Source organism: Aegilops tauschii, chromosome 4 (genome assembly GCF_002575655.3).
Source record: "Aegilops tauschii subsp. strangulata cultivar AL8/78 chromosome 4, Aet v6.0, whole genome shotgun sequence".
NCBI classification, from domain to species: Eukaryota; Viridiplantae; Streptophyta; class Magnoliopsida; order Poales; family Poaceae; genus Aegilops; species Aegilops tauschii.
This window is the reverse complement of record NC_053038.3, coordinates 379,996,194-380,068,282: the sequence shown is the minus strand read 5'-3', so window position 1 is coordinate 380,068,282 and position 72,089 is coordinate 379,996,194. Positions and strand designations below refer to the sequence as shown.

Below are 72,089 nucleotides of genomic sequence, written 5' to 3'. Positions count from 1 at the left end.
CCCCAGCAGAGTCGCCAAAAAAGTGTTCGCACACGGACACGTCACCGTGTACCTCCAACACCGAGGGTGATGCATGATAAGTCTCCAATGTATCTATAATTTTTTATTGTTCCATGCTGTTATATTATCATTCTTGGATGTTTTAAAATCATTTTATAGCAACTTTATATCATTTTTTGGGACTAACCTATTGACATAGTGCCCAGTGTCAGTTGTTGTTTTTTTGCTTGTTCTTTACTTCGCAGAATATTAGTACCAAACGAAGTCCAAATGCCACGAAACTTTTTGGAGATTTTTCTTGGACTAGAAGACACCTTGGGGGCCAAGAAAGTGCTAGAGGGGAGGCCCGTGGGGGCACAACCCACCAGGGCGCGCCCAGGGGGTTGTGGTACCCACGGACCCCCCCCCCCCCCCCCCCCGCGCACTGCCTCTTCGCTCTATAAATACCCCAATATTCCAGAAACCCTAGGGGAGCAATCAAAACACAATTCCAGTCGCCGCAAGTTCCATGACCATGAGATCCAATCTAACACCGTCACGGAGGGGTTCATCATCCTCATTGATGTCTCTCCGATGATGCGTGAGTGTCCACCATAGACCTACGAGTCCGTAGGCAGTAGCTAGATGGCTTCCTCTCTCTTTTGATTCTCAATACAATGGTCTCTTGAAGATCTATTTGATGTAATGACTTTTTGCGGTGTGTCTGTTAGGATCCGATGAAGTTCGAGTTTATGATCAGATCTATATCCATGAATACTTTTGAGTCTTCTTTTGATCTATTTTATGCATGATTATTTATAGCCTTGTATTTGTTCTTCGAATCTTTGGTTTAGTTAGGCCAACTAGATCGATTTTTCTTGCCATGGGAAGAGGTGCTTTGTGATGGGTTCAATCTTATGGTGTCCTCACCCAGTGACAGAAGGGATAGCGAGGCATGTATGTATCATTCTATTAAGGATAACAAGATGGGGTATGTTCCTGCATGAATAAATCTTGTCTACATCATGTCATCGTTCTTATTGCATTACTCCATTTCTCCATGAACTTAATACACTAGATGCATGCTGGTATCTTGAGGACGAGCAGGGATTAAGCTTAGGGATGTTGATACGTCTCCAACGTATCTATAATTTTTTATTGTTCCATGCTATTATATTATCATTCTTGATGTTTTACAATCATTTTATAGCAACTTTATATCATTTTTTGGGACTAACCTATTGACATAATGCCCAGTGCCAGTTGCTGTTTTTTGCTTGTTTTTTTACTTCGCAGAATATCCATATCAAACGGAGTCCAAACGCAGCGAAACTTTTTGGAGATTTTGTTCTGCCCAGAAGACAACTTGGGAGCCAAAGAAGTGCACCAGGGAAGGCCCGTCGGGCCCACAAGACACCAGGGCGCGCTAGAGGCCCCTAGCGTGCCCTGATGGGTTATGGGGCCCACGAAGGTCCTCTCCACCGCCTCTCAACTCTATAAATACCCAAATATTCCAAAAAAACCTAGGGGAGTCGACGAAAACATAATTCCAGCCGCCGCAAGCTCTAGAACCACGAGATCCAATCTAGAGCCCTACTCCGGCACCTTGCCGGAGGGGAACACGATCACGGAGGCGTTCATCATCCTGATTGGTGCTCCTCCGATGATGCGTGAGTAGTTCACCATAGACCTACGGGCCCGTAGGCAGTAGTTAGATGGCTTCTTCTATCTTTAATCTTCAATACAATGTTCTCCTCTATGAGATCTATTTGATATAACTTTTGCGGTGTGTCTGTTGGGATCCGATGAATTGCGAGTTTATGATCAGTTCTATCCATGAATATTATTTGAGTCTTCTTTGATCTCTTATATGCATGATTGTTATAGCCTCTTTCTCCAAAACTTTGGTTTGGTTTGGCCAACTAGATTGATTTTTCTTGCAATGGGAAGGGGTGCTTTGTGATGGGTTCGATCTTGCGGTGTCCTCACCCAGTGACAGAAGGGGTAGCGAGGCACGCATGTATCGTTACTATTAAGGATAAAAAGATGGGGTCTATTCCTACATGAATACATCTTATCTACATCATGCCATCGTCCTTATTGCATTACTCCGTTTCTCCATGAACTTAATACACTAGATGCATGCTGGATAGCGGTCCATGTGTGGAGTAATAGTAGTAGATGTAGTAAGGAATCGGTGTACTAATCTTGGACGTGATGCCTATGTACATGATCATTGCCCTGGATATCGTCATAATTATTTGCTCTTCTATCAATTGCCCAATAGTAATTTGTTCACCCACCGTATGCTATATTCTTAAGAGAAGCCACTAGTGAAACCTACGGTCCCCGGGTCTATTTTCTATCATATTGTTTTCAGATCTATTATTCCAAAACCTAACAATGCCTTGCTGCACATTTTCTTTCTTTATTTTATTTTGTGTTTTTGCAAGATCTATTTATCCAATCTCATACAATTTAATCTATCTCAACATCGTGGAGGGATTGACAACCACTCTTACGCGTTGGGTTGCAAGTATTTGTTATTTGTGTGAAGGTACCGCTTACATAGTGTTGCTTGGTTCTCCTACTAGATTGATACCTTGGTTTTATAACTGAGGGAAATACTTACTGTTGCTATGCTGCATCATCCTCTCCTCTTCGGGGAAATACCAACGCAGATACAAGCAATCACTCACGTCGAAGGAGACCCGTCCGAAAGCGCGGTACGCAAGCAATTCGGTGGCTGCTTTTCAGGACCCGAAACCCCAAGCGCCCGGGAGGGACCCCGTCTGGACGTGCGGCGGCTATGGGCTGCCCTAGGTCGGTGCGCCCGCCCCTAGAGCCCCGAGGATCGCTGCCCTTCAATACGAAGAACGAACGAAGAAAGAGAGAGAATGAATAAGGGAGAGATGTAAAATTAGGGTAAAAAGTAGATGGGTTTTGTGATTGCGTGTTATTGTTTCAATCGACCGTCACCCCTCATGTATATAAGAGGCAGCTGGAGTTCTTGCAAGGAAATGTTTGGATTCACGTCCAAAACCCTGTTTGGGTCCAACTCGGAGTCCAAACTTTCCAAAATTGTTCGATTTAAAATCTGGCTGCATATTGCGGGTCACTTTTGAGACACTAAACAATCTCGGATGAAAATGAGCCCAAAACCAATCTTAACTGTTTCGACAAGACGAACAATTTTCATGTTGAACGTTTTATGATTCAAGGCCATCCTGAAGGCCGAATCGCTCATGCAAAACAGGAAAATAGGGGCGCTACCCATCAGACATCAACTAAATGCGTGTCTGATTGGGCGCGCCATGTTTCACTCGTGATAGGGCTGCACTCCGATGGGTCTAACTTCTGCATACGACCTCGGATTAAGACTATTTTTATATTAAAATTTACCGCTTCGACGAGACGAAGACAACTCATGTAGAAAGTTTCCTCATATGATGCTGTCCCTGTGGGGTAATTGGCCGAACAGTTCTCTGGATACAAAATCTCAGTATTTCGAACACAACTGCGGCCTTCGAGATGACATTGGATGGCCATGGCCCAAACTTCAAATATGTTCATGTCAACACTACAAAACTTGTTCATGTATATCAATTCCTCATTTGAGGCCAAAATCTGGTATCAACACCCACCACTACTCTTATCACAACAGTGGTGGGCTACGTTGCACCCGCCATAGGTGAACTGATGCGGAGCATCCTTCCATCATCCCCATGGACTCTACACCAACACATCGAACCCCACGTGGACCCATGACTAGAGCTAGAGAACGCGCAATGGAAACCGAGGTGAACTCTTTCCTACTCGACATGCATATGGATACAAGTGGAACTTGGTTGCTAGCTCACCAAAATGCTCTATGTGTCATTAGGTATGAAGAGGAACAGTCCCAAGAAGCTAAGGAGCGTCACCAAGGAGTAGGAGAACCACCCCAAGTCCACACAAAGGAAGGAGAAGTCAAACAGCAGCTGGACAGGAAGTCTCAGGCGACCCCGTGCCCATGGACTATCCAGGGAGTTGGCGCTATAGCACCCCGTGCACACGGGCATGTACCGTGCACACGGGACCCCCGTGCGCATGGGCCCAACTTACCCCGTGCGACGGGCCCTACAGGATGGGCGGCTGAGATGGCGTTTTGGACCACCCCTTCTCCCACTTCGACCCCAAGCCTATATATTCTGTACCTAGGGTTATGTTTAGGGTTAGCAAAGATTATATGAGATATTTGTGAGCTTTGCCCATTCTACCACTCCATTGGAGATCAAGGCCTCTTAGAAGAGGATCCAATTGTGGATTTCAAGACCTCCATCTTGGAGAAGACTACCATCATCAAGACCTCATCTCTAAGGAGTGGGAAGAACTCTGCCTAGTGCTTGTTTCCTTTGATTGTGCTTGTAATCTTGTGGATCTCATGTATGCTACTCTAGTAGATGTGTGATTTGGGTTTTGTTTGAGTGTTCCTCCCTTGTGTTCTTGTGTGTTCATCACTTTCCCCACCTCCAAGTGTGAAAAGATCCCCTCTAGGGTTTCACCCTACAACATCTTGGTATCATGAGCAAGGTTGATTCACATCTTGGAGTCCCTACCCTCCACTTTCTAGCTTGATTTTGTTGTTTTTCGTCCTAATTTGAAAATCCCCACCAAAAATAGCCCCAAAATTTTTCTTGCAGTTTGTTGGGTCTTGTGAGATTTGGTTGATTTGATCCATGATTTTGGTGTTTGGCAAGTGGATCTACCCCCTACCATCTTCCCCACACTTCCATCCATCGAATTTGGCCACAAGTTGAAAATACCCATGGATCCAAAGCTTTTTGTCCACTTCCAGAGGACTCCGTGGACACGGGCCTCACTTACCCCGTGTGCACGGACCATCCAGAGCACTTCAGCCATTTCCTGTTTTGCACCATTTTGACACCCCACCACCACTTGTGTTCTTCCGCGATATTTCTCGTGGTTGTTTGAGTTTTGGGTTGCAGTTTCTCTCGTGTTCCTAAGGTGTTTCGGCAACTTAGGCGCGATTTGACGTCATCATCACCGCCACTCGACCATCGACTCGGACTCCACGTCGGCTTTGACCAACATCACCTTCATACCAACCGTAAGCAAGGACGGTAACCTCGACAACACCATAGCATTACCCTTGCCATTACCTTGATAGCTTCGAGCCTCTTTTGCGTAGCTTACCAATCGAGACTAGCGAGTTGAGAATTGCCGGGCCACCCCTTAGTGCACCTTAGTGTTACGTCTCCCCCGTGCATATATTACGTATTGATTCGCATTGTGGCTCGCATATCAAGCATTGTGGCATAGTAAAAAAACAAAGGAAGCTTTTAAGCAAAAGAGAAGAGAAGCAAAGAGCTTATAAGAAATAGCATCGAGCCTCATAGCATAGATACATCATCTTGGTCACTACATACTCAAGCATACTTGGGATAGTAGACTACCCGTTTCTCTCTTAGGTTGGTGCACTAGCATATCTAGCCCATTAGAGCAATCGAGCTATGTCTTTCTAGTATGCGTGCAACACGAGCTTTATCCGTGGTTACACATTTTGTGCTCATTCCTTGGTTGCGCGGATCCCATTTATCTTTCGTGTGTGTGTTCCTAGTGATATCCTTGTGTTTGATCTATTTGTCCTACTTGCGATTTGTGAATGTTTTCAACTTTTTCGATATCTTGAATAACATTTGCTTGAATTATTTGTGACACTTCCTAACTGAGATCCATCATAAGCCTTTTTACTTGTAGGTGTGAGAAACAAAACTCGGTACCAATTCTCCTATTATAGCATCACGTGGGATCATACTTGATACATCACAATCTTCGGAAACGGTAACTTTCGTTTTGTTCTCTCATTTCCTACTCACCACCACCTTTATATGATGGATAGGCCTTCATCGTCGGCGAACCCTCTCTTCGAGGAACAAGATGACGACCGCGACTATGTCCCCAAGAATCACTTCTTCATCGCACAATGAGCTCTACATCAAGAGAGTGAAACTTTGGGTGATTGCCTTGAGCAACTCACAACCAACCTACGACAATCGGAAGCACGACAACGGGACTATTTGGATGCCAAGCTCTCCAAACAAATGGATGAATTCCGCAACTTGATCGTGAGCCGCGCATCTTCCTCAACCTCTTCACCAAGATGGCGCCACTCAAGTCGACACTCGTCGTCTTACTCTTCTTTCGATGCGAGTCCCCCTCGACGCGACGACAATCAAGATCGCCAAGCTCAAGAAAATCCCTTCCATGTCAATGGCCTACAAGACCGAGTTCGAGCACGTGAACAAGCGAGATGCCAACAACAAGAAGCTATGGAGCACGATCTACCTCCACAACGTCCTCGTCAAGCATCTCACGACGGCGATGCAATCCGGTAAGAGCAACAAAGTCGTGAAGCTCAAGCTCAAGCGGCTCAAGATGCACTTCGAGAGTCCACTAGAGCCGTTGCCCAACACAACCTTCAAGTACGTGAGCAAGAGAAAGCCCTTCGTCAAGCACGACAAGAAGAAGTCGCCCGACGTGAAGAACAACAAGAAAGACGAAACCGAGAACATATGCCTCGCCCTCCTCCATGTCAAGAGCAACAACAAGCAGATCGCGTGCTTCAAGATCCTCCTCGACAAGAGCGACATCAACATCGTCACTATGACGAAGAACTCCACTACGACAAGCTCAAGTTCACCATGCCCAAGTTCTCCGGAAGCAATGACCCCGAGGAGTATCTCTCATGGGCCTTGAAAGTGGACAAGATATTCCGTCTACACAACTACAATGAGGAAAAGAAGATTGCCATGGCATCCCTCGACTTTCAAGACTAAGTCCTCATTTGGTGGGAGCAAGTGATCGAGCGACGCCGCGAGAAGGACGAGCCACCCATCACGACTTGGACAAAATGAAGGACGTAATGCGAGTCCGCTTCGTTCCCACATAATACACACGAGATCTCTTCAAGAAGTTGCAACTTCCCAAGCAAGGCACGAAGACGGTGGAAGAATACTATCAAGAAATGGAGATTGCCATGATATGAGCCAATGTAAAAGAAGATGATGAGCAAACAATGGCACGCTTCTTGAACGGCCTCAACCACCCAATACGGAAGATCGCCGATTTCCAACCCTACTCAAACCTTCTCGAGCTAGTTCATCAAGCGACCAAGGCGGAATGACAAGTACAAGAAGACTTTAAGTATGCCAAGTTCTCATCCAAGACCTATGGCTCATACACTCAAGCTACCTCTACTACGACTTCGACACCTCCTACCTTGACTAGAGCATCACCAAGTACCGGCAACAAGTCAAGTTACAAGCAAGCGACGCCTTCCTCGACTCGTCCTCTGACAAGCAACTACAAGAACAAGACTTCTTCATCGGCACCACCGGACAATGCCGTCAAGAAAAGTTCTATCAAATGCTTCACATGCGGTGGCCATGGACACAAGTCTTTCCAATGCATCAACAAGCGAACCATGATCACCAATGATGATGGCACATACGACTCCATGAGTGAAGACGAGATGGAAGCTATTGAGCACGTCGCCATGCACCGTCAAGTGAACAAAGAAGAAGATGCTCAAGTCTATTGCGACAATGATTCAAGTCCTGCTCTCGTGGTCTCCAAGGTCTTGAAGATTCAACACCAACAAGACGAAGACCAAAGGTGTCACATCTTCCACACCAAGGCCAGCATCAACGGATGCTCCGTGAAAGTCATCATCAACAGAGGAAGTTGCCACAACTTCGCAGGCGAAGAGCTATGTTGCAAGCTACACTTGGCAAAGAAGAAACACCCTCGCCCCTACAATGTTCAATGGCTTAGCGACTCCGGCACAATTCAAGTGGAGCACACCATGCATGTTTCTTTCAAGATCGGCGCCTACGAGGACACCATTGAGTGTGACGTGGTTCCTATGTCCGTGTGCCATCTTCTCTTGGGAAGACCTTGGCAATTTGACCGCGGCGTCATCCACAACGAGGGAACGAACCACTACAACTTCAAGATGAAGGGAATGGAGTATGTGCTACGACCTATGTCTCAAGCCAAGTGATCGCCGACAAGCAAGAATCCACCCATCGTGGAGAGACTAGTGAGAGAGTGAACCACCACAAAGAGAGTGAGCACCACAAGCCCAAATTGAGTGACTCTTCGCCAAGAGAGAAAAACTTAGTCCTCCTAGCCACAAAAAGAGCGATGCGAGAAGTGTGTGAGAACCCATCGAGTGTCATGCACTACGTCCTATTGTGCAAAGATGAGGTGGCAAAGACTAACACTCCTAATCCTCTTCCTCTAGTGTTGTCTGATTTGTTGCAGGATTTCGGCGATGTCTTTCTGGAAGAGCTAGCTCCCAGTCTTCCTCCTCTACGTGGAATCGAACATCGGATCGACCTCATCCCCGGCGCACCTCCTCCTAACAAGGCTCCATACCGCGTCAACCCCGAAGAAACCAAAGAAATACAAAGGCAAGTCCAACATCTCATAGATCATGGACATGTGTGTGAAAGTTTGAGTCCTTTTGTCGTACCGGTAATTCTTGTGCCAAAAAGAGACAGTAGCTTTCACATGTGTTCTGATTGTAGACCTATCAATGCTATCCCCGTGATATAGGCATCCCATTCCACGCCTTCATGATATGCTCAATGAGCTTAGCGGTGCCTCAATTTTCTCTAAAATTGATCTTAGAAGTGGCTATTATAAAATCCGCATACAAGAAGGTGATGAATGGAAAACTGCTTTCAAAAAAAATTCGGCTTGTACGAGTGGTTAGTTATGCCTATGGGTTTATCGGAAGCACCCGGTACTTTCATGCGTGTTATGCATTATGTGCTTCGTCCTTACATTGGTGTGTTCATGGTAGTTTACTTTGACGACATTCTTGTGTTTAGCAAATCCCTCAAGGAACATGTAGATATCATCTTAGAACCGTTTTGCAAACTCTTAGAAAAGAGCGACTTTATGCCAATATGGAGAAATGCACATTTGGTGTTGACAAGATTGTTTTCCTGGGCTTCGTTGTGTCTTCAAAGGGTGTTCATGTAGATGAGTCTAAAATTGAAGCAATTAAAACTTGTCCCCAACCCACTAATTTGCAACAAGTGTGTAGATTCCTTGGTCTAGCGGGTTTCTATCGTCGCTTTGTGAAGGACTTTAGCACTATTGCCGCACCGTTGCATGCCTTGAGTAAGAAGAACGCACCTTTTGTTTGGGGACCCTTGCAATCTACCGCATTTGATGAGCTCAAGTCTTTGCTTACACATGCCCCAATTCTTGCATTACCTAATTTCAACAAAACTTTTGAGATTCATTGTGATGCTAGTGGTAATGGAATTGGAGGAGTTTTGATGCAGGAAAAGCGACCCATTGCATACTTTAGTGAAAAACTCTCCGGTGCTCAACTTAACTATCCCATCTATGACAAAGAATTGTATGCTTTAGTGCGAGTATTGCATGTTTGGGAGCATTATCTTCACCCACATGAATTTGTCATACACACCGATCATGAGACACTAAAGTACCTTAAAGGTCAAACCAAGTTGAATAAACGGCATGCTAAATGGAGTGAATTTATAGAGTCTTTTCCTTATGTCATCAAGTACATTAAGGGCAAAGAGAATGTTGTAGCGGACGCTCTTTCCCGCAAATGCATGTTAGTTACTCAACTTGAATTGAATGTGACTGGCTTTGAGCATGTTAAAGATCTTTATGCCAATGATATTTCCTTTGCACTTCCTTATGCAAAATGTATTGCTCACACTTGTTGGGAGAAATATTACCTCAAGAATGGCTACCTTATGCGCGTTAACAAACTTTGTATTCCCGAGTCTTCTCTTCATTTGTTACTTTTGCAAGAGGCTCACGGAGGTGGACTTGTGGGACATTTTGGACGCGACAAGACCTTTGCTACACTCTCCAACAAGTACTTTTGGCCAAAGATGTTCCGCGACGTCGCGCGCTTAACCAACCGATGCTCTACATGCCGCAAAGCTAAGTCAAAATCCCAATCTCATGGTTTACATATGCCACTCCAATCCCATTTCAACCATGGGAAGATATTAGTATGGATTTCGTGCTTGGTTTGCCTAGGACTCAAAATGGAAAGGATTCCGTATTTGTTGTTGTGGACCGATTCTCAAAAATGGCACATTTCATCCCATGCAATAAGATAGACGATGCTTCACATGTTGCAAATCTCTTTTGTAGGGAAATCTTGAGGCTACATGGGGTGCCAAGGACAATTGTGTCGAACCGCGACGTCAAGTTCCTAAGCTACTTTTGGAAGACTCTTTGTGCCAAGCTCGGAATCAAGCTCCTATTCACCTCGGCCTATCATCCACAAGCCTATGGCCAAACCGAAGTCACCAACCGGACGCTCTCCACCCTCCTACGCATGTTGATCAACAAGAACATCAAGGAGTGGGAGGAGTGCTTACCCATCGCCGAGTACGGCTACAATCGATCCCGACATTCGACTACCGGCAAGTCCCCCTTCGAGGTTGTCTACGGCTTCAATTCATTGTCCCCATTGGACATTCTACCTCTCCCGCTACAAGAACGCACAAACATGGATGCGAGTGCAAGGGCAAGCTTTCTCAAGAAGATACATGAAGATACAAGGGCAATGATCGAGCGCCAAGTACATCGCATCACCACCAAGCTCAACATCAACAAGACACCAATGGTGTTCCAACCGGGAGATCTCGTACGGCTTCATCTTCGCAAGGACCGCTTCCCCATCGAAAGCAAGTCCAAGCTACTACCATGATCTGATGGACCTTTCAAGGTGCTAGCACGCTACAACGACAATGCTTACAAGATTGACATCCCACGCGACAAGTACAATGTAGGCGACATCTTCAACGTCAAAGACTTGGCCAAGTACCATGGAGATGAAGACCATGATCTGTGGACGGGTCTCTCCCAAGGGGGGGAGATGATGCGGAGCATCCTTCCATCATCCCCATGGACTCTACACCAACACATCGAGCCCCACGTGGACCCATGACTAGAGCTAGAGCACGCGCAATGGAAACCGAGGTGAACTCTTTCCTACTCAACATGCATATGGATACAAGTGGAACTGGTTGCTACCTCACCAAAATGCTCTATGTGTCATTAGGTATGAAGAGGAACAGTCCCAAGAAGCTAAGGAGCATCACCAATGAGTAGGAGAACCACCCCAAGTCCACACAAAGGAAGGAGAAGTCAAATAGCGGCTGGACAGGAAGTCCCAGGCGACCCCGTGCGCACGGGCCCCCGAGACCCCGTGCCCATAGACTATCCAGGGAGTTGGTGTTGTAGCACCCCGTGCGCATAGGCGTGTACCGTGCACACGGGACCCCCGTGCGCACAGGCCCAACTTACACCGTGCGCACGAGCCCTACAGGATGGGCGGTTGAGATGGCGTTTTGGACCTCCCCTTCTTCCACTTCGACCCCAAGCCTATATATTCTGTACCTAGGGTTATGTTTAGGGTTAGCAAAGATTATATGAGATATTTGTGAGCTTTGCTCCTTCTACCACTCCATTGGAGATCAAGGCCTCTTAGGAGAGGATCCACTTGTGGAGTTTAAGACCTCCATCTTGGAAAAGACTACCATCATCAAGACCTCATCTCTAAGGAGTGGGAAGAACTCTACCGAGTGCTTGTTTCCTTTGATTGTGCTTGTAATCTTGTGGATCTCATGTATGCTACTCTAGTAGATGTGTGATTTGGGTTTTGTTTGAGTGTTCCTCCCTTGTGTTCTTGTGTGTTCATCACTTTCCCCACCTCCAAGTGTGAAAAGATCCCCTCTAGGGTTTCACCCTACAACATGAACTGTCTTCAAGATCCCCTCTTGGTGAAAGCCTCTAGTGGTAGGCGACGTGAAATGCCCGTCACTACTCTATCAGACAACAGTGGTGGGCGGCAAAAATTGCCTGCCACACATGTTGGAAGGATATAGATGACGACTAGAGGGGGGTGAATAGGTGTTTTCAAACTATTATGGATTTGGCTTTATCCTAATGCGGAATTAAACTAAACGGATACTTTTCAAGCACAAATCCTAAATATGCTAGGCTCAACTAAGTGCACCAACAACCTATACTAAACAAGATAGGCACTTAAGGAAACTAGCAAGCAGAAACTATATCACAAGATATGGAAATGTAGGAACAACTAAGTGATGACCCACAAGTATAGGGGATCTATCGTAGTCCTTTCGATAAGTAAGAGTGTCGAACCCAACGAGGAGCAGAAGGAAATGATAAGCAGTTTTCAGCAAGGTATTCTCTGCAAGCACTGAAATTAGAGGTAACAGATAGTTTTGTGATAAGATAATTTGTAACGAGCAACAAGTAACAAAAGTAAATAAAGTGCGGCAAGATGGCCCAATCCTTTTTGTAGAAAAGGACAAGCCTGGACAAACTCTTATATGAAGGAAAACGCTCCCGAGGACACATGGGAATTATCGTCAAGCTAGTTTTCACCACGTTCATATGATTCGCGTTCGGTACTTTGATAATTTGATATGTGGGTGGACCGGTGCTTGGGTGCTGTCCTTACTTGGACAAGCATCCCACTTATGATTAACTCCTATTGCAAGCATCCGCAACTACAAAAAAAGTATTAAGGTAAACCTAACCATAGCATGAAACATATGGATCCAAATCAGCCCCTTACGAACCAACGCATAAACTAGGGTTTAAGCTTCTGTCACTCTAGCAACCCATCATCTACTTATTACTTCCCAATGCCTTCCTCTAGGCCCAAATAATGGTGAAGTGTCATGTAGTCGACGTTCACATAACACCACTAGAGGAGAGACAACATACATCTCATCAAAATATCGAACGAATACCAAATTCACATGACTACTAATAGCAAGACTTCTCCCATGTCCTCAGGAACAAACGTAAATACTCACAAAGCATATTCATGTTCATAATCAGAGGAGTATTAATATTCATATAGGATCTGAACATATGATCTTCCACCAAATAAACCAACTAGCATCAACTACAAGGAGTAATCAACACTACTAGCAACCTACAAGTACCAATCTCAGACTTAGAGACAAGAATTGGATACAAGAGATGAACTAGGGTTTGAGAGGAGATGGTTCTGGTGAAGATGTTGATGGAGATTGGCCCCCTCCCGATGAGAGGAGCGTTGGTGATGACGATGGCGAAGATTTCCCCCTCCCGGAGGGAAGTTTCCCTGGCAGAACAGCTCTGTCGGAGCCCTAGATTGGTTCCGCCAAGGTTCCGCCTCGTGGCGGCGGAGTCTCGTCCTGAAAGCTTGCTTATGATTTTTCTTCGGACGAAAGACTTCATATAGCAGAAGATGGGCATCGGAGGGCCACCAGGGGACCCACGAGGCAGGGGGCGCCCCCCCCCCCCCCCCACCCTCGTGCCTGGTGGGTGGCCCCCCTCTGGTATTTCTTCCACTCAATATTTTTTATTATTTCCAAAAATAACTTCCGTGGAGTTTCAGGACTTTTGGAGCTGTGCAGATAGGTCTCTAATATTCGCTCCTTTTCCAGCCCAGAATTCCAGCTGCCGGCATTCTCCCTCTTCATGTAAACCTAGTAAAATAAGAGAGAATAGGCATAAGTATTGTGACATAATGTGTAATAACAACCCATAATGCAATAAATAACGATATAAAAGCATGATGCAAAATGGACGTATCACTAAGCAATTCAACTAGCACAAGATATATCAATATGAGCAAGTATGAATTGTGGGAAGTAAAGGGTGTGGGTATGAGATAACCACAAGTGAGTTGGGGACGCGGATTGATCCCGAAGTTCACACTTGTGAGAGTGCTAATCTTCGTTAGAGCGGTGCCAAATCCAAAGCTCCGGGGCATCACCAAGTGAGTCACCGTATTCTCCCTTTCGAGTCACCCCCAACTGATGAGCCTTGGTTCACTCGGGGTTGGTCTTGAAGGCGACCACCACACCTTTACAATCTTCTCCAGAGCACACCACAACCACGGAAGCTTCCGGAGGAACTTGACCACCTAGACCACTTCAAACCCTTCCCCGGAGCACACCACGAAAGGAAGCTTCCGGAGGAACTTTGGCCACATAAGCCTCTTCACAAACTTCTCAAAGATATCGCCAAACCGTCTAGGAGGCGAAGCCTCCAAGAGTAATAAACTCATGGTCTCTCACTCGAACAAATCGATGCGGGGAGCTCAAACCAATGCAAGGTTAAGCAAAAAATGCTCAACTCACTCTCTAAATCTCAAAAGATGCAACTCAAGAAAGTGGGAGATTGAAGAGAGGGGATGCAATGGAGGAAATAAACAAATGACTCCAAGATCCATCCACAAATCCCCCTTCACATAGAGGGGAGAGAGGGGTTTGGCAGAGGTGGTATGATGCACAAAATGATGTTTAGAAAGTGTATGAACAACCCACAAACCGGTGGGGAGGAAGGGATCTTTTACAGTCAACTTCCAAAACTAGCCGTTGGGGCTCCAACGGACACTTCCTGGGCACCCCATGCCCACGGGGTACCCAGGACAGCCTGCAGCAGCCCACTAAAACATGCATAACTTTGGCATACGAACTCCGAATTTGATGATCTTGGGCTCGTTTTAAAGCTATGGAAAAGCCCAAGGTCCTCACATAGAGAACCACCCAAATATCAACAAGAAATAATGATGCAAATTATGCAAAGGTTTGAGCTCTCTTCATGCGACGTGATCAAGCTACTCGCCTGAAAGTCCCTCTTGATAGTATGACAATCAAACCTATAATCCGGTCTCCCTCCAAGCACCAAGAGACTGACAAAACTAGGAAAATCTAGATAAGGTATACCTTTTCCTTGCACATTCAACTTGAGCTTGATGATGACTTTGATGCTTGCCTCAAGTTGGAATGTTTTTATTGTCCACAATCACTTGGTGAAGATACTCGAAATGCTTCCTCATATTGCAATGAGGGAAGCCTTAACTTAAGCCCATCTTCACATGCACATGATCATGATGTGGACCACAATCTTCAAAGGATATAACCTCCGGCTTCTCATCTTGCACTTGGACTCATCGAACCCGATGACCATCACCACTTGATGTCATCCACACATAGGCTACTTGAAATCTCTCTTTTGATGCAAGCCCATGAGAAACACCTGGAGTAAATATGCCCTAGAGGCAATAATAAAGTTGTTATTTTATATTTCCTTATTCATGATGAAGGTTTATTATTCATGCTAGAATTGTATTGATCGGAAACTTAAATACATGTGTGAATACATAAACAAATACCGTGTCCCTAGTAAGCCTCTACTAGACTAGCTCGTTGATCAAAGATGGTTAAGGTTTCCTAACCATGGACATGCGTTGTCATTTGATAATGGGATCACATCATTAGGAGAATGATGTGATGGACAAGACCCATCCGTTAGCTTAGCATACTGATCGTTCAGTTTATTGCTATTGCTTTCTTCACGTCAAATACATATTCCTTCGACTATGAGATTATGCAACTCCCGGATACTGGAGGAATAACTTGTGTGCTATCAAATGTCACAACGTAACTGGGTGATCATAAAGATGCTCTACAGGTATCTCCGAAGGTGTTTGTTGAGTTGTCATAGATCGAGATTAGGATTTGTCACTCCGAGTATCGGGGAGGGGTATCTCTGGGCCCTCTCGGTAATACACATCATAAGCTTGCAACCAAATGACTAAGGAGTTAGTTATGAGGTGATGTATTACAGAATGAGTAAAGAGACTTTCCAGTAACGAGATTGAACTAGGTATAGAGATACCGACGATCGAATCTCGGGCAAGTAACATACCGATGGACAAAGGTACATATGTTGTCATAACAGTTCGACCGATAAAGATCTTCATAGAATATGTAGGAGCCAATATGGGCATCCAGGTTCCGCTATTGGTTATTGACCGGAGAGGTATCTCGGTCATGTCTACATAGTTTTCGGACCCGTAGGGTCCGCACGCTTAACGTTCGTTGACAATATAGTGTTATACGAGTTATATGATTTGGTGACCAAATGTTGTTCGGAATCTCGAATGAGATCACAGACATGATGAGGAGTCTCGAAATGGTCGAGAGGTAAAGATTGATATATAGGACGATGGTATTCAGACACCGGAAGTGTTTCGGAGAAAACCGGATAGTCATCAAAGTACCGGAGGGGGTACCGGTCACCCCCGGGAGGGTATTGGGCCTATTGGGCCATAAGAGGGGAGCACACCAGCCCACAGGGGTCTGGCACGCCCCCCATGGCAGCCTCCCAAGTGGGAAAGGAAAGGGGAGAGGATTCGGCCATCCCTTCCTTCTCTCTTCCCCCCTTTCCTTTCTTCTCGTGCAAATAAGGAGAAGGGGGCGGCACTTGGGGAGGACCCCGAGTAGGATTCGGCCTACTTGGGGCGCCCTCTTGGCTGCTCCCTCATCCCCCTCACCTATATATATGTGGGAGGGGGTGCCTAGCACAAGCACGACAATCCCTTTGCCGTGTGCGGCGCCCCCCTCCACCATTTACACCCCCGGTCATATTTTCGTAGTGCTTAGGCGAAGCCCTGCGGAGATCACTTCACCATCACCGTCACCACGGCGTCGTGCTGTCGGAACTCATCCACTACCTCGCCGTCTTGCCAGATTAAGAAGGCACAGACATCACTGAGCTAAATATGTGCTGAACGCTGAGGTGTCGTACGTTCGGTACTTGATTGGTTGGATCGCGAAGAAAGTTCGACTACATCAACCGTGTTGTGAAACGCTTACGGTCTACGAGGGTACGTAGAAGCACTCCTACCCCTCGTTGCTATACATCTCCATGGATAGATCATTGCGTGTGCGTAGATTTTTTTTGCTTTCCATGCAACGTTTCCCAACAGTGGCATCCGAGCCAGGTCTATGCGTAGATGATATACATGAGTAGAACACAAAGAGTTGTGGGCGGTGATAGTCATACTGCTTACCAACGTCTTATTTTGATTCAGCGGTATTGTGGGATGAAGCGCGATGACCCACAAGTATAGGGGATCAATTGTAGCTCTTTTCGATAAGTAAGAGTGTCGACCCCAACGTGGAGCAGAAGGAAATGACAAGTAGTTTTCAGTAAGGTAGTGTCTGCAAGTGCTGAAACTGTAAGTAGCGAGTAGTTTGATAGCAAGATAATTTGTAACGAGCAAGTAACAATAGTAGCAATAAGTATGCAGCAAGGTAGCCCAATCCCTTTGAGGAGAAGGACAGGCCAAAACGGTCTCTTATGATAAGCAAAGCGTTCTTGAGGGTACACGGGAATTTCATCTAGTCACTTTCATCATGTTGGTTTGATTTGTGTTCGCTACTTTGATAATTTGATATGTGGGTGGACCGGTGCTTAGGTGCTGTTCTTACTTGAACAAACCTCCTACTTATGATTAACCCTCCCGCAAGCATCCGCAACTATGAGAAAAGTATTAAGGATAAATCCTAACCATAGCATTAAACTCTAGGATCCAATCGTTCCCTTATGGAATAGTGCATAAACTGGAGTTTAAGTTTCTGTCACTTTCGCAACCCACCATCTATTTACTACTCTACAATGCATTCCCTTAGGCCCAAATATGGTGAAGTGTCATGTAGTCGACGTTCACATGACACCACTAAGGGAATCACAACACACATACTATCAAAATATCGAACACATATCAAGTTCACATGTTTACTTGCAACATGATTTCTCCCGTGACCTCAAGAACAAAAGTAACTACTCACAAATAATCAACATGCTCATGATCAGAGGGGTATTAATATGCATAATGGATCTGAACATATAATCTTCCACCAAATAAACCATATAGTAATCAACTACAAGATGTAATCAACACTACTAGTCACCCCGTAGCAACAATCTATAGTTCCGGTAACAAGATTGAGTACAAGAGATGAAATACGGTTTGAGACGAGATGGTGCTGGTGAAGATGTTGATGGAGATTGCCTTCCCCAAGATGGGAGAGTTTTTGGTGATGATGATGACGATGATTTCCCCCTCCGGGGGGGGGGGGGGTTCCCCCGGCAAAATCGCTCCGCTGGAGGGCAAAAGTGCTCCTGCCCAAGTTCCGCCTCGAGACGGTGGTGCTCCGCCCCGAAAGTATTATTCTGATTTTTTCTAGGTCAAAATGACTTATATACCAGAAGATGGGCACCGAAGGTGGGCCGAGGAGGCCACAACCCACCAGGGCGCGCCAGGGGGCCTGGCGCGCCCAGGTGGGTTGTGCCCACCTGGTGGCCCCCCTCTGGTAGTTATTGGCTCCAATATTTCTTAAATAATCCATAAAAAATCTTCGTAAAGTTTCAGCTCATTTGGAGTTGTGCAAAATAGGTGGCCTGACGTAGCTTTTTCAGGTCCAGATTTCCAGCTGCCGGAATACTCCCTCTTGGTGTGTACCTTGCAAATTATGAGGGAAAAGGCATTAGAATTACTCCAAAAAGCATTATTATGGATAAAAACATTATAAATAACAGCAAGAAAACATGATGCAAAATGGACGTATCAACTCCCCCAAGCTTAGACCTCGCTTGTCCTCAAGCGAAAACCGAAATCGAAAAACATGTCCACATGCTTTGAGAGAGAGTTTTCGATAAAAACAAAATACGGACATAGAAGCATCATGTTGATTATTATAACAGCAACAAATTCAAACATAACACTTTTATCATAGAACTTCTATCATACACTTCCCATGAATAAGTAACAGTTCATCACATAATCAAAGTATAAAGCAAAAACTCTATTAGAAACCAACAAACTATGTTCTCAGTCAGCTTTGCAACTACAATTCATCATCTTTTCAGGAAGGGTCACGTATCGGAGCCTTTAGGCAAGTCCACATACTCAACCATCGTATAGTCTTCTATGATTGCTAACACTCACCTTGTACACATGAGCAAAACGTCTCAACCAGACACATAGAAAGATAGGGGCTTATAGTTTCGCCTCCCAACATACTCACCTCAAGGGTGATGTCAACAATAATAACTCATGCTATCCATATTCAACTGGACATATGTGCCTAGATCTTTCCTCACCACATGATGCTTGCCAAAAGAGAAAATAAAAAGGAATAGAAGGAAAACTTTGACTCTTTGCATAAAAGTAAATACATAAAAGTAAAGGATAGGCCCTTCGCAGAGGGAAGCAGAGGTTGCCATGCGCTTATTTGTTTGCATGCTCAACCCCTTAGTGCAAAAGAATGTCACGTTACATTGCCCCTTAAGATGACAACCTTTATTATGCAGTCTGTCACTTTTATTCTTTGTCATCCAAGTTCGTGCAACGCTCAATTTTCTCTTACACTAAAAGATCTCACATATTTAGAAGCAATTTTTATTGCCTTTTTGCACCGATGACAACTTACTTGAGGGATCTTGTTCAATCCCTAGGTAGGTATGGTGGACACTTGTAAAAGATTTGGGTTTAAGGGTTTTTGGATGCACAAGTAGTATCTCGACTTAGTGCGGAATTTTTGGCTAGCAAAGATAAGGGCAAGCACCACATGTTAAAGGATCTATGACAATATGACTTCTATGTGAATATAAACCATTACGTTGTCTTCCTTGTCCAATGTCAACAATTTTGGCATATAATATTTTGATGAGGGCTCACAATCACAAAAGATTTCTAGGATAGTATATTTATATGTGAATCTTCCCTTCCCTTATTAATTCTTGCATGAGTTGCATCATTGACTTATGTGGTGCTATCACCTACCAAAGGATTAGTATATGATCTTATTGATTTATTTCCTTTCTTTATTTGCTTTCTTTTTCTTTTCTTTTATTTGCAACATGAAAGTAAAGAAAATAAAAACTCAAAATAACTTTATTATATAACTTGCACACGATTACCATGATAGATCACTAAACAAACTCTCAAAGAAGAAAAGATCGAATTAAACTTTATTCATCTAAGCAAAAGATTGAACTAATATAAGTAAAAGCAAAAAGATAGTGGGATGATACGATACCGGGGCACCTCCCCCAAGCTTGGCGGAAGCCAAGGGGAGTGCCCATACCCGATACTCAGTTCTCCTTTGGTGGTGAAGAAGATGATGGTGGTGATGAAGCGATCCTGTCCTTTAGGGTCAAGAGATCCTACATTTCCCTCTTCGTCTTGATCTTCATCAGCCAAGCATCTTCTTCCATGTTGTTGGAGGAGCAGGAAGACATGATGCCTGGCTTGAGAAATCTGACCAGAAACGGCAAGAAAAGAGAACAGAAGAATTCTTCACGATACTGTGGTTAACAGGTTCGGGAAGTATATAGAATTTTTATCTTGGAGGACAAGCATATGGAAGAAAAACGGAGTACGGGAGGTGTCCTAGGTGGGCAAAACCCACCTGGGCGCGCTAGGTGTCTTGTGCCCACCAGGGGATGCTTCCTGGAAGTTTCTTTATTTCCGAAATTCTATAATATTCCAAAACTAACAAAAAATATTTTTGCGGTTTTTTCGGAGTCCGTTTACTTACCGTATCACGTACCTCCTTATTTTGACAATTCTGTGGTGTTCCGGAAGGATTCTTTTATGTGCTCTTCCGGTGTCAAAATTTGGATAATATTGCTTTCAACATTAATAAGTGTACCTGAGATATAATGCTTTATTCGTTGCCCGTTGACAACCTTCGGGTTAGTACCTTCAAAATTATTTATTTTGATGGCTCCGGACCGGTAAACCTCCTCGATGATGTAGGGGCCTTCCCATTTGGAGAGGAGTTTGCCTGCAAAGAATCTAAAACGAGAGTTGTACAAAAGAACATATTCTTTGACTTTAAACTCGCGCTTTTGAATCCTTTTGTCATGCCATCTTTTAACTTTCTCTTTGAATAATTTTGTATTTTCATAAGCTTGGGTTCTCCATTCATCTAATGAGCTTATATCAAATAACCTATTTTCACCAGCAAGTTTGAAATCATAGTTGAGTTCTTTAACTGCCCAATAAGCTTTATGTTCTAAGTCAAGAGGTAAATGACAAGTTTTCCCATAAACCATTTTATAAGGAGACATACCCATAGGATTTTTATAAGCTGTTCTATAAGGCCAAAGTGCATCATCTAATTTCTTAGACCAATTCTTCCTCGACCTATTGACAGTCTTTTGCAAAATTAATTTTATTTCTCTATTGCTAAGCTCAACTTGACCACTAGACTGAGGATGATAGGGTGATGCAATTCTATGGTTAACATTGTACTTAGCAAGCATCTTACGAAAAGCACCATGAATAAAGTGTGAACCACCATCGGTCATTAAATATCTAGGGACTCCAAACCTTGGCAAAATAACTTCCTTAAGCATTTTAATAGAGGTGTTGTGATCAGCACTACTAGTTAGAATAGCTTCTACCCATTTAGTGACATAATCAACAGCAACCAAAATATGTGTATACCCCATATAATCAAATCCCCAAACATCAAATGGTTCAACGGCAAGTGAATAATTCGTAGGCATTTCTTGACGCTTACGAATATTACCTATTCTTTGGCATTCATCACAAGATGAGACATACTTACGAGCATCCTTGAAGAGAGTAGGCCAATAATCCAGATTGCAATACCTTATGAGCAGTTCTATCTCCAGCATGATGCCCTCTATAAGGTTCGGAGTGACTTTTCTGTAGGATTTGTCCCTGTTCATGCTCAGGTACACAATGTCTAATAATACCATATAATCCTTCTTTATAAAGATGTGGGTCATCCCAAAAGTAATGTCTTAAATCATAGAAGAATTTTTTTCTTTTGTTGGTATGTAAAGCTAGGTGGCAAATATTTAGCAACAATGTAAATAGCATAGTCAGCATACCAAGGAGTACTATTAGCAGCATTTATTGCAGCTAACTGCTCATGAGGAAAACTATCATCAATAGGTAGTGGGTCATCAAGCACATTTTCAAGCCTAGACAAATTATCAGCTACGGGGTTCTCAGCTCCTTTTCTATCATCAATATGCAAATCAAATTCTTGTAACAAGAGAACCCAACGAATAAGTCTAGGTTTAGCATCTTTCTTTTCCATAAGATATTTAATAGCAGCATGGTCTGTGTGAATAGTTACTTTAGAATCAACAATATAATGTCTAAAGTTATCACAAGCAAAAACCGAATTCCTTTTTAGTAGTAGCATAATTTCTTTGAGCACTGTCTAGAGTTTTACTAGCATAATGAATAACATTCAATTTCTTATCAACTCTTTGTCCTAGAACAACACCAATAGCATAATCACTAGCATCACACATAATTTAAAAAGGCAAGTTCCAATCAGGTGGTTGAACTATAGGTGCAGTAATTAAAGCTCTCTTGAGTGTTTCAAAGGCTTCCAGGCAATCATCATCAAAAACAAAAGGAATATCCTTTTGCAAAAGATTAGTAAGAGGCCTAGAAATTTTAGACAAGTCCTTGATAAATCTCCTATAGAAACCAGCATGACATAGGAAACTACGAATACCTTTAATGTCCTTAGGACATGGCATTTTCTCAATTGCATCAACCTTAGATTGGTCCACTTCAATACCTCTTTCAGAAATTTTATGACCCAAGACAATGCCTTCATTGACCATAAATTGGCACTTCTCCCAATTCAAGACAAGATTTGTTTGTTCACATCTCTGCAAAACTCGATCAAGATTGCTTAAACAAATCATCAAATGATTTCCCATAAACAGAAAAGTCATCCATGAAAACCTCAACAATCTTTTCACAAAAGTCAGAGAATATAGCCATCATGCATCTTTGAAAGGTAGCAGGTGCATTACATAAACCAAAAGGCATACGCTATAAGCATAAGTTCCAAAAGGACAAGTAAAAGTAGTCTTTTCTTGATCAGGTTGAGATACAGGTATTTGTGAAAAGCCAGAATATCCATCAAGGAAGCAAAAGTGTGTGTGCTTAGATAATCTTTCAAGCATTTGATCGATAAAAGGCAAAGGGTAATGATCTTTTCTAGTAGCTTTATTTAATTTTCTGAAATCAATTGGAATAAGTTCATTCTTATCATTAGGAACAACAATAATACCTCCTTTCTTAGGGACACAATGAACAGGACTTACCCATCTACTGTCAGCTATAGGATAGATTATACCCGCTTCTAGAAGTTTTAATATTTCCGTTCTTACCACCTCTTTCATCTTCGGATTTAACCGACGTTGGTGATCAACAACGGGTTTAGCATCAGGTTCCATATTAATTTTGTGCTGACATAGAGTGGGACTAATGCCCTTTAAATCATCAACAGTATATCCAATAGCAGCTCGGTGCTTCCTTAGAACTTTCAATAATCTTTCTTCTTCATGTTCTGAAAGGTTAGCACTGATAATAACAGGATATATTTTATTTTCATCAAGATAAGCATATTTCAAAGTGTCTAGCAATTGTTTTAATTCAAACACAGGATTACCTTTAGGTGGGGGAGGACCTCCTAGAGTTTCAATAGGAAAATTGTGTTTAAGCAGAGGACGTGGTTCAAAGAAAATATTATCTATTTCATTTCTTTCATGCATATGTAAATCATTTTCATGGTCTAGCAAGTATTGTTCTAAAGGATCAGTAGGTGGCACAACAATAGAAGCAAGATCACTGAATTCATCCTTACTAGGCAATTCTTTTTCATGATGATTTCTACTAAACTTGGAAAAATTAAACTCATGAGACTCATCACCAAAGCTAACACCCACAGTTTGTTTCTGGCAGTCTATCTTAGCATTAACTGTGTTCAAGAAAGGTATACCAAAGATAATGGGACAGAAGTCATCTTGTGGGGAACCAAGGACAAGAAAATCAGTAGGGTACTTTACCTTCCCACACAAGACTTCAACATCTCTAACAATCCCAATTGGTGATATGGTGTCTCTGTTGGCAAGTTTAATAGTAACATCTATGTTTTCTAACTCAACAGGTGCTATGTCTTCCCTAATTTCTTGATATAACTTGTGAGGAATAGCACTCACACTAGCACCCATGTCACATAAATCATGATAACAGTGATCTCCTATTTTAACTGAGATGACAGGCAGGCCAACTACTGGTCTATTTTTACCCCTTTTTTCAGGTTTGGCAATTCTAGCAGCTTCTTCACAGAAGTAGATAACATGCCCATCCACATCTTCTTCTAAGAGATCTTTAACCATAGCAATATTAGGTTCAACTCTAATTTGTCCATATGGTTTAGGTGTTCTAACATAGCTTTTGTTAACCACAGTTGAAACTTTAACATGTTCCTTTATCCTAACAGGAAAAGGGGGGTTTTCAATATAAGCGGTAGGAACAACTGGATCAACATTATAGAGTATAGTTTCTTCTTTAACTGGTACTGGTTCTTTAGTTCCATCTTTAAGAGGTGGGTGATATTTAAACCACTTCTCTTTAGGGAGTTCAACATGAGTAGCAAATGATTCACAAAAGGAGGCTACTATCTCAGAGTCAAGTCCATATTTAGTGCTAAACCTTTGAAAAGCATCTGTATCCATAAAAGATTTAACACAATCATACTTAAGCTTTATACCTGACTCTTTACCTTCGTCGAGTTCCCAATCTTCAGAGTTGCGTTTAATTCTTTCCAAAAGATCCCTCCGGAATTCAATAGTTTTCTTCATAAAAGAACCAACACAAGAAGTATCCAGCATGGTTTGATCATTACGAGAAAGCCGAGCATAAAAGTTCTGAATAATAATTTCTCTTGAGAGCTCATGATTGGGGCATGAATATAACATTGACTTAAGCCTCCCCCAAGCTAGAGCGATACTTTCTCCTTCTCGAGGCCAAAAATTATATATATAATTCCGATCACGATGAACTAGATGCATAAGATAAATTTTTTGGTGAAACTCCAATTTTAAATGATTCCAATTCCATGATCCAATATCATCGCATAGCCTATACCATGCCAATGACTTTCCCTTCAAAGATAAAGGGAAAACCTTTTTCATAACTTCATCCTTGGGTAAACTTGCAAGCTTAAACAATCCACAAATTTGTTCGACATGTATCAAGTGCATATCAGGATGTTCGGTTCCATCTCCTGCATAAGGATTAGCTAGCAATTGTTCTATCATACCCGAAGGAATTTCATATTCAATATTTTCAGTAGGTGTTGTAGGTTGAGGGGCAATTAATTGTGGTCCGGATGAGGTGAAGATACCCCTAACAAACCCCTCAAAGGATTGTTTTCCATAGTAGCAAGTGACAATAAATGTAAGCACACTATATAAATGTTTCCTTACCGAATTCCACTTACCAAAGGCGCTTCACTCCCCGGCAACGGTGCCAGAAAATAGCCTTGATGACCCACAAGGATAGGAGATCAATTGTAGCTCTTTTCGATAAGTAAGAGTGTCGAACCCAATGAGGAGCAGAAGGAAATGACAAGTAGTTTTCAGTAAGGTAGTGTCTACAAGTGTTGAAACTGTAAGTAGCGAGTAGTTTGATAGCAAGATAATTTGTAACGAGCAAGTAACAATAGTAGCAATAAGTATGCAGCAAGGTAGCCCAATCCTTTTGAGGCAAAGGACAGGCCAAAACGGTCTCTTATGATAAGCAAAGCGTTCTTGAGGGTACACGGGAATTTCATCTAGTTACTTCAATCATGTTGGTTTGATTTGTGTTCGCTGCTTTGATAATTTGATATGTGGGTGGACCGGTGCTTAGGTGATGTTCTTACTTGAACAAACCTCCTACTTATGATTAACCCTCCCGCAAGCATCCGCAACTACGAGAAAAGTATTAAGGATAAATCCTAACCATAGCATTAAACTCTAGGATCCAATCGTTCCCTTACGGAATAGTGCATAAACTGGGGTTTAAGTTTCTGTCACTCTCGCAACCCACCATCTATTTACTACTCCACAATGCATTCCCTTAGGCCCAAATATGGTGAAGTGTCATGTAGTCGACGTTCACATGACACCACTAAGGGAATCACAACACACATACTATCAAAATATCGAACACATATCAAGTTCACATGATTACTTGCAACATGATTTCTCCCGTGACCTCAAGAACAAAAGTAACTACTCACAAATAATCAACATGCTCATGATCAGAGGGGTATTAGTATGCATATGGATCTGAACATATAATCTTCCACCAAATAAACCATATAGTAATCAACTATAAGATGTAATCAACACTACTAGTCACCCCCTAGCAACAATCTATAGTTCTGGCAACAAGATTGAATACAAGAGATGAACTAGGGTTTGAGATGAGTTGGTGCTGGTGAAGATGTTGATGGAGATTGCCCTCCCCAAGATGGGAGAGTTGTTGGTGATGATGATGACGATGATTTCCCCCTCCGGGAGGGAAGTTCCCCCAGCAGAATCGCTCCGCCGGAGGGCAAAAGTGCTCCTGCCCAAGTTCCACCTCAAGACGGCGGCGCTCCGCCCCGAAAGTATTATTTTGATTTTTTCTAGGTCAAATGACTTATATACCAGAAGATGGGCACAGGAGGTGGGCCGAGGAGGCCACAACCCACCAGGGCGCGCCAGGGGGGCCTGGCACGGCCAGGTGGGTTGTGCCCACCTGGTGGCCCCCCTCCGGTAGTTATTGGCTCCAATATTTCTTAAATAATCCATAAAAAATCTCCTTAAAGTTTCAGCTCATTTGGAGTTGTGCAGAATAGGTGGCCTGACGTAGCTTTTTCAGGTCTAGATTTCCAGTTGCCGGAATTCTCCCTCTTGGTGTGTACCTTGCAAATTATGAGGGAAAAGGCATTAGGATTACTCCAAAAAGCATTATTATGGATAAAAACATTATAAATAACAGCAAGAAAACATGATGCAAAATGGACGTATCAAAGCGGCCCGAACCAAGCTTACATGTCGACGTACATGAGACCGGTTCCACCGAGAGACATGCAACTAGTTTTGCACAAAGGTGGCTGGCGGATGTCTGTTTCTCCTACTTTAGTTGAATTGAATTTGACTGCGGTCGGTCCTTGAAGAAGGTTAAAACAGCAAACTTGATGAATCACCGCTGTGGTTTTTGCCGTAGGTAAGAACGGTTCTTGCTAGAAGCCCGTAGTAGCCACGTAAAACTTGCAACAACAAAGTAGAGGACGACTAACTTGTTTTTGCAGGGCATGTTGTGATGTGATATGGTCAAGAAATGATGTGATATACATTGTTGTATGAGATGATCATGGATTGTAAATTTATCGGCAACCGACAGGAGCCTTATGGTTGTCTCTTTATTGTATGAAATGCAATCGCCATGTAATTACTTTACTTTATCTCTATGTGTTAGCAATAGTTGTAGAAGCAATAGTTGGCGAGACGACCACGACGCAATGATGGAGATCAAGGTGTCGAGCCGGTGACGATGGGGATCATGATGATGCTTTGGAGATGGACATCAAAAGCACAAGATGATGATGGCCATATCATGTCACATATTTTGATTGCATGTGATGTTTATCTTTTATGCATCTTATTTTGCTTAGAACGGCGGTAGCATTATAAGATGATCCCTTCACTAAATTTCAAGATAAAAGTGTTCTCCCTGAGTATGCACTATTGCTAAAGTTCGTCGTTTCGAAGCACCTCGTGATGATCGGGTGTGATAGACTCTACGTTCACATACAACGGGTGTAAGACAGTTTTGCACATGTAGAATACTTGGGTTAAACTTGACGAGCCTAGCATGTACAGACATGGTCTCGGAACACTGGAGACCAAAAGGTCGAACGTGAGTCATATAGTAGATATGATCAACATAGAGATGTTCACCATTGAAGACTACCCATCTCACGTGATGATTAGACATGGGTTAGTTGATTTGGATCACGTATCACTTAGATAACTTGAGGGATGTTTATTTAAGTGGGAGTTTATTAGTAATTTGATTAATTGAACTTAATTTATCATGAACTTAGTCCTGATAGTATTTGCATATCTATGTTGTAGATCAATGGCCCGTGCTACCGTTCCCTTGAATTTTAATGCGTTCCTAGAGAAATCTAAGTTGAAAGATGATGGTAGCAACTACATGGACTGGGTCCGTAACTTTAGTATTATCCTCATTGCTGCACAGAAAAATTATGTCCTTGATGCACCGCTAGGTGACCCACCCGCTCCCGCTAATCTGGACGCTATGAACGCCTGGCAAACGCAGAATGATGACTACTCTAAGTTGAGTGTGCCATGCTTTACGGCTTAGAACCAGGACTTCAAAGACGTTTTGAACGTCATGGAGCATATGAGATGTTCCAGGAGTTGAAGTTAATATTTCAAGAAAATGCCCGGGTTGAGAGATATGAAGTCTCCAACAAGTTCTATAGCTGCAAGATGGAGGAGAACAGTTCTGTCAGTGAACACATACTCAAAATGTCTGGGTATCATAACCACTTGACTCAGCTGGGAGTTGATCTTCCAGTTGATAGTGTTATTAACAGAGTTCTTCAATCACTGCCACCAAGCTACAAAGGCTTCGTGTGAACTATAATATGCAAGGGATGAATAAAACGATTCCTGAGCTCTACGCAATGCTTAAGGCCGCGGAGGTAGAAATCAAGAAGGAGCATCAAGTGTTAATGGTTAACAAGACCACTAGTTTCAAGAAAAAGGGCAAAGGAAAGAAAGGGAACTTCAAGAAGAATGGAAAGCAAGTTGCCGCTCCCGTGAAGAAACTCAAAGCTGGACCTAAGCCTAAAACTGAGTGCTTCTACTGCAAAGGGAGTGGTCACTGGAAGCGGAACTGCCCCAAATACTTGACAGATAAGAAGGATGGCAAAGTGAACAAAGGTATATTTGATATACATGTTATTGATGTGTTCCTTACCAATGCTCGTAGTAGCGCCTGGGTATTTGATACTGGTTTGGTTGCTCATATTTGTAACTCGAAGCAGGGGCTGCGGAATAAATGAAGATTGGCTAAGGACGAGGTGACGATGCATGTCGGGAATGGTTCCAAGGTCGATGTGATTGCCGTCGGCACGCTACCTCTATATCTACCTTCGGGATTAGTTTTAGACCTCAATAATTGTTATTTGGTGCCCGCCTTGATCATGAACATTATATCTGGATCTTGTTTATTGCGAGACGGTTATTCATTTAAGTCAGATAATAATGGTTATTCTATTTATATGAATAATATCTTTTATGGTCATGCACCCTTGAAGAGTGGTCTACTCTTGTTGAATCTCAGTTGTAGTGATACACATATTCATAATATCGATGCCAAAAGATGCAAAGTTGATAATGATAGTGCAACATATTTGTGGCACTGCCGTTTAGGTCATATTGGTGTAAAGCGCATGAAGAAACTCCATGGGGATGGGCTTTTGGAATCACTTGATTATGAATCATTTGATACTTGCGAACCATGCCTCATGGGCAAGATGACTAAAACTCCGTTCTCCGGAACAATGGAGCGAGCTAATGACTTATTGGAAATAATACATACCGATGTATGCGGTCCGATGAGTGTTGAGGCACGCGGCGGGTATCATTATTTTCTGACCTTCACACATGATTTGAGTAGGTATGGGTGTATCTACTTCATGAAACACAAGTCTGAAACATTTGAAAAGTTCAAATAATTTCAGAGTGAAGTGGAGAATCATCGTAACAATAAAATAAAGTTTCTCCAATCTAATCGTGGAGGCGATATTTGAGTTACGAGTTTGGCCTTCATTTAAAACAATGTGGAATAGTTTCACAACTCACGCCACCTGGAACACTACAGCGTAATGGTGTGTTCGAACGTCGTGACCATACTTTATTAGATATGGTGCATTCTATGATGTCTCTTACCGATTTACCACTAGCATTTTGGGGTTATGCATTAGAGACAGATGCATTCACGTTAAATAGGGCACCGTCTAAATCCATTGAGACGACACTGTATGAACTGTGGTTTGGCAAGAAACCTAAGCTGACGTTTCTTAAAGTTTGGGGTTGCGACACTTATGTCAAAAGGCTTCAGCCTGATAAGCTCGAACCCAAATCGGAGAAGTGCGTCTTCATAGGATACTTTAAGGAAACAATTGGGTACACCTTCTACCACAGATCTGAAGGCAAGATCTTTGTTGCTAAGAATGGATCCTTTCTAGAGAAGGAGTTTCTCTCGAAAGAAGTGAGTGGGAGAAACTAGAACTTGATGAGGTAATTGTACCTTCTCTCGAATTAGAAAGTAGCACATCACGGAAAACCGTTCCCGTGATGCCTACACCAACTAGAGAGGAAGCTAATGATGATGATCATGAAACTTTAGATCAGGTTACTACTGAACTTCGTAGGTCGACCAGAGCACGATCCGCACCAGAGTGGTACGGTAATCATGTCCGGGAAGTTATGTTATTAGACCATGGAGAACCATCGAACTATGAAGAAGCTATGATGAGCCCAGATTCTGATAAATGGCTTGAGGCCATGAAATCTGAGATAGGATCCATGTATGAGAACAAAGTGTGGACTTTGGTGGACTTGCCCGATGATCGGAGCCATAGAAAATAAATGGATCTTCAAGAAGAAGACTGGCGCTGATGGTAATGTTACTATCTACAAAGCTCGACTTGTCGCAAAAGGTTTTCGAAAAGTTCAAGGAGTTGACTACGATGAGACTTTCTCACCTATAGCGATGCTTAAGTCTGTCTGCATCATGTTAGCAATTGCCACATTTTATACTTATGAAATCTGGCAAATGGACATCAAAACCGCATTCCTTAATGGATTTCTTAAAAAAGAGTTGTATATGATGCAACCAAAAGGTTTTGTCGATCCTAAAGGTGCTAACAAAGTGTGCAAGCTCCCGCGATCCATCTATGGACTGGTGCAAGCATCTCGGAGTTGGAATATACATTGTGAGGAGGTGATCAAAGCATATGGTTTTATACAGACTTTCGGTGAAGCCTGTATTTACAAGAAAGTGAGTGGGAGCTCTGTAGCATTTCTGATATTATATCTAGATGACATATTGTTGATTGGAAATGATATAGAATTTCTGGATAGCATAAAAGGGTACTTGAATAAGAGTTTTTCAGTGAAAGACCTTGGTGAAGCTGCTTATATATTGGGCATCAAGATCTATAGAGATAGATCGAGACGCTTAATAGGACTTTCACAAAGCACATACCTTGACAAAGTTTTGAAGAAGTTCAAAATGGATCAGTCAAAGAAAGGGTTCTTGCCTGTGTTACAAGGTGTGAAATTGAGTCAGACTCAAAGCCCGACCACTGCAGAAGATAGAGAGAAAATGAAAGTCATTCCCTATGCCTCAGTCATAGGTTCTATCATGTATGTTATGCTGTGTACCAGACCTGATGTGTGCCTTGCAATAAGTTTGGCAGGGAGGTACCAAAGTAATCCAGGAGTGGATCACTGGACAGCAGTCAAGAACATCCTGAAGTGCCTGAAAAGGACCAAGGATATGTTTCTCGTTTATGGAGGTGACGAAGAGCTCGTCGTAAATGGTTATGTCGATGCTAGCTTTGACACTGATCCGGATGACTCTAAGTCACAAACCGGATATGTATTTTTATTTAATGGTGGAGCTGTCAGTTGGTGCAGTTCCAAGCGTCGTGGCGGGATCTACGTGTGAAGCGGAGTACATAGCTGCTTCGGAATCAGCAAATGAAGATACTGTGTCCCTAGTAAGCCTCTACTAGACTAGCTCGTTGATCAAAGATGGTTAAGGTTTCCTAACCATGGACATGTGTTGTCATTTGATAACGGGATCACATCATTAGGAGAATGATGTGATGGACAAGACCCATCCGTTAGCTTAGCATATTGATCGTTCGGTTTATTGCTATTGCTTTCTTCATGTCAAATACATATTGCTTCGACTATGAGATTATGCAACTCCCGGATACCGGAGGAAAACCTTGTGTTCTATCAAACGCCACAACATAACTGGGTGATCATAAAGATGCTCTACAGGTATCTCCGAAGGTGTTTGTTGAGTTGGCATAGATCGAGATTAGGATTTGTCACTCCGAGTATCGGAGAGGTATCTCTGGGCCCTCTCGGTAATACACATCATAAGCTTTCAAGCAAATGAATAAGGAGTTAGTTACGAGGTGATGTATTATGGAACGAGTAAAGAGACTTGCTGGTAATGAGATTGAACTAGGTATAGAGATACCGACGATCCAATCTCGGGCAAATAACATACCGATGGACAAAGGGAATTACGTATGTGGTCATAACGGTTCGACCGATAAAGATCTTCGTAGAATATGTAGGAGCCAATATGGGCATCGAAGTTCCGCTATTGATTATTGACCAGAGAGGTGTCTCGGTCATGTCTACATAGTTCTCGAACCCGTAGGGTCCGCACGCTTAACGTTCGTTGACGATATAGTGTTATATGAGTTATATGATTTGGTGACCGAATGTTGTTCGGAGTCCCGGATGAGATCATGGACATGACGAGGAGTCTCAAAATGATCAAGAGGTAAAGATTGATATATAGGATGATGGTATTCGGACACCGGAAGTGTTTCAGAGAAAACCGGATAGCCATCGGAGTACCGGAGGGGGTACCGATCACCCCCGGGAGGGTATTGGGCCTATAGGGCCATAAGAGGGGAGCACACCAGCCCACAAGGGGCTGGCGCGCCCCCCATGGCAGCTGCCCAAGTGGGGAAAGGAAAGGGGGGAGGATTCGGCCTCCCCTTCCTTCTCTCTTCCCCCCTTTCCTTTCTTCTCCGGCAAATAAGGAAAAGGGGGGCGCCACTTGGGGAGGACCCCAAGTAGGATTCGGCCTACTTGGGGCGCCCTCCTGGTTGCTCCCACCTCCCCCCTCCTATATATATGTGGGAGGGGGCGCCTAGCACAAGCACGACAATCCCTTAGCCGTGTGCGGCGCCCTCCTCCACCGTTTACACCCCCGGTCATATTTTCATAGTGCTTAGGCGAAGCCCTGCGGAGATCACTTCACCATCACCGTCACCACGTCGTCGTGCTGTCGGAACTCATCCACTACCTCGCTGTCTTGCTGGATCAAGAAGGCGCGGACGTCACCGAGCTGAAGGTGTGCTGAACGCGGAGGTGCCGTACATTCGGTACTTGATCGGTTGGATCGCGAAGAAAGTTCGACTACATCAACCGTGTTGTGAAACGCTTCTACTTACGGTCTACGAGGGTACGTAGACACACTCTTCCCCCTCTTTGCTATACATCTCCATGGATAGTTCATTGCGTGTGCGTAGAATTTTATTTTGTTTTCCATGCAACGTTTCCCAACAACACCTAACCCACATAGACATAGAAAACACATAGCATGGGTTAAGTAGCAAAGCACAATTCACAATTACTTACCATACCACTAGATACTTGATCCCACATGGTACATTGTTTGCACTTGTGAGTTGACCATCTAGATGCACTCTTCGAGCTTCATCTTGGTCAACCAACATCTTTACTTCAAGCTCTATATTGGTTTCTTGAAAGCCATAATGAACTCTTCATTTCCCTTCATCGCTTCAAGAAGATATCACCAAAGACTCTTTCATGACCATATCAAGTTTCACTATAAATATCACATTGGTCATCATTTGCTCTTCTAAAAACTCCATCATAATTTTTTGAGAGGCACAATGAATTCTTCACTCTAGTTGTTCGCTTCAAGACTTGATCAACCGAAACCCAACACATGAGCTCACCATGATCTTGTCTTGAAACCATAACTTCAATTCTTCTCTTTGATTATCCTCTCAAGCCCTTGATCCTTAAAAGCCCAAATATATTAATCTTTGAGATCCTCTAACAAACTCCACCTTGAATATATTTGGTTAGACTCATAGCGTTGGGGTACCTGGGCCGGCCCATAGCGCACGCACGTGAGCGCCAGCAGGAGCTCCCGAATTTCGGCCACCGTCCAAACACACCCATGGTCTTCACCAAGTGAGCCCATGTGTGATGGGCCGTCAGCTTCATAGCCTAATTTGGCCCTATAACCTTGCATCGAAGAACTGAACTCGAGGAATCGTCACTGAGAAAATGGGATAACTTCCCCCCTAAAAAATGGAGAAAAGGGAAACTGAGAAGTCGGAACGGCCCGGGGATGAATGCTTCCAAGCTGCGCCCCGACGCTACAACTCGCCAGACGCACAAAGCCCCCTCGCGTTCCGACTTCCGAGGTGGGAGCCCCGGCCGCTTCCTCTCCCTGCCCAAACTTTTCCTACCGTCGCGCACCATAAATGGACCCGCCACCCGGTACAAGCAGCACATTCCTCCAGCCAAGTTCGCAGCCACCCATCACTCGCTTCAGGCATGTCAGACCTCCAGATGGTGCTCAGCGACACAACGGCGGCCAGCGCCGTGACCGGGAGCGCCATCGCCGCCTCGTACAATGACCAGATACGGCCCCTCCTGGACGCCGTGGACCGCCTGCGCCACCTCAAGGTGACGCAGGAGGGCATCCAGCTCCCGACGATCGTGGTCGTGGGCGACCAGTCGAGCGGCAAGTCGAGCGTCCTCGAGTCCCTGGCCGGCATCAGCCTCCCTCGCGGCCAGGGCATCTGCACCCGCGTGCCGCTCGTCATGCGGCTCCAGGACGACCCCGCCGCCGACTCGCCGGTGCTTCAGCTTGAGTACAGCAACGGCCGCGTGGTGACCACCACGGAGGCCAATGTCGCGGACGCCATCAACGCCGCCACCGCGGAGATAGCCGGGTCAGGCAAGGGGATCTCCGACGCGCCCATCACCCTCGTCGTGCGCAAGCGGGGCGTGCCCGACCTCACCCTCGTCGACCTCCCCGGCATCACGCGCGTGCCGGTCCAAGGCCAACCCGACGACATCTACGACCAGATCGCCAGGATCATAAGAGAGTACATCGCGCCCAAGGAGAGCATCATCCTGAACGTGCTCTCCGCCACGGTCGACTTCCCGACGTGCGAGTCCATCCGCATGTCGCAGCAGGTGGACCGCACCGGGGAGCGCACGCTTGCGGTGGTCACCAAAGTCGACAAGGCACCCGAGGGCCTGCTGGAGAAGGTCACCATGGACGACGTGAACATCGGCCTCGGGTACGTCTGCGTCCGCAACCGCATCGGCGAGGAGACGTACGACCAGGCGCGAGTCGAGGAGGAGCGGCTGTTCAAGTATCACCCGCTGCTGTCAAAGATTGACAAGGACATGGTGGGCATTCCTGTGCTCGCGCAACGTCTCGTGCAGATTCAGGCGACCATCATCGCCAAGTGCCTGCCGGACATCGTCAGGCAGATCAACGACCGCCTTAGTCGCAGCAGCACCGAGCTTGACCAGATGCCACCGGATCTCAACAACGTTGCTGACGCTGTGAGGGAGTTCTTCCACATCCTCAAGCTGGTGTGCGCATCACTGGAGAAGATTCTTGTGAGGAGTGAGTTTGACGAGTACCCCGACGACAGCCATTTCCACGCCACTGCCCGTATTGCCGAGATGTTCGACAGGTATGCGAAGAAGCTGCCTGCACAAATCCCAAAGGGCAGTGACCAGCTGTTTCTGATGGAGGAGATGAGAGTGCTGTAGGAGACCAAGGGCATCAACCTCCCCAACTTTCTGCCAAGGTCGGCATTCCTCGTCTTGCTCAAGAAGAAGGTGGATACAGTCATGCAGGTAAATGGTCTTTATATCACTGAACCTTGTTCTTTTACTATTACTAGTATTTAGGTCAATGCATGAAAGGCAACTCAAAGAAATATTTTTATTGTCGTCAGGTGCCGCACGACCTTGTGAACGAGGTCTGGAATTACGTCGAGGACATTGTCGTCAAGGTACTCATGCAGCATTCAGACAACTTCCCTCAGGTGCAGTCGGCCTGTCGCCGCGCAGTCCAGGGCATGTTCGAGAAGGCACGAGCGCGATCTGCCCAGCACGTCAAGGAGCTGATCGAGATGGAGAAGGTGGCCGACTACACGGCCAACCCCGACTACATGAAGACATGGTCGGAGATCATGCAGTGTCATGACAGGTTCATGAAGGCCGTGGAGGACAAGTCCAAATCAGCAAAGATCACCCTTGAGGTTTTTGGAGAGGTGGACGTGTCCCACATGAGGGCGCACGCCGACCTGGCAAGGCAGGCGTTCGACCTCAGGGCGCGCCTGACCGCGTACTGGAAGAGCATCATGCTCCGGCTCATCGACGGCCTGGCCCTGCACATCCTCCTCGGCGTCAAGCGGCTCGTGGAGAATGATCTGGAGGAGGAGCTCGCCAACGAGCTGCTGCGCAACAAGATGGCCGGGATGGAGCGGATGCTCACGCCGTCGCCGAGCAGCGGCACCAAGCGCGAGCGCCTCAAGAAGAGCATCGTGCTGCTTCGCCAGTCCAAGGAGGTTGTGGGGAGCATCATGGACAGGATCTGCGCCTCAGGTGAACTCGTCTGAGCTGGGCATGTGATGATGTGCCGTTGGGGATTATGGCTGGTACTCCTTTTTTTTTTTTGAAACTGGGTACTCCATATTTTGGATGGTGCGGTTTGGTGTGACAAATGCTATGGTTCTAGTTAGCATGCTGGGTCCTGTTATGTTATCAACTTTAATTCCTCTGAGAACCTTATGTTCTGTTATGGAATCGTACTGCAAGTCCTTAATGCTTTCAGTGTTATTTAATCTATGTTTACTTCGCGTCCAACGTTGTCGTCGGCCATGCATCTGTTAGAACCAACAATTGCCGGCCATGCCCCGTTTTGGGAGAAGCTAGCTTATTTGTTAGAACCAACAATTGTCGGCCATGCATCTGTTATTAGAACCAACAATTGTCGGCCATGTATCTGTTAGAACCAACAATCGGCCATGCTCTTGGAAAACAAGCTAGCTTATTTTATTTTATTTTGAGTTTAGATTGCTTACCACATGTCACATGGTACAAGCTAGCTTATGTTTGGTTCATTTGCTGATTGCCAACATTTGCCATACTTTTTTGCAATCAAAATTTCACACTTCTGCCATACATGCCTCTAAGGCATTCAAAATTACACTTTTTGCCATCTAAGGCAATCAAAATTGCAGCCATACATGTTGTCGCATTAGATTATCAACTAAGCAGCACACAAAAAAAGATTACCAACTAATTGCTCCTTCTATAGGATTTTTGAAGGATTAGAATCCTTACAATTTCTCGTAAGTTGGTCATTTGATTAATTGGAAAGAACTCATTTGCACTACATTTCATCCTCTTTTTACAATTCATTTGTTTTTCCTATGGCACCAAACAAACTCTGCTAATCCTATAGAGTGGGCATGCCACTTCAATCCCATATTTTTCTTATTCCTGCATTTTGAGAATCCTGCAAATCATAGGAAAGTTTGATGGGGCACCAGGTTAAGATACAAGAAACAGCCACTAGGATTTTGTGTGTGTGTTTTGCTTTCCGGTCTGATCCTAGCTTAGCTAGTGACTTGTCCTAACTTAGCTTTATTACAACTTAAAACAGTTTCTTCTATTCGATAATTTCTTAGTTGCAAAGGGTAGCGCGTTCCAGGTTCTGGTATACAACAGGAGTAAGTACCCAAGCACAGTAGCATTGTGCAGTAGGCAGCTGGTGCACCAACACCAGTTGCCTTCAGAAATACACAGTTCTGAGTTCTACGCTAACCTACAGGGAGCACTGTGCAGTAGGCAGCAACACTTAATAGTAATATTGGCATCCATGTTAATGGGGGAGACAAGGCAACTGGTGTTGACCCATAGGCTGACATTAACATTGAAGAAAGCTGCACAAAGAAAAAACTCTTATGTTAACACTAAAATGTGAAAAATCTACACTAGAAAGCTGGGCTAATAGAAATACCCACCTTCAAATGTATCGTGGCCGTGATCAAGCACGCGAGTAGAATTATCCTTCTTGTCCAGCCACCAAAAAATTTGATCAACACGAACTTTATCTTGCTCTTGCAAGATAGGTTCATTAAAGCTCCTGGACCTGGAGAACCTGGCAGAAAGCGTGCTGCCTCAGCTGTTGTATCTGCTGTGTTAGCTCTGTCTTCTGCTCTTCTATGGTACCGCAAATAAGCAGCAGCCCTTTCTGCAAACAAGCCATATGCAAGGACTACTACAGGGACAACCACCAGGTATAGGAAAGGCAGGGTGATCACCATCACATCTGGGCTGCTCAGCTTGTAGTTTGCCATACCAAAAGGTATGCTCCATCCAGATATGTACATTTGAGCAATTTCTCCATTTTCAGATGTTGCATGACCCCAAAACCACGGCATCTGGGTGATCCAAAGAACATACAGGGACAAAGAAAACCAGAACGGTTTGCTGTTTGCACCCTCCATTAAAAACAAGACCAACCAAAACCAAGCCTTTCGCTGCTGGACAGGGGATGTTAGAATTGACAAAGCCCACCTTTGATGTGATGACTTTTTCTTTAGAAAATGGTACAGGACTTGTGGAATGAATAACAACAGAATGGTGAAGGCTAAATTACTCCAGAGGAGAACTTTATAAGCGTCTTCCCATTCAACTTCAAATATCAAACGGTTGAGCCATGGGCGGTGTAGAATCGCTATCTTGCCCTCGACTGAAAATGGTCTTCGCTCACTTAAGGTCTTCTTACCATTAGAATCTAGCACGATCACTTGCAACCAGTAGCGAGTAGGAGATGGACTTTTGTAATTTTTAGCATTCCACTTGGCATGGAACAAAGGTTTCTGAGAAGAAGAACTGGCAACAGGTAGCAGAGGCATCTCCTCAACTATCTTGAACTCATTATGAGAATCAAAAACTATTGCACTTACATTGAGGATAGGTTCTTCAGAGAAGACAAGAACGTTTATATAATTTCTAGGTGGCCCCTTCTTTGATTCCAATATATTCATATTTCTTGAATCTGTTGGATAAGTGATCAAGATAGAAGTTTGGAATGGTTGGTTTAACGTATGGTCAATGAAAGAGACTGCTCCTCCGTCTATTGCTAAAATCCTCATCAATCTGGACTCTTTCCAGTCTCCAAGTTCCCATTCCCAAAAGCTTGAAGAGCACTCTTCTGTTCTCATTTGATGATGCCTCCAAAGCTGCTTACTAACTTTCGCATGCAGATGACCGCATAGGTATGCTGAAATTGACTGCCTTGCAAACACGCTTTCATAACGCTGTCCTCCTTCAGATGAAGTAGTGAACGACATAGGGAAATGTCCAAATACAACTTTTGTAATCGGAACATTTGAATGATTGGTCCAGTACTCTAATTCTGAATTAACTGCTTCTATCCTCTTATCAGTAGGATGTCCAAATAAATTTGTAGGAAACCGAATGCCAACACTCATTGTATCATCGATGCCCAAGAATAAATAACTTCTATCTCCCTACAATACCTTTTAGGACAAAAAATCAGTTCCGGCATTGCAAGTACGATTAACATACATATGTAATCATCAGAATATATCATGAACAATTAGTTCCATAAACTCATTTCAGAACTAGGAATCAAGAATTCTACCAAAATGCTTCTCTCTGGTATTGCTGTGATCCGATTAGACTTAAATATATGCCAGCTGGTTGAAAGACACTATAAGGTGCAGATATCATGGAACACTTGGTTCTTCACAAACAAAATGATTGGATATTAATTTGCAGTGCTGCACACTAATCCATTTCCTGTGGCAATAGTTAATGTCTGTACCGAAAAGGTTCTAGCTGCATTAGTATAGTACTCCTCAAGTCCGCATTGTACTTGTTTATGTATGTCATATTTTATAACTTATTATTGATGTCTCAACCTAATCTCAATTCACAAAAGATTGATATTATCATATTAATATTGAAACATTAGTTTCTTGTTGTACCAGGTGACAAGGAAATTTGTTCAAGATAATGTGCTCTCTCATATGCATTATCATTCATCACAATCTATTGCACTGTAAAATTAGTAGACTATGTTAACACGGAAACTCTGCCAGCAAATCTGTTAAAGGTTACACTTTGAATAACCAGGGAAACATATCACCGCATTATCAGTTAAAACAGTCATCTTGAAAAAGTAGAAGATGCTTCACAAGAAGTGCTGACAAAGTGACGAAACGTACCTGGAGCATTATGCTATTAATGGTGCTTAATCGGCCAAGCTGTGAGTTAACACTGTAAGTTGAAAAGAAGTCCAATTCGCTTCCTCTATAGGGAACTCCATATGTATCATGATTGCCTCTAATATCAAATATCCTCCTCTTATCAATACCGCCTTTTGCAACAAGTGCATCAATAGTTTTCTTGTATGTAATCCATTCATCTTCATCCTGTCTGGATGTAGTTCTTTTACTATTTTTTGCATCTAACAAGATCGAAGTTATAATACAATCAGTGAAGTGTTCAAAAAATTACAGGAACGACAGCATAATCCTTCTTATACCATCTGTTTGTAATTATTTTCACTTATCAGAGGAGTTCTCTCTACAATATACTGTAGAATGTATGTAACCAAGTATGGATATGCTGGTGTGAAATTTTCTCTCTTATAACCAGAAACAAAGAATGAAAAGATGAAATCATCCAAGAAAAACGTTCCAGTAGGCCAACAATTCGATTCAGTTCAACTTTCAAATTTTCCAGCTACCACCAATTCTGAGTTTTATTAACCAACAATGTAGGTTGATTCCTCCGCATTCTGAAGTGACTGGGGATTTATCTCTTTCTACTGTAACAAAGCCGCTTCGTTCTATACTGGTATTGGGGAGTGAAGACTTAAAGGTCCATGAACTAATTCTAAACTAGACTCTCCAGACAGTCAGTCAAGATGAAACAAATCATCCAGTCTGAACAGCAATAGCACCTAGCATCTCTGGAGTTGTTCCAAATTTTACATCGTTGCACAGTATGTTACATCACGAATGATAAGTTCCAATTCAGGGTGTTCAAATATATTTGACTCGGTTTTTAGTGAGTTTGTATGCTTCATAATCATTTATCCTCATAAACTAGACTCGGAGTACCGAATATCATTGCATGACCGTAGGAAATTCGTGTGAAATTAGGAAATAGTGCATCAAACGAACTACTGGGGGACCAATTGCGAAAGCTATAACGATGTGCACCGCAGATTCAAGATTCATGGAGATAGGCGGAGAGGGCGCACCGGTGATGTCGCCGGAGACCAGGAGGAGGTGGGGGCGGATGGTGCGAAGGGCAGAGCCGAGGAGGCTCACTAGGTCGGCGGCGCGGTCCGGGTGGTAGGCGCTGATGTGGAGGTCGCTGACCTGCACCACCCACGCTACGTCGCCGTCCATGGGGAAGGCCGACCTCGCCACCGCCCCGTCGTCGTCGGCCGCCGTCCATGGGGCAGAAAGCGGCAGGATGAAGAGGAGGAGGGGGAGTATGAGAGGATGCGAGATTTTGGACGCCATCGCTGGGAAGCTCTTGCCGCCGGTGGAAGATCCGGCTGGGATCGGTGCGGCAGGGGATCGTGCGAACGATGCCGTGATACTTCAGGGGAAAAAACGATGCCGTGATACTGTTGCGTGTTATGTCGTGTCGAAGAGGTTGGTGCTCGTTCAGCGAGGCAGGGATTCCAGTGTTTTTTGTTTTCCTAAAATCTAAAAAGTGCATACGCACTGACAGAACGAGCGGCCGGCTCCTGGCCGCTCGATCTGGCTCGTATCGTCGCCCGCGTGGCCAGGTGCCATCTGGTCGGGGTGTGTTCCCAAGCGCGGTCTCCAACCTCGCCTCTTACATGCGCAGCTCCTCCTCGACATCCAGCGTCTTCCATTATCGACCCCCACCATCCGCATCACCGTCGACGCCGCTGACCACCCGTCCGCCTCGGATCCATCCACTCGGTGGGTGGCAGCTGCCGCATCTGCTGGAATCTGGCTGCTCGGTGGAGATCCGTAGCAGGAGGTCCAGGAGGGGAAGGAGGTGGCTGCACCGGGGAGGTCGCCGTGCTGCTCCTGGTGGTGGTGCTCCTCGCCGTCGGCCTCCAGCCCCTGCTGCTGGTGATGCTATGACCAGCTACGGCCCCTCCTCCCCCGACATCGCAGATCACCAGATCGAAGTGGCATGGTCGAGAGGGAGGTAGTGGTCGAGGTCGTGGTGGGGGTGGGGGAAGGCAAAGGGGGAGGGGGAGGGTGGAGAGAGGAAGGGGCCGGAGGCGGAGAGGGAGGAGGGCAGTGGCGGGGAGAACGGGAACAACTGCTCGTTGCAACAGATCGCCGCCGCCGTTTGTCTGTGTTCTCTGGCCATCGCGCCGCCCTCTGCTGCATACCGAGCGGCCTCTCTCCCGCTGGTTGATTGCACGCTGTCGGCGCTTTGCCCAGTCCCGATCGACACGAGGCTGCCATTGCGGTTGAGCCCACGATCTGCAAAGCGGATCCTTTTCTTCATTCTTTCTCTTACTGATGATCCTAATCCTCCAAATAGAGAGAGAAATGAGAAGTACTCGAAGCCTCCTTCGTAAATATTTCTTGCTTAGTGACTTATTCTCCAAACACACTACATACTTATCCTCCAACTTTGCTTTGGGTCCGTCAATCTGAACAGTGGATCAGTATGTGGGAGCATTCAAGAGCAAACAAAACGTCGGATTCATCGCGGGGGAGTTTTTGTTGCATAGCTCATTTTGGTGCTATTGTAACTTGTGATGCGTAGATAGATCAATCCAATGGCTTGACAGTGGATCAGAACTATTGTATCACTTTTTCAGATATATTGATCTTCACATTCTTAGTTGGCATCCGCAATGGTTGTAGTTGCACACATAGCAGTTCTCAGTTGGATACGACAATTAGAAAATTGCACAGCACTGAACCTTTTTCCTACGGTGGTGAAAGTGAAACGGAATACATTGAACTGAATACACAGGGCGTTCATTTTTTTTGGCATTTATAGTAATTCTTGTTGCACGCATAGTTGTTTTCGTCGGAGAAGATCATTACTATAGTAGTTGTAGCTGCACATACAGCTGTCCTTGGTTGGGTTCTATCATTGAAAAATTGCACACATGGCAATTATTTTTTGTTGACATCTATAGTAGTTTTAGTTGCACACATAGTTGTTTTTGGTTGGACACGATTATTGGGAAGTTACACACACGGTGATCATTTTTGTTGGCATCTATAGTAGTTTTAATTGCACACATATTTGTTCTCAGTTGGATACGATCATTGGGAAGTTGCACACACAGCGATTATTTTTTGTTGGCATCTATAGTACTTCTAGATATTACGCACGTAATTGTTCTCAGTTAGATACGGTCATTCGGAAGTTACACACATGGTGATCATTTTTTGTTGGCATCTATAGTAGTTCTAGTTGCACACATAGTTGTTTTCAGTTGGACACGGTCATTGGAAAGTTGCACACACATGGTTCATTTTTGGTTGGCATCTATAGTAGTTCTAGTTCCCCACATAGTTGTTTTCAGTTGGACACGGTTATTGGAAAGTTGCACACACGGCGATCATTTTTTGTTGGCATCTATAGCAGTTCTAGTTGCACACACATAGTTGTTTTCAGTTGGACACGGTTATTGAAAGTAGTTGGCAGGGGCAATAGAACTAGTTGCACAGAATCTGCTAGGCAGTTGGCCAGGGCAACAGATAAAGTTACACATCTCACTGACATGGATTTGTTGAATGGTGAAAAAATGCACATCCATGGACCATGAGGGTGCAGAAAAGTTGTCTACAGGTGAGACCCTCAAGATGCACATCTCATTAGTTGGGGTGGGTGGGAAGGGGTGCTAGCAATGAAAACTGCACATCCACGGGTACGGGGGAAAGTAACACATGCACATCAATCGTTAGGTAGTTGGCTGGGACAGTTTCTGAAGTTGCATATCCACTGCTTGGCAGTTGATCGAGGTAGCAAATAGTAAAAACTGCACTTTCAACTAGAGGAGAAAAGTTGCACATCGACTACTAAGCAGTTGGATGGGGCAGCAGACGAAGTTGCACATCTCACTTGATATTGCGTAGTTTGAGGCGAGGTGTCGTCATTGAAAACTGCACATCCATGAATAGAGAAAAAGTTGCACATCGACTATTAGGTAGTTGCACATCAACAACTAGCCAGTTGCACAAAATGGGGATAAAATTGCACAAAAAAAAGTTTGTCAAAACATATCCATGCGGGATCTTGTTTCGAAGAGCACATTGCGAGGATTTCAGTGGTGAAAGCGGATCTTAATTTTAATGTTTGGTTCAAAAGTTATGGCTTTTTTAAGAAATAAAAATTGAAAAGTAAACTAAGTTGTCAACTTTCTTTTGTGTACAAGGGACCATGTACTTTTTTTTTCCACCGGCCACTCTAAAGCTCTACCTGAAAACAAATAATTACTATTTATAAATTATTAGGGGACCAAAACTTCCCGTTTTAGGCCGGCCGCTCGCAAAGTATAGCGAGCAGCCGGCCGCTCGCTAGACCGGTCCTTTTGTTTTTTTAGGTTTGGCAGGGACACACTAGTGGGCCGGTGGAAGAGGTTGTTTGTGTATTCCGCCCAGAGGAAATTGCACGAACACCAACTACCTTCCGAAATTGCAAAGATCACTCCAACCTTTTCAGGTTGCCACGTTTTATCTCTTAAATCGTGCGTCCAAATCTTGAACCGTTTCCACCGTTGGGTTCCTCGCGTCGAGATCTTCAAAACTAGATTCCATGTTGTTAGATTTTGACGAACTTTTCCTCACGAAAAATCCGGTTAAAAAAATCGAACGAAAAAACTGAACCAGGAGCGTGGCTTTTTTTCCTTTCCGAAAGAGGCACGTCAGTGCCTCTCGCGAATCACAACCGTGCATCTCGCAGGAAGCAAAACCGTGCCTCTCACGGAAGAAAAAAAAAGAAAAAACACGTTTTTTTTCGTTTCCGTGGAGGCACGGCCGTGCCTCTCGCGGAAGCAAAACCGTGCCTCTCGAGAATAAAAAAACAGAAAACATGTTTTTTCCGGTTTTGAGAGGCACGGCCGTGCCTCTCGTGGAAGCAAAACCGTGCCTCTCGCGGAAGGAAAAAAATAGAAAACATGTTTTTTTCGTTTCCGAGAGGCACGGCCGTGACTCTCGCAAGCAAAAACGTGCCTCTCACGGAAGAAAAAACATGACTCTCGAGAAAGAAAAAAACTTATTTTTTCGTGACAAAAAATTGATTTTTTTTTCCAAAAGCTAAGGAAACCGAAAAAACCCGTTTGAAAAGCCAAAACGCGTGCGGAAAAATAAAAAAAATCCGGAGGAAGCGCCTAGAGTGCGACACGTGGCGGACCGCTGAGAGCGTGCCAAATGGCGCTGATCATTATGAGGTTCCCGAAGAAGCGCTCGTCAACTAGTTACTCTCGGGAGATTTCTATTTATCGTGCAGGTCGACGTTTTGCGCAAATCCTTTGTACTGTTTCTGCAAACCAGCGTCTGTAGGCGCGTTAGCTGGGCCGGCCCATCAAGGTTCTTTTTGTCTCCTTAATCCCGCAAAAAACAAAAATGCGCTGTAGGTAATTCGAACACGCGACCCACCTTTCCTACTTACGCTAGTGCAACCACCGCACCACCCCAGAGGGTTCTACTGAAAAATAACTTTCTCCTTCTTTTATTCTTTATTTACCCTTTCCCTTTCGTTTTTTGTTTTCCTTTTTTTCTTTTTCGTTTTCTGTTTTTTCCTCTTTTTTTCATCCTGATTCGTTGGATTGTTTACAAATATGTGGACTTTTCTTTTAAATCGATGATTTTTTTCAAATTCGATAGACTTTTCCTGAAATTCGATGAATTGTTTTTCAAATCGATGAAATTATTACAAATTTGTGAACTCTTTTCCAAATTGATGAACTTTTTTTCAAATTCGATGACCTTTTTTTCAAATTGGTGAACTTATTTATAACTTCGGTGAAATTTTTTTAAATCGATGAACTTTTTAAAATTTGGTGAACATTTTTCCCAAATTTGATGAACTTTTTTCAAATTTGGTGAACTTTTTTTCCAAATTCGATGAACTTTTTTCAAATTTGATGGACTTTTTAAAATTCAATGAACCTTTTCTCCAATTTGATGAACTTTTTTCGCATTTCATGAACTTTTTTTCCAAAATTGATGAACTTCTTTCATATTTTGTGAACTTTTTTCAAAATTGGTGAATTTTTTCAAATAGATGAACTTTTCTTATCAAATTGGATGAACTTTTTTCAGAACGATGTACTTTTTCCAATTCGTGAAATTTTTTCAGGACTTGTTGAACTTTTTTTCATAAAAAATATACAAATATAAGTTGTACTACGTAATAAATAACATGGCTACCATAATTCTTAAAGGGTCTGCGTTGCTCTCACCCACAGTCGTGTACAGGGTGTACTCGTTAGCTTCGAGTCCTCGTACTCGCATGTTTTTGTGAAACTTTTTTCGCGAAACAGCTCCTGCGCTGCTGCATTCGTGGGCCGGCCCACTTGCCCTTGCTGTAGGCGCCGGTTGACTTTCGCAGCGCCGAACGCGCGAAATAGGAGCTCCCAACGTTTTGTCGACCAAATCCGCACCCACTTCGATGGTCGGTATGTGAATTTGGACCGGCTCAAGTAGCGCATGCTCAGTCTTCCAGTTTTGGGAAAGAACAATTTTTTTTTTGGAGTGAAATGGGAGTTTTATTCCAAAAGTGTAGAGTTACAATCAGCCGACGAAAGTTCAGCTATAAATGGATGGCCTCTGTGAAGCCAACAAGCCGTACTAATGATCAATTCTATCATGGTTTGCCAGATGATCTGCTACTCTATTCTGTTCCCTAGAAATTTTCATAGGAAATCCTTAATCTCTAAGATGAGATATTTGAGCAATTCTTTGAGCGACCGTATTTTGACAGAAGTTTACTATCCGACAACGTCGATCCTTGATGCTGAGTTGGGGATACTCGCTTGTTTTTGTGAAACTTTTTTCGCGGAACAGCTCCTGCACTATTGCATTCGTGGGCCGGCCCACTTGCCCTTGCTGTAGGCGCCGGTTGACTTTCGCAATGCCGAACACGCGGAATAGGAGCTCCCGACATTTTGTCGACAAAATCCGCACCCACTTCGATGGTCGGTATGTGAATTTGGACCGGCTCAAGTAGCGCATGCTCAGTCTTCCAGTTTTGGGAAAGAACAAGTATTTTGTTTTGTGAGTGAAATGGGAGTTTTATTCTAAAAGTGTAGAGTTATAGTCAGCCGACAAAAGTTCATCTATAAATGGATGGCCTCTGCGAAGCCAACAAGCCGTACTAATGATCAGTTCTACCATGATTTTCCACATGATCTGCTACTCTATTCTAGTCCCTAGAAATTTTCATAGGAATAAACTCCCTTCCTACCATCACATCCTTGATCTCTAAGATGAGATATTTGAGCAATTCTCTGCGCGCCCATATTTTGAAAGCAGTTTACTATCCGACAACGTCGATCCTTGATGCTGAGTTGGGGAACCATCCCTCGTAGGTCTAGAGGTCCATTGTAGAAGGTAGAGACACCCTCAAATTGGGGCTCATAAAGCGAATTAGTAATGGAGAGGACACTGACATATGGCTGGATAATTGGATTCCACGGGATTTCAAATTTACGACCATTGTGTTCTAAAACTGCAAATCCACACATCGAGTTACTGATATAATTTGACCACGGTATAGTGTCTTGGGACGTTGCAAAGCTGGATGAACAATTCATAGCTATGGATAAAGAGGTGATCCTAAATATCCCTCTTAGCTTGCGGGTGCAGGAAGATTTTTGGTCATGGCACTATGAGAATAAGGGTGTTTTCTCAGTGAAATCTGCGTATAGACTTTTGGCGGCAACAAAGAAGCAGAGAACGGATTGGCTTGAACACAATCCGGGCCACTCGGATATTGAGGCAGACCGAAAACCTTGGGCTAAGGTATGGGGCTTGCAAGTACCATCGAAGATTAAGGTCTTTGCATGGCGTCTTGCACAAACGTCCCTCCCCACAGGTGATGTCCGGCACCATAGAAAGATGACTTGATTCAGCAACTTGTTCCCTTTGTCATTCGGCAGTTGATTCTTGGAGACATGGGCAGGGCGGTTTGGGTGCTGCGAACAAAGAACTAACCGATGTTATTATCTCCGATCGCTCTGAGGACGAAAAGCTATGGATCTTCTGGTTAATGGATACACTCCCTCTGGCAGACCTCACCCGGGTGTTGGTCACGATGTGGTCTATCTGGTGGGCTAGGAGACGAGCTGTACACGATAATCAATTTTAGAGCCCAATGAGCACATCTTGTTTTGTTACCAAGTTCCTGGAGGATTTGGAGGCAGTACCGTCAAGGACTTCTACTCCCAGGGTTCGGCATGCAACACCAGGGGAGCTGCATGTAAGGGCCAGGGAGCCGAATGAAATAGAGAGGGATCTGCATATGACGAGAACAAGACAGTGAAAAACTTCACGCTGACTGCCACCATCAGAGCATGACACTAAGATAAATGTTGATGGCGGGCAGGCCAGGAGTGAAAGTCGTGGAGCAGTAGCAGCGGTGTGCAGAGACAAGCATGCACTACTGCAGGATGCTGCTAACGCGACACTACAATCAGAGACCCTTCGACGAAACAGTGTGCGATGCCATAATCGCAAACGGTGGTGTAAAAAAACCATCAAAAAAGGTGCAAAACGTTTGCGATGGCGGAGCCATCAAACACGGTTCAGATTTTAGTTGCGTGTGCGATGTAGGGCATACGGTTCAGTTCAATTAACTATTTGCGATGAGGAGGAACAAAAGAAACGGGCAGTCAGATGGAGGTGTGTGCGATATACAGCATACGGTTCACTCGGATGAACTGTTTGTGATTAGGCAACACAAAAGAAACGGTCAGCCAGATCAAGGTGTGTGCGATATATGGCATGCGGTTCACTCGGATGAACTGTTTGTGTTGAGACATGAGAACATAAACGGTTCAACTTAACAAGATGTGTGTGATACGCGGCAAATAGGTCTGTAATCAGAAATGTGTGTGAAGACCGATAATAACACAGACGGTTGCTACTAATAAGACGTGTGTGTTGTGCAATGAGATTGCATACAGAACAACAACATATATATATACACACTTATAAGGACATGCTTGCATAACCAAATTAAACATCCACTTACATAGGTGGCTACTACAACCATGGCATTTGCACACACCAAAATAAACTATTACATGCATAATTACATAGGTGGCTACTACACACATGACATTTTCACACACCAATAAAGTAAACTATATATTACATGCATGATTAATTAGCATAAACGATCATCTGATCATCATCTACTTCTTGTGACGCTTGCTCTGCTTGTGGCTCGATCCGGACTCGTCGATTTGGGTAACGAGGCACTTCCTCATGTCAACGATCCGCCTATGCATCTCGTAGCATGTGTACACGTTCTTGGCCGCGAACTTGAGGTGAGGTTCATCCAGTTGCCGCATCCAGGCCCTGTGCCAGGATAGGGGACTTGTTCTCTGGGCATCCTGCTTCATCTTTTCGTAGTACGGATCGATGATGGCCGAGGCAAGTTCGAACAGGGAGTCCTTCTTCGTGCTGCCTCAGACCCCGTAGTGGTCACGGATTTCGACAAGGTTCTTGCAGACCAAGCTCGTAACACTGAGCGCTTTTACATCGTCGGTGGTTTTCACCGTGGTGAACTTGTAGTCGGTGCTATTGACAAACCTATTGAAACGGTCGCAAGGCTCTCTGCCCATGCAGTAGTGGTAGATGAGGACATGATGGCGCATGCACAACTGGGCGACGGCAACCTTCTGATCTATGGCGGGACGACCGGCGGTGTACTGGAGGTCGATGCCGACCACCTTGTACTTGTCTCGAGCAAGCAACTGCTCAACGTTGTTGATGTAGTCGTCCACCACGGCCGGGTCGATGGTGTACACCATCGAGAGATCCGTCTCCCTCGCGTGGGTCTCCACTCTATACTCGCCGAACTCCATTGGAGCGCCGCTGGACATCCCCTCTCTATGTGTCGTCGTGGGTGTGCTTGTTGTGTTGTGGGACGCGATCGAAAGGTTGAGGAGACTAAGGTTATAATGGCCGCGGGAATTAAAGGGGAAGCCAGACGGCTAGGAATATCGGCAGGCCCTGATGGCAGTTCTAATTTGCAGCGCGTAAGTCCATTGTGCCGCACGTAACTGCATCGCGTGGCAACGTGCGCGGCGCAACCGCATGCATATGGGGCCCCCGACGTGATTGTGCGCACGCCCAACCGCTGGCAGAGCGCGCGGAGGGACGCGAGCAGAGCGCTCCGCGATCGCCTCAACGGCGAGCAACCATATATATATGCATATAGTAGTTGAACGCGCAAGTAAAAGTTGTTCACAAGCCAAAAAAGTGTTAATGCATGTTACAAAAATTGTTAAGGCATGTTACAAAAATTGTATAGCTGGAAACTATGTTCAAATACGACTCCAATGATATAATCTTTGGCGACATGCATTCCTATTTTATTAGTTAAATCCTACATATAAACCAGGACGGAGGTATAGTAGGTAATTAAATCGCAAACATTTTTTTATTAACCATACGTGTACGTGTCCTTTCGTCCTCTGATACATCTCCAACGTATCTATAATTTTTATTGCTTCATGCTATATTATATTCTGTTTTGGATGATTAATGGGCTTTGTTATACACTTTTATATTATTTTTGAGACTAAGCTATTAACCCGAGGTCCAGCCCAGATTGCTGTTTTTTGCCTATTTCAGAGTTTCGCAGAAAAAGAATATCAAACGGAGTCCAAACGGAATGAAACCTTCGGGAACGTGATTTTCGGAACAAACGTGATCCAGAGGACTTGGACCCTACGTCAAGACATCAACCAGGAGGGCACGAGGTAGGGGGCGCGCCTACCCCCCTGGGCGTGCCCTCCACCCTCGTGGGGCCCACGTCACTCCACCAATGTACTTCTTCCTCCTATATATATCTACGTACCCCCAAACCAATAGAAGCATCCACGAAAACCTAATTCCACTGCCACAACCTTCTGTACCCGTGAGATCCCATCTTGGGGCCTTTTTCGGTGTCCTGCCAGAGGGAGCATTGATCACGGAGGGCTTCTACATCAACACCATAGCCTCTCCGATGATGTGTGAGTAGTTTACCTCAGACCTTCGGGTCCATAGTTATTAGCTAGATGGCTTCTTCTCTCTTTTTGGATCTCAATACAAAGTTCTCCACGATTCTCGTGGACATCTATTCGATGTAATCTTCTTTTGCGGTGTGTTTGTTGAGACCGATGAATTGTAGGTTTATGATCAAGTTTATCTATGAACAATATTTGAATCTTCTCTGAATTCTTTTATGTATGATTGGTTATCTTTGCAAGTCTCTTCGAATTATCAGTTTGGTTTGGCCTACTAGATTGATCTTTCTTGCAATGAGAGAAGTGCTTAGCTTTGGGTTCAATCTTGCGGTGTCCTTTCCCAGTGACAGTAGGGGCAGCAAGGCACGTATTGTATTGTTGCCATCGAGGATAACAAGATGGGGTTTATATCATATTGCATGAGTTTATCCCTCTACATCATGTCATCTTACTTAAAGCGTTACTATGTTCTTTTGAACTTAATACTCTAGATGCATGCTGGATAGCGGTCGACGTGTGGAGTAATAGTAGTAGATGCAGGCAGGAGTCGGTCTACTTGTCGCGGACGTGATGCCTATATACATGATCATACCTAGATATTCTCATAACTATGCTCAATTCTATCAATTGCTCAACAGTAATTTGTTCACCCACCGTAATACTTATGCTCTTGAGAGAAGCCACTAGTGAAACCTATGGCCCCCGGGTCTATTTTCCATCATATTAATCTTCCAACACTTAGCTATTTTTATTGCCTTTTTTACTTTGCATCTTTATTATAAAAATACCAAAAATATTATCTTATCATATCTATCAGATCTCACTTTCGTAAGTGACCGTGAAGGGATTGACAACCCCTTTATCGCGTTGGTTGCGAGGTTTATATTTGTTTGTGTAGGTGCGAGGGACTTTGGCGTGGCCTCCTACTGGATTGATACCTTGGTTCTCAAAAACTGAGGGAAATACTTACGCTACTTTACTACATCACCCTTTCCTCTTCAAGGGAAAACCAACGCAGTGCTCAAGAGGTAGCAAGAAGTATTTCTGGCGCCGTTGTCGGGGAGTCTACGCAAAAGTCAACATACCAAGTACCCATCACAAACTCTTATCTCCCGCATTACGTTATTTGCCATTTGCCTCTCGTTTTCCTCACCCCCACTTCACCCTTGCCGTTTTATTCGCCCTCTCTTTTCCGTTCGCCTCTTTTTCGCTTGCTTTTTGTTTGCCCATGTGTTGGATTGCTTGCTTGTCATGATGGCTCAAGATAACACTAAATTGTATGACTTCACCAATAACAACAACAATGATTTTCTTAGCACTCCGATTGCTCCTCTTACCGATACTGAATCTTGTGAAATTAATGTTGCTTTGTTGAATCTTGTTATGAAAGATTTCGCCGGCCTTCCTAGTGAAGATGCCGCTACCCATCTAAATAGCTTCGTTGATTTGTGTGATATGCAAAAGAAGAAAGATGTGGACAATGATATTGTTAAATTGAAGTTATTTCCTTTTTCGCTTAGAGATTGTGCTAAAGCTTGGTTTTCGTCTTTGCCTAAAAATAGTATTGATTCATGGAATAAATGCAAAGATGCTTTTATCTCTAAGTATTTTCCTCCCGCTAAGATCATCTCTCTTAGAAACAATATTATGAATTTTAAGCAACTTGATCATGAACATGTTGCACAAGCTTAGGAGAGGATGAAATTAATGATACATAATTGCCCTACACATGGTTTGAATTTGTGGATGATTATACAAAAATTTTATGCCGGATTGAATTTTGCTTCTAGAAATCTTTTAGATTCGGCCGCGGGAGGCACTTTTATGGAAATCACTTTAGGAGAAGCTACTAAACTCCTAGATAATATTATGGTTAATTATTCTCAATGGCACATTGAAAGATCTACTAATAAAAAGTTGCATGCGATAGAAGAAATTAATGTTTTGAGTGGAAAGATGGATGAACTTATGAAATTATTTGCTACTAAGAGTGTTTCTTCTGATCCTAATGATATGCCTTTGTCTACTTTGATTGAGAATAATAATGAATCTGTGGATGTGAATTTTGTTGGTAGGAATAATTTTGGTAACAACGCGTATAGAGGAAACTTTAATCCTAGGCCGTATCCTAGTAATTCCTCTAATAATTATGGTAATTCCTACAACAACTCCTATGGAAATTTTAATAAGATGTCCTCTGAATTTGAGACTAGTGTTAAGGAGTTTATGAATTCACAAAAGAATTTCAATGCTTTGCTTGAAGAAATATTGCTTAAAGTTGATGAATTGGCTAGGAACGATGATAGAATTTCTCTTGATGTTGATTCCTTGAAACTTAGATCTATTCCACCTAAGCATGATATCAATGAGTCTCTCAAGGCCATGAGAATTTCCATTGATGAGTGCAAAGAAAGAACCGCTAGGATGCGTGCTAAGAAAGATTGCTTTGTGAAAGCATGTTCTTCTAATTTATATGAAAATAAAGATGAAGATCTAAAAGTTATTGATGTGTCCCCTATTAAATCTTTGTTTTCCAATATGAATCTTGATAATGATGGGACTGAATATGAGCCACCTTTACCTAGAAGGCGTCCCAAAAATTTGGAGTTTTTAGATCTTGATGCAAAAATTGGTAAAAGTGGGATTGAAGAGATCAAAACCCTAGATATTAATGAACCCACTACTTTGGATTTCAAGGAATTTAATTACGATAATTGCTATTTGATTGATTGTATTTCCTTGTTGCAATCCGTGCTAAATTCTCCACATGCTTATAGTCAAAATAAAGCTTTTACTAAACATATCGTTGATGCCTTGATGCAATCTTATGAAGAAAAACTTGAGTTGGAAGTTTCTATCCCTAGAAAACTTTATGATGAGTGGGAACCTACTATTAAAATTAAAATTAAAGATCATGAATGCTATGCTTTGTGTGATTTGGGTGCTAGTGTGTCCACGATTCCAAAAACTTTATGTGATTTGCTAGGTTTCCGTGATTTTGATGATTGTTCTTTAAACTTGCACCTTGCGGATTCCACCATTAAGAAACCTATGGGAAGAATTAATGATGTTCTTATTATTGCAAATAGGAACTATGTTCCCATAGATTTTATTGTTCTTGACATAGATTGCAATCCTTCATGTCCTATTATTCTTGGTAGACCTTTCCTTAGAACGATTGGTGCAATTATTGATATGAAGGAAGGAAATATTAGATTCCAGTTTCCGTTAAAGAAAGGCATGGAACACTTTCCTAGAAAGAAAATTAAACTACCATATGAATCTATTATGAGAGACACTTATGGATTGCCTACCAAAGATGGCAATACCTAGATCTATCCTTGCTTTTATGCCTAGCTAGGGGCGTTAAACGATAGCGCTTGTTGGGAGGCAACCCAATTTTATTTTTAGTTTTTTTGCTTTTTGCTTCTGTTTAGGAATAAATCTTTGATCTAGCCTCTGGTTATATTTTTTTTTATGTTTTAATTAGTGTTTGTGCCAAGTTAAACCTATAGGATCTTCTTGGATGATAGTTATTTGATCTTGCTGAAAATTCCAGAAACTTTCTGTTCATGAAAATAATTGTTAAAAATCACCAGAACGTGATAAAATATTGATTCCAATTGCTGCTGATCAATAAACAAATTTTCTAGGTCGTCCTATTTTGGATGAATTTTTTGAGTTCCAGAAGTTTGCGTTAGTTACAGATTACTACAGACTATTCTGTTTTTGACAGATTCTGTTTTTCGTGTGTTGTTTGCTTATTTTGATGAATCTATGGCTAGTAAAATAGTTTATAAACCATAGAGAAGTTGGAATACAGTAAGTTTAACACCAATATAAATAAATAATGAGTTCATTACAGTACCTTGAAGTGGTGTTTTGTTTTCTTTCGCTAACGGAGCTCACGAGATTTTCTGTTAAGTTTTGTGTTGTGAAGTTTTCAAGTTTTGGGTAAAAGATTGGGACATTTACATTTATGCCCTTAACTCGAACCCACTACTCAGTTTTGCCCCTAATTTTTAGGTATGCTCAGTTTTGCCCCTCCGCCGTTAGTTTCACTTATAGAAATGCCCTTCCCTGTCGTTACAGTCCGGTCAAAGGTCTTTGACCATCCTGAAAAAATAGCAAAAAATATCAAAAAAATATGAAATTTGGTGGGATCGAAGATAGTCATGTCCGCAAGGCGCGTGCACATTTTCATGCCGTTCGGACACTCCGGGAGCTCGTGGCAAAGGAAAACATAAATTTTGTACGCATGCGAATAGTAAATTCAAAAAAATAGAAAAAAATCAAAAAATTATGAAATTTCGTGGGACTGAAGATATTCAGGTGCGCAAGATGTGTGCACGTTTTTGTTGTGTTTGGACATCGTAGGAGCTCGTGGAGAAAAAAAACAAATTTTAGCTCAAAAAACTTTGAAAAAATGCACTATTTTGTTTTTTTCCTCTAGAGCGTCTCGTACGTCATTTGATCACCAAAACTTGCAAGCACCTTGTGCACTCAAGCCTCTTTGACGCCAAATAAATTCAATTTTTTTAACTTGTTTGCTATTTTTTTCGAATTTACTGTTCATAGGCATAAATTATTTTTGTTTTCCTTTGCACGAGCTCCCGGAGTGTCCAACCAACACAAAAATGTGCACGCGCCTTGCGGACATGACTATCTTCGATCCCACCAAATTTCATATTTTTTTGATTTTTTTGCTATTTTTTTCTGGATGGTCAAAGTACTTTGACCGGACGGTAACGGTGCAAAAGGGCATTTCTATAAGTGACACTAACGGCGGAGGGGCAAAACTGAGCATACCTGAAAATTAGGGGCAAAACTGAGTAGTGGGTTCGAGTTAGGGTCAAAACTGGAATTGGCCCTAAAAGATTTGATGGATTATGGAACAAGGAGTGGCAAGAGCCTAAGCTTGGGGATGCCCATGGCACCCCAAGATAATCTAAGGACACCAAAAAGCCAAAGCTTGGGATGCCCCGGAAGGCATCCCCTCTTTCGTCTACTTCCATCGGTAACTTTACTTGGAGCTATATTTTTATTCACCACATGATAAGTGTTTTGCTTGGAGCGTCTTGTATGATTTGATTCTTTGCTTTTTAGTTTACCACAATCATCTTTGCTGTACACACCCTTTGAGAGAGACACACATGATTCGGAATTTATTAGAATACTCTATGTGCTTCACTTATATCTTTTGAGCTATATAGTTTTTGCTCTTGTGCTTCAATTATATCTTTTAGAGCACGGCGGTGGATTTGTTTTATAGAAACTATTATCCTCTCATGCTTCACTTATATTATTTTGAGAGTCTCTAACAGCATGGTAATTTGCTTAAGTAGGAAAATTAATCCTAATATGCTAAGTATTCAAAACTAGTAAAAAAAACTTTCTTATGACTATGCTGAATACTAAGAGAAGTTTGATGATTGATGATTGTTTTGAGATATGGAGGTAGTGATATTAAAGTTGTGCTAGTTGAGTAGTTTTGAAATTGAGAAATACTTGTGTTGAAGTTTGCAAGTCCCGTAGCATGCAGGTATGGTAAACGTTATGTAACAAATTTGAAATATGAGGTGTTCTTTGATTGTCTTCCTTATGAGTGGCGGTCGGGGACGAGCGATGGTCTTTTCCTACCAATCTATCCCCCTAGGAGCATGCGTGTAGTGCTTGGTTTTTGATGACTTGTAGATTTTTGTAATAAGTATGTGAGTTCTTTATGACTAATGTTGAGTCCATGGATTATACGCACTCTTACCCTTCCATCATTGCTAGCCTCTTCGGTGCCGTGCATTGCCCTTTCTCGCATTGAGAGTTGGTGCAAACTTCGCCGGTGCATCCAAACCCCGTGATATGATACACTCTTTCTCACATAAACCTCCTTATATCTTCCTCAAAACAGCCACCATACCTACCTATTATGGCATTTCCATAGCCATTCCAAGATATATTCCCATGCAACTTTCCACCGTTCCGTTTATCATGACACGTTCATCATTGTCATATTGCTTTGCATGATCATGTAGTTGACATCGTATTTGTGGAAAAGCCACCGTTCATAATTTTTCATACATGTTACTCTTGATTCATTGCTATCCCGGTATACCGCCGGAGACATTCATATAGAGTCATACTTTGTTCTAGTATCGAGTTGTAGTCATTGAGTTGTAAATAAATAGAAGTGTGATGATCATCATTCATAGAGCATTGTCCCAAAAAAAGAAAAGAAAGGCCAAATAAAAAAAGGAAGGCCCAAAAAAAAGAAAATAAAAAGGGACAATGCTACTATCCTTTTTTTCCGCACTTGTGCTTCAAAGTAGCACCATGATTTTCATGATAGAGTCTCTCTTGTTTTGTCACTTTCATATACTAGTGGGAATTTTTCATTATAGAACTTGGCTTGTATATTCCAACAATGGGCTTCCTCAAATGCCCTAGGTCTTCGTGAGCAAGCAAGTTGGATGCACACCCACTTAGTTTCTTTTGTTGAGCTTTCATGCATTTATAGCTCTAGTGCATCCGTCGCATGGCAATCCCTACTCCTTGCATTAACATCAATCAATGGGCATCTCCATAGCCCGTTGATTAGCCGCGTTGATGTGAGACTTTCTCCTTTTTTGTCTTCACCACATAACCCCCGTCACTATATTCTATTCCACCCATAGTGCTATATCCATGGCTCACGCTCATGTATTGCGTGAAGGTTGAAAAAGTTTGAGATTACTAAAGTATGAAACAATTGCTTGGCTTGTCATCGGGGTTGTGCATGATGAGAGCATTCTTGTGTGACGAAAATGGAGCATGACTAAACTATATGATTTTGTAGGGATGAACTTTCTTTGGCCATGTTATTTTGAGAAGACATAATTGCTTAGTTAGTATGCTTGAAGTATTATTGCTTTTATGTCAACATTAAACTTTTATCTTGAATCTTTCAGATCTGAATATTCATACCACAATTAAGAGGGTTACATTAAAAAATTATGCCAAGTAGCATTCCGCATCAAAAATTCTGTTTTTATCATTTACCTACTCGAGGACGAGCAGGAATTAAGCTTGGGGATGCTTGATACGTCTCCAACGTATCTATAATTTTTTATTGCTTCATGCTATATTATATTCTGGTTTGGATGATTAATGGGCTTTGTTATACACTTTTATATTATTTTTGGGACTAACCTATTAACTGGAGGCCCAGCCCAAATTGCTTTTTTTGCCTATTTCAGAGTTTCGCAGAAAAAGAATATCAAACGGAGTCCAAACGGAATGAAACCTTCGGGAACGTGATTTTAGGAACAAACGTGATCCATAGGACTTGGACCCTACGGCAAGACATCAACCAGGAGGGCACGAGGTAGGGGGGCGCGCCTACCCCCCTGGGCGCGCCCTCCACCCTCGTGGGGCCCATGTTGCTCCACAAACGTACTTCTTCCTCCTATATATACCTACGTACCCCCAAACCAATAGAAGCATCCACGAAAACCTAATTCCACCGCCGCAACCTTCTGTACCCGTGAGATCCCATCTTGGGGCCTTTTCCGGCGTCCTGCCGGAGGGGGCATTGATCACGGAGGGCTTCTACATCAACACCATAGCCTCTCCGATGATGTGTGAGTAGTTTACCTCAGACCTTCGGGTCCATAGTTATTAGCTAGATGGCTTCTTCTCTCTTTTTGGATCTCAATACAAAGTTCTCCACGATTCTCGTGGAGATATTCGATGTAATCTTCTTTTGCGGTGTGTTTGTTGAGACTGATGAATTGTGGGTTTATGATCAAGTTTATCTATGAACAATATTTGAATCTTCTCTGAATTCTTTTATGTATGATTGGTTACCTTTGCAAGTCTCTTCGAATTATCAGTTTGGTTTGGCCTACTAGATTGATCTTTCTTGCAATGGGAGAAGTGCTTAGCTTTGGGTTCAATCTTGCGGTGTCCTTTCCCAGTGACAGTAGGGGCAGCAAGGCACGTATTGTATTGTTGCCATCGAGGATAACAAGATGGGGTTTATATCATATTGCATGAGTTTATCCCTCTACATCATGTCATCTTACTTAAAGCGTTACTATGTTCTTTTGAACTTAATACTCTAGATGCATGCTGGATAGCGGTCGACGTGTGGAGTAATAGTAGTAGATGCAGGCAGGAGTCGGTCTACTTGTCGCGGACGTGATGCCTATATACATGATCATACCTAGATATTCTCATAACTATGCTCAATTCTATCAATTGCTCAACAGTAATTTGTTCACCCACCGTAATACTTATGCTCTTGAGAGAAGCCACTAGTGAAACCTATGGCCCCCGGGTCTATTTTCCATCATATTAATCTTCCAACACTTAGCTATTTTTATTGCCTTTTATTTTACTTTGCATCTTTATTATAAAAATACCAAAAATATTATCTTATCATATCTATCAGATCTCACTTTCGTAAGTGACCGTGAAGGGATTGACAACCCCTTTATCGCGTTGGTTGCGAGGTTTATATTTGTTTGTGTAGGTGCGAGGGACTTTGGCGTGGCCTCCTACTGGATTGATACCTTGGTTCTCAAAAACTGAGGGAAATACTTACGCTACTTTACTGCATCACCCTTTCCTCTTCAAGGGAAAACCAACGCAGTGCTCAAGAGGTAGCATCCTCCTCTCGCACGTCTTGTCACCCCGCTGCCGCAGACGGCTTATAGTGCAAGCTTGCGTAGCGCGCGGGGGTGTTCTTTTGGCCAAACGATGGCGCCAATGAATTGTCGGTGAGCCCATTCCCGCGCAACCTCACAGGTTCCCGCACAAGCTTCCCGCCCGACTCGGTGAAATCCCCCCAAATCCCAATGCTTACCAGCCTGCTATAAAAACCCTCAGGGCCGGCGAGTCCCGCGTCACATTTTCCCCTCCCTTCCTGTAGATCATCTCGTCTGCTTCTCCCACAATCGCCAATGGCACCGGTCCATCGTCATCGCTCAGCCACTCCGCCGTCATCAGAGGACAGCTCCAGCTGGGAGGCTACACCGCGGCGGCAGCGCAGTCCCCGACGTAGTGTAGTGTGCGTGGCGTTCCTATTGGGTGCACGTGGAACACCCACCACACGCTCCGCCGCCGCTGTCCGTCGGCAGCTGTTGCCGGTCGCCGTTACCGCCACACCAGCGTCGAAAGCCAGGGCCATCTCCCGCTCCGCCGCCGCGGCCCGAAGGCGGGAGGTGGCCGTCGTGGCCGCCACCCCACTGCCGGCCACCGTGGCCATCACCCGCTCGCCTCCGCGGCCCGAAGGCGGGAGGTGGTGGTCGTGGCCGCCACCCCAACGTCGGCCGCCGTGGCCGCCAGCCCACCATCGACCATCGGGACTATCACCCGCTCCGCCGCCGCGGCCCAAAGGCGGGAGGCGGAGGTGGAGGCTCGCACGTGCATCAGCGACCTTGCGCGCTATATCGAGTTCCTGCAGGAGGAGGAGGAGCGCCTCGTCGAGCATGCAAAGAGCCTTACCGCAGCCATGGCCGCAGCACACCCCGACGCAGAGGCGAGAAATCAGGAGATCTACGAGCAGTTCGGCCGCTTCGAGAGGGATCGTCTGGAGCGGCAGTGGGCGTTCGAGTTGGCGAGCGTCGTTGAACGTGCAGCAGCGGCAGGCACCGTATTGCATGTGTCCAGGTCGTTGGTAGGCTCCTCCTCCTCCTCTGCCTCTTACTGAGCGCGCTCGGCAGAGGAGAGGTTGCCGGAAGTAGCACAAAGCCCCTCTGTGGTAGTAGTAGTATTTAGGTGCTATTTTGTTCAGTTCATCTGACTATAGATGTGTGGTCGAACTGTACAACGTACTTAAAATTAGCTAGTATATATAGTTGAACTGGCTATTTCAGTACGTGGTTGACAACAATTGGGGAGAAGTTTGGTCGGTTCAGCTGTCGAGTTGAACTGTTTGTATAAATTAAGAACGACTGCTTAATCTATGAATGAAATCTATGCTTAATTACTGAATTTTAGTTGCAAAAATTAGATAGTGCTAGTGATTTCTAGCTGTATATTTTGACAAATCGCAGTGTTATAAGGATTGACAAATGGCAACGTTACTAGATCAACAAATGTAAATCTTTTCAGTTTGACAAATGGAAATATACCCAATATGACAGATGCAAATCTTGCCAAATTGTTTGTACGCGACTGCACACGGGTCATCCAAAACAACCGTTTACGTTGAAGGGATGCACAAATCCTGTGCTGCGGATTTTCCCTCGACTTAAGGGGGAAGACCATAGCTCTCACTTTGCATACGGGCGTTCTATCTAAAACATTTGCGATCAAGAACTGCACAAATCCTGCTCGACACATTTTCCCTTGGCTTCCTGGGGAAGCTGTCGGTTTGCATACGGGTGTTCTAACTAAACGTTTGCGATGAGTGTTTTATATTTAAAAACCGAATTAAACTGCGGCTTGGGCACCATTAATGGAGAGGATGCAAGCAAGGCGGGCGGCCATGGAATTCAAAGGGCTCGCTTCCCGGTGAGCCTGCGCGGCGTACAGCTTGCACGCTTCCCGTTGAGCCTCCACGTTGGAGTACCGCTCGCACGCCTTTCGTTTAGTCAAGCACTCAAGCACCTGTCCGCTCGGCACCTCCAAGCCATTAAAAGAGTGAGGCGTGGTGTCACGTGAATGGTTAACAGAACGCACACAATTTAAATTATACAAAATGTTTGAGATGTTACAGTGGCAACTATTTGTTTCAAAATGCCTTTGTTGGCTGTTATTCGAGTGCGCCTTCTCTCAAAATGGACCCGAAAAATACCACAACATGTCAGGTGCCATTCCATTATAGCATGCCAAGTTTCATGAATTTCAGACGACTTTTGGATTTACTAGAATTTAAAAACAAAGTATCTCAACGGTTTGCCCGCAATCAACAGTGCCCTAGTGTTTGAACTTCATTCTCATTTCTTGCATGAGACCTAAGCATGCCCCGAAGGACACAGATTTGATTTTTCAATCAATTTATATGCACTGGAGCTTGTGCATGTAGTTCAAATTTGAATTATGCACATGAAATGCCTAGAAAACTCAGTTAATGTATAAACTTGGTTGCATGCCAAGTTTCATGAATTTCAGACGAGTTTTGGATTTACTAGAAATTAGAAGCCATGTATCTCAATGTTTGCGGCCGAGTGACGGTGGCAGGGTGTTTAAAATTCATTCTCATTTCTTACATGGGACCTAAGCATGCAACCAAGGACACATATTTGATTTTTCAACCGGTTTATATGCACTGGAGCATGTGTATGTAGTTCAAATTTGAATTATGCGCATAAAATGCCTGGGAAACCCAGTTAATGTATAAAAATTTCTAAACGAACCCCAAAAAATCCAAAATTAAACACAACACTCATGTTGTTCTATGTTGACACTCGAAAAAAATTAAAGCAATAAGAGGCAACGGATATTGTTTCGTCCCCAAAGGTGGCACGTTCCCTACCGAAACCATCACACTTGTTGTGGGAAGCTGTGGTTTGTGATAAGCTCATACCCAAACCTGCCCCAAATGGGACAAAAATTTTACCACGGCATGTTGATGCCGCTCCATGATAGCGTGCCAAGTTTCATTAATTTCAGACGAGTTTTGAATTTACTAGAATTTAAAAACCAGGTATCTAAATATTTGCGGCCGAGTGACGGTGGCAAGGTGTTTGAAATTCATTCTCATTTCTTGCATGGCACCTAAGCATGCAACCAAGGACACATATTTGATTTTTCAACGAGTTTATATGCACTAGAGAATGTGCATGTAGTTCAAATTTGAATTATGCGCATAAAATGCCTAGAAAACCCAGTTAATGTATAAAAATGTCCAAACGAACCCCGAAAAATTCCATAATTGAACACAACACTCCTGTTGTTCTATGTTGACACTCGAATTTTTTTTGAAAGCAATAAGAGGCAACGGATATCGTTTCGTCCCCAAAGGTGGCAGTTCCCTACCGAAACCATCACATTTGTTGTGAGAAGCTCTGGTTTGTGAGAAGCTTATACCCAAACCTGCCCATGATTTTTTTACCACGACATGTTGATGCCGCTCCATGATAGCATGCCAAGTTTCATGAATTTTAAACGAGTTTTGGATTTACTAGAATTTAAAAACCAGGTATCTCAATGTTTGCCGCCGAGTGACGGTGGCAGGGTGTGTGACATTAAATTAGAATTATGCACCTGAAATGCCTACAAAATCAAGTTAATGTATAAAAACGTCCAAACGAACCCTGAATAATTCCAATTTTTTTGACGACACACCTATAGTTGCATGTTCACTGCAGATAAAAGTTCTAACAATTCAAACACCATCCTTTGTAGCTATGACCCCATTACGTAATTCAAATAAAGACGATAAATCAAGTAGATCGCACACAGTTTATTATTACCAACCGTGTGAGATGCAACACAAAATGTCTTGGAGCATCGTCGGTGTATAGTACGCCTATGGCTTACGCGAGAAGGTGTGTCGGCTACAGTCCACAGCCAGCGTGTCAAGCACACTAGCTCACTCCCCAAATATCATTTCACTGTTCATTCATCGCCGGTGAAAGATGGGGACGTGGACCCACGTCGTGAGGGCAACTTCGGCGGCCCACTCCGGCGAGAGCGCGACCGCAGCCGCCAGGCGCGTGCTAACAAGCTTCATGAGGGCGACCGCAGTCTATGTCCGGGCGGCCAACGCAGCCCAAACGGTCGATGTTGCTTCTCAGGCGGCGGCAGCAGCATCTGCCTCGGGGATAGCAACTCGCGAGAGCGGCACAGTAGCTATCCGTTCCGCAGCGGCGGCCTTAGCCCTGATGGAGGCCGCCCACGACCATGTCGAGGCCGTCGATGCCCAGCTCGTGGAGGTCACTGCACAAATCGAACGAAGCTTCTCCGACAACGGTCGGCAACCCACGGCCGAAGAGCTGGCAATCGCCGAGAGAGTTCGAGCAGCCGTCCGTTCATGCGCGGCATACCTTACCACGACAGAGCCCGCTAGAATCCAGATCGCGGCCGCCCACGCCCAGCTCGTGGCGGCCTATGCCAAAAATATGGCGGACGCGGATGGCGAGATGCTTGCCGAGTATGGTGCAATTGATGCCATGGAGCCCCTTTCCCAGGAGACCATTGGGCACGAGCTGGACATGGAGGCGGCGGCGGAGATCGACGAGCACCAGTCGTCGTAGTACTCTTTGTTTTGTTTAATTAAGAGCGTCAGTCTTTAATTTGTTAGAGTAATGTTTAGGTCAGCTAGCTCAGTTTAATTGCTGAACTTGCTCGATTAAGAAGTTAGTCTCCTTTGTGCACCCAAATTATGCAATGACGTGGATGACCACTGTAACCAGGGAAATACGAACCAAAAAATTTGACGTTCAAACTCAACACACGGGTTAAGCTATCTGAATCGTTTGTGATGTTCACATATCGTACACAGTTCTGAATAAGGGACCGTGTCTGATGACACTTTGCGCGCCAGTTTTTTCGCTGAAGCGGTTCCAAATTTTTGGCTTCTGCGGAAATATCTACCTCCCCGCCCCCTCCCCTTTACCAAAAGCCACATTTCTCCTGTTTCCGCCTTCCTTTCCAAGTTGAAACCTTCACTCCTTGCTTGGAGCGCCGCCTCCTCGCCGGCGACCCTCCTTCACACTGCTCGGCCTCGCCTATCCAGGCAGGTAATCCACACCTGACCCCCATCCTCCTCCTCCTTCCACATCCCACATGCCGACCGCCGGCGCGAGTGCGACACCTTCCACCAAAATCACCGACCCCTCCACCAAATAAGCGCCACCCTAAGCCTTGGTGCACGCAGTATAGCCAGAATCTCAAGGAGCATTTGGCAGCGGAGAAACAAATCGCGGCCGCACGCGCGGATGAGGTCGCGATGGCTGCCATTCGTGCCGACCCCCAGATCTTGGAGGAGCACCTCGTCGTCGAGGCCACCGTTGACGCCTCGCGCGCCGACGCCGCGACGCGGTTGGCTGCTTTAAACAACAGTTCGTGGCATTTTCTCGAGGCCATCGTTTGCTAGCTACTGCCTTTCCTTAACAAATTCTAGTAAATTGTGCTATCTACTTTTACCATGCAATCTTCTGCTATAGTGTATATGTTCTATATGTCGTGCAATGTGGTGTTCAGTTAACTGCTTGGTTCAATTCTGCAAATGTGATGTTCAATTCTTCAGGGTGCAATATTTCCAAGTTGTTAAGCATGCTTGGTTCGGTTAACTGTCTGATCTTCTATTACGAGTATGTTATATTGTACAATGTGGTGCTCAGTTAACGTTTGGTTCATTTGTTGTGGTGTTTAGTTAACTGCTTGGTTCAATTCTGCAATGCGATGTTCAATTGTTGTGGCTGCATTCTGTTATTATATACCATGTGAGGAATAAATCGAATTTGGTTGTACTAAATACATGAGAAACAAATACAATTGCTATATTTCCAAATTGTTAAGCATGCTTGGTTTGATTAACTGTCTGATCTTCTATTAGGAGTATGTTATATTCTGCAATGTGGTGCTCAGTTAATGTTTGGTTCATTTGTTGTGGTGTTTAGCTAACTGCTTGGTTCAATTCTACACTGCGATGTCCAATTATCATGGGTAGAATTTTGTATTGTTGTGCATGTGAGGAATAAATCGAATTTGGCTGCACTTAATACATGAGAAACATATACAAGTGCTATATTTCCGAGTTCTTAATCATGCTTGGTTTGGATAAATGGGTTTTCCATGTGGCTTGAATTAATCTGCTAAATCTGCAATGTGCTTATTTTTCAACAACATATTTTGCTGATAGCATGCGGACCCTTACTTAACCTGATGACTAACTACCTTATATGTGTTGCAGGAAAATAATGGGAAGTACTGAGGTTTACAATCGAGGTTACACGTGCATGGTCCGTTGTCTAATAGCACATTATTGTGCAATTGCAGGAACCATTCTAATATTTAGGTTTTTAACAATTTGGTCTTGCACATGTCGGTCCTGCTGTCAGAGGTTTGACCCACTGTTCAATCCTTTTTGCATATGGGAAAATGAGTTGTCCATGAATATCAATCAAGTCAAGAAACTCAGAAAGATTGTTAGGATAAATAAATTAGCGACAAAAAACAACAAGATCTTTGTCTGCACAATGAAGAAGACATCAGTTCACTACATGATGGTACTAACTATTATACCTTGCATTTTTTATTCCTTTGCCCCATTTCCAATATAGAGCAGATATTTATGCACATCCTTATTTTCAGGCTTTTCCAAAGCAGTTCACGGATGATTACCTCTCAAACCACCTGTATGGTCAGGAGACGAGGAAGGTATTCATACAACACCCACGGTTCAATATTGAAGTGTTCCAGAAGAAGAGGACGGAGGATGGACGGTCAATCATCCATAGGCACTGGACTAAAGTTACAAAGACCTTCAACATCAATGAAGGCTCAATATTCGCCTTCTACTTCAGCAGTTTTCTAGATGAGATACATCTGTCTATGTACCGTCTATGATGCTAATTTCGAAAGGTTATAGATGTTGCATGTGAAACTTGGTCCTGGTGTAGTTGTGTAATGGGGTAGCTGAATGCTGAAGCTATATGATGTTGTACTCTGATGTATTTCAATTATGAAAATAAAATATATTGTGTGCTTAATATGAAATGTCAATTAGATTAATAAATGGATTATGAATAATCGGATAATTAGCCTGCTAATTGGGTTTTTCTATTGCAAACGGTTATTAAGAAAAAACCGTGTGCGATGCATTCAATAACGCACACAATTTCTAGGAATAAACCGTGTTAAATTAATGGACAATCACACACGACATCCTCTTGAAAACTGTTTGTGTTAGGCCACCTGGCGCAAACGTTTACCACATAAAAACTGTGTGTGATGGATAGCACTTGACACACAGTTTCTTCTAGGCACCGTGTGTGATGAATTCAATAACGCAAACGATACAATTGTTAATACCGTGTGCAATGGAAACACTATCACAAACGATTTAGCCGGGAAAATTGTGTGTGATGTACTTGCGAATAGAAACGTTTTCCTTGAAGCGACTGTGTGGGATGTATATACGAACGGAAACGTTTAGCGCTGGATGCTGTGTGGGATGTACTTACGACCGGAAATGATTTCGCCTGTATAATTGTATTTTTTGAGCACTACTGTACGTATTTCTGTATTTGAGTGCTCGTCGGTTGCACACGACCTCATTTTGCCGAGCGTGTGTGCGAGAAGGGCATATCCCCGACGGTTTCTGGGTCGTGTGGGAAGGACCAACACTCACTTGGCGACGGTTCCAAATGTCGTCGCAGTAAGGGATTAAAAACCGTTTGTTTAGCAGGTCGTTGTACTAGTGATGGTCTATTTCTCGGTGTCTCAGCGGTCCTATATTATGGCCTTGTTGACCCGGCGACCTTGGAGGCACAAGCGTGCAATGAAGCCTTATCCCTAACGACAGATCTCCAGGTTCAATCCATCTGGATTGCTACTGATTGTGCAGAGGTGGTGAATAACATTCAATTCTTTGCCCCATGCCCTTATGCAGCCATACTCCGAGATATTAATCACCGTAGGGAAGCATTTCTTAATCTGGAGTTTGTTCATGAAAAGAGGGTACACAACGGAGAGGCTTATTCTCTTGCAAAGGCAGCTTCTTCCTTACCTCCTCGGCGCCATGTGTGGCTTCATGTTTTGCCCTATATTATCTGTATTCCTATAAACTTGGATGTCTAATAAAGGCTCACAGTTCTAGAAAAACAAGTTTATTTGTTTTTCTTTAGTTTCTCTTTTAATTTTAATTTTTAATTTTTCTATTTTCGTTTTCTTTTCATTTTTCATGTTTTTTTAATTTTATTTTTCTTTGTCATTATCATTTTTATTTCCTTTTTCTTTTTCACATTCTTTTTCATTTGATGATTTTATTTGAAATTTGTATCATGATCAATTTTTTGTTCATCAAATACAAAAATGTAAAAAAATTAAAAATGTTCAACAAATTTAGAATGCTTCCCGAATTTAAAAAAAAATTGTTCATAAAAAAACTGTTCATCACAATTCAAAAAAGTTTCATTGATTCAATGTTTGTTCATCAAATACAAAAATATTTATCACAATTCAAAATTTGTTCATAAAATACAAAAAATCATTCATTAAATTTCTAATAAACTATTCATCATATATTAAAAAATGTTCATGAATTTTAGAAAATATTTATTGAATTCAAAAATTAATCGTCCAGTTCAAAAATTGTTCACCAAATTAATAAACATTGAATTTAAAATGTTCATAATACAGACAAATCTTCAAAATTCAAAAAACAAATTTAATTGTGAACATTTTTTTTACTTTGGAGATTTTTTTAAATGCTGATTTTTTTCATTCAAGATTCGCAAACAATTTTTTAAAATTTAAAAAAGCAAAATAATGAAATGATAAAAGAAGGAAAATAGGCGTGGCCAGCCCTGCATACGGGCTGACCCAAAAAGCTGGCGCGTGGGGAGTGGCAGGTGCGCATTTCCGCAACGCACTAAATAGGAGGTCCCCTATTGGGGTTGACACCTGCTCTTCATGTTTGTTGCACAAAACACCCCTATTGGTGTGAACCCATTGCAGTAAGCTCTAATCCATCATTTGATTATATTAACATGTTTCCCGAAGAGTGGACTCCACTTATAAGTGCACACATGACAAAGAAAAATCTATGACATTAGAAGACCTAGAATAATTGTCAATATTCTTAAAGTTAGTTGCTCGTTACAAGTTTTGGTTCAAAACTTAACATTTAGAAGAAAAAAAATCGAAAAATTAGAAAATTGTATATATATACCCAATACTGATTTGAGGACCTTTTAGCTTATTTGGACATGTTTTGCATATATTGGCATTTTTTGGCTCAATCTATTTTTCTTTCAAGATCAATATTTTCAAGAAAAACGAAAATATCCAACAAATAATATATGAAGCATGTATTGATTTGGCAAAAATTCGACCCATTTGACCATAGTTTTGAGGGAGATTAGATTTTTTTTAGTCCAAGTCGGCTAACTTGGCATGTTTTTTTTGCCACATGTGCACTTACAAGCTGGACCCACCTTGCATATCAAATGATGAACTAGATCTAGCTGCACCATATTATACCAATAGATGGTGTTCTGTGCTACAAACCAGAAAAGTAGGTGTTCCGTGCAAATCTGACCTCAATAGTTAGTGGTATATGGAATTTCCTTATTAGGGCCAAGATAGTCTTTACACTTGACACAAAATATCACTCGTCTCTTTTCGTGGGAGCTATTTCTTCAATCTATCATTCTTAAAAAGTTGCTCCCCACTACTTCCTATTCTCTCACCATGCACACTGTCCACATCAGCAATGTGCCACGTCATCCTATCTTGATATGCAGCCTATCCACCACAACAATCTGCCACATCAACATTTATTTTCTTTTATTTCTATTAATATTTAGACATGTCATGTCGTCTTCCAGATTTATAAATGACCGACAGTCTAACCGCCGCGATTCACAAACAGAACGACGGAAGCCCAGTCGTCTCATTCACAAGCTCGGCCGTCTTTTCCCCGTGTCATGTTTTCCGTTTCCACCTCTCTCTCCATAAAAAGGATCAATCTTTTCCCATCGCTACCATAGAGCAGCATAGAGTGCGGCGACGAGGAGGCGATTTCCGTATCCTTATTGGGCTGGGAAGAATGAGCAGGTGCAGAAGTCTGCCTTGGCCTCGGCATGTCATGGCTGTTGACGGGGACTACTTTGGTGGAGCGTTGAGCGTGCGGGTGCGGCCTCGCCTGATGGATCTTCAGCGATATCTTTGTCCTCTCCAGTGACGATGCCGTATCCTACAAAATAAGGTATTCCCCGTTGCATCTTCACCGTCATCAAAATGGTTGCATAGAGCCTGAACTATGTGCGCGATCCGCAAGTTGATCCCACAATGACACAGGCGCTAGCACTAGCAGTTACAGCACTTTCAATTTCAGCGAGTCTATTTTTTTTTATTCTTGGTTCCTGCATATTCTATTGCTACACAAGTGCTTTTAGCTTTTCACTGATCTTCATCTTCAATGTTGCTCAATAATAATCTAATATAAGAACCTTTTGCAGGCAGGAAAATTGTATTTCTCGCCGTGGCTGAGTACACATGAAGAAACATGACCTGATGATGAGCAATAATTTCGGATTGCACAGATTGGTTCTGTTTTTCAGAAGCGCTAGCTAGGAAAGTTTTCATAATGTTTTTCAAAATTTCAAATATTTCTTCGGACAATCTTATTACTATGTACGCACTAATTAGTGTTAAATCTCAGATAACCTATAATTGCAGGATATTAGTTTTAGGATAAACATTTTAGAAATCAAGGTGCGAAAATTTGTGGTGAATGGCTCACACAATTGTTTATTACTATTTGTTGCTATATATTATTTTCCAGTTTTGTGCACATCTCTTCAACAAGTATTTTGGGCAAATGTCCCGCCGCAACGCGCGGGTAATTATCTAGTTTGTATAATAGCCTCATCCATGACGCTCTTTCCTGGCACGTCTTGGTGGGCCGGCCGAGTAGAGCGATTTTGGGAAATTTGTATGGACCAGTTTTGCCTGGTTTTAGAATCTTAAGTGAGAATTTTTTTTCGGGTGTTTTTCTTATCAATTTCATGGTCTTCATCGGTTTTCTTCATTTTTCATCCGTTTCCTTTGATTCTTTATCTTTTTATTATTTTTTAATGCCCGTCTACTTTTTTAACACGTTGTACATTATTCTTATCCATTTGGAATACTTTTTAACACATGTTGAATATTTTTGAATTACATCATTAACATTTTGTAAAATACAAGTTTTGAACATTTTTTTGGAATACGCACAAGTGTGCATATCATGCATTAAAAGAGGGAGAGGGGGTAAAGAGCCCCGTCCACGAGTGACTTACATGCGATTACACGAAGACACTCCGACCACCTAGAGATTACAAGCTGGCTAAACTACTCTCATTTGCCTACCTTGCCAAGGACCCGAAGAAGGACCCCAGGTCAATCTTGAGGAGTCCGGCAGTCTTCCACACTCGGCCCTTACTCACCACCCTATCGATCACGACATTAACCGAAGGTGCCGCACTATCAAAAACCACCGCGTTCCGATGCTTCTAGAGCTCCCACATCACTAATGACATAATTGTCCGTATATCCTTGCCCCTAGGGCTCATCGAGGCGCCCGAGTTGCAGCAGTCTACCAAATTTCGCTCGGCTGTTGGTGCCCAATTTGGCTTGCCTAGTGCTGTGAGTACGTGGTGCCATACCATTCGCGCCAGAACACAACCAAGAAGGATATGGTTCAGCGTCTCCTCCGCCTGTTCATAGAAATGGGCATGGCGATTGATGGGGCAGTCCACGGCGAGCCAAACAATGTGAGGTCCAACATATGTTCCTGCCTGCATGCCAACCGAAAAAGCGACACTATTGTGGCGCCCTTGATTTCCATGCCATGTCCGCATACGGGGCTACCTCCATGCCCCAAAATTTTGCTGCGTAGGCCGAGCGCGCTGAGCATGCGCCGTTCTCCTCCCATGCCCACCTGGTCGAGTCCTCCCTTGATGGCTCTAGCTCAATGGCATCCGTCCTCTCCCAAAGCTCAAAGACCTCCTGAAGGAGGGCCTGGTCAATGTTCAGCCCAATGTCGATGGCCCAAGTCCTATTGTGGAGGGCCTCTCCACCGTTCAAGAGGTGTGTAACCCTTTGCGAACTCGATGATATAGGCCAGGTGAGATGTCATGGACCCTGAGCCCCTGTATCCACCGCTGCTCCCAAAACAGTGTTGATCGTCCATTGCCGAGGCGCGTTAGTGTAGCCGCCTGGAAGATGTTGCGCGCCTTGTTTGGGACAATCAAAGACCGCCCATGGCCTTGTGTCCGATCCAGGTCGATGTGCATACCGAGCTCCAGGCTACCGCACACTGTCCACCGTTAGCCTCGCTTTTCCCACACCATAAGAAGCCTCGACAAATTTTCGCTATGGCCTTTAGCGTCTTGGGTGGGATGTTGAGCGCGAGCATAGCATGCAATGGGATAGCGCAAAGCACTGACTTGATGAGCGGCAGTCAACTGCTTTTCGACAAGGTGGGGCCCTTCCAATGGGGTAGTTTGTTCCCTACTTGTTGCACCAA

The 72,089-nt window shown here is 43.5% G+C and overlaps 2 protein-coding genes across 2 annotated transcripts; one reads left to right on the top strand and one right to left on the bottom strand.

Moving 5' to 3' along the window:
* The first annotated feature begins 34,203 nt into the window (after window positions 1–34,203).
* LOC109739729 (dynamin-related protein 4C) lies at window positions 34,204–36,402 on the top strand. Its single transcript, XM_040388098.2, is given in 2 exon segments — window positions 34,204–35,529; window positions 35,631–36,402. Coding segments are annotated over 2 exon segments (1,992 nt in total). The 3' UTR covers window positions 36,297–36,402.
* A 923-nt stretch (window positions 36,403–37,325) lies between these two features.
* On the bottom strand, window positions 37,326–42,226 carry LOC109739730 (putative metallophosphoesterase At3g03305). The gene is made up of 4 exons (XM_020298786.4): window positions 40,985–42,226; window positions 39,942–40,183; window positions 37,707–39,221; window positions 37,326–37,625 (listed from the first exon to the last, which is right to left on the bottom strand). Exons 1-4 carry the CDS (start codon window positions 41,250–41,252, stop codon window positions 37,503–37,505), a joined length of 2,148 nt encoding a protein of 715 aa, XP_020154375.1. The 5' UTR covers window positions 41,253–42,226; the 3' UTR covers window positions 37,326–37,502.
* Between the last annotated feature and the right edge of the window lie 29,863 nt (window positions 42,227–72,089).

Bases quoted from the DNA above. Each gene is read 5' to 3' on its own strand.
- LOC109739730 (XM_020298786.4), bottom strand. From the start codon at position 41,252: ATGGCGTCCAAAATCTCGCATCCTCTCATACTCCCCCTCCTCCTCTTC. The intron at 40,184-40,984 runs GTGCGCCCTCTC...CGATCTTGTTAG, and splicing joins GGTCTCCGGCGACATCACCG to ATGCAAAAAATAGTAAAAGA. The intron at 39,222-39,941 runs GTACGTTTCGTC...AAGGTATTGTAG, and splicing joins TTAATAGCATAATGCTCCAG to GGAGATAGAAGTTATTTATT.